The sequence below is a fragment of the Alexandromys fortis genome, unplaced genomic scaffold (assembly GCF_014885135.2).
Source record: "Alexandromys fortis isolate MF-2015 unplaced genomic scaffold, M_Fortis_MF-2015_v1.1 scaffold_57, whole genome shotgun sequence".
NCBI classification, from domain to species: Eukaryota; Metazoa; Chordata; class Mammalia; order Rodentia; family Cricetidae; genus Alexandromys; species Alexandromys fortis.
Window position 1 is genome coordinate 7,122,499 of NW_026067941.1, and position 71,742 is coordinate 7,194,240.

General features: G+C 39.8%; 2 protein-coding genes across 15 annotated transcripts in view; one reads left to right on the plus strand and one right to left on the minus strand.

The window, feature by feature from the left end:
• The first annotated feature begins 4,173 nt into the window (after positions 1-4,173).
• Luc7l2 (LUC7 like 2, pre-mRNA splicing factor) lies at positions 4,174-59,010 on the plus strand. 13 transcript variants are annotated; one of them, XM_050147940.1, is made up of 14 exons: positions 4,594-4,629; positions 7,949-8,032; positions 11,434-11,534; positions 17,783-17,850; positions 20,790-20,860; positions 22,444-22,538; positions 32,273-32,371; positions 36,410-36,520; positions 38,802-38,945; positions 41,890-42,066; positions 42,751-42,842; positions 47,216-47,245; positions 53,431-53,622; positions 57,705-59,010. In XM_050147940.1, the coding sequence occupies exons 5-14, from the start codon at positions 20,803-20,805 to the stop codon at positions 57,865-57,867; spliced, it is 1,161 nt and encodes a 386-aa protein (XP_050003897.1). In that variant the 5' UTR covers positions 4,594-4,629; positions 7,949-8,032; positions 11,434-11,534; positions 17,783-17,850; positions 20,790-20,802; the 3' UTR covers positions 57,868-59,010. The 13 variants fall into 13 exon arrangements, with proteins under 13 accessions (XP_050003896.1, XP_050003892.1, XP_050003893.1 ...); XM_050147939.1 differs by lacking the exon at positions 7,949-8,032 and having other exon boundaries at positions 4,174-4,629; XM_050147943.1 differs by lacking the exon at positions 20,790-20,860 and having other exon boundaries at positions 4,599-4,629.
• Positions 59,011-65,425: 6,415 nt separating this feature from the next.
• Positions 65,426-71,742, minus strand: part of Klrg2 (killer cell lectin like receptor G2) — a 15,360-nt gene continuing 9,043 nt past the window's right edge. Inside the window, exons 3-5 of one of the 2 annotated variants that reach the window (XM_050147934.1) lie at positions 71,515-71,660; positions 66,646-66,749; positions 65,426-66,314 (exon numbers count right to left, since the gene is read on the minus strand). In XM_050147934.1, the coding sequence (XP_050003891.1) occupies positions 66,194-66,314; positions 66,646-66,749; positions 71,515-71,660 (371 nt within the window). In that variant the 3' untranslated portion in view covers positions 65,426-66,193. The remainder of the gene's footprint in view (positions 66,315-66,645; positions 66,750-71,514; positions 71,661-71,742) is intronic. The other variant, XM_050147933.1, reaches the window with a different exon arrangement.

Consider the following 71,742-nt stretch of genomic DNA (forward strand, 5'->3'; position numbering starts at 1 on the left):
AACAAAAAAAAAAAACAATAAAGAACAAAAATAGGATCCCATCTGGACCATAATAAATATTGTAGACAGCATAATTGTTGTTGTATACAGGACATTTTCTTTCTTTCTTTTTTCCGGTTTTTTGAGACAGGGGTTCTCTGTAGCTTGGGAGTCTGTCCTGGCACCAGCTCTTGTAGACCAGGTTGGTCTCGAACTCATAGAGATCTGCCTGCCTCTGCCTCCTGAGTGCTGGGATTAAAGGCGTGCACCACCAGCACCTGGTTTTAATTGTATTTATGTTTGTGTGTGTGAATGTGGGCACCTGGAGTCAAGGCTAACCTTCCTGGGTTGGTTCACTCCTTCCCCTGTTGGTCTGGGTATTGAACTCAGGCTGTTAGTCTTGCACAACAAGCACTTTTACCCACCTTCAACACATGTTCCTATCAGTTCAGGCAGGCCTTTGATTCAGAAACGATGCCAGAGCACTTTGGACTTTTTTGTTGTTGTTGTTGTTATTGTTCATCTTGCCTCAGTCTCCCAAGTAGCTGGGATTAGAGGGGGATACCACCACACAGATGGTAATTTCTTTTTCTTTTCTTTTTTTTTCTTTTCCTTCCTTCCTTCCTTCCTTCCTTCCTCCCTCCCTCCCTTCCTCCCTTCCTTCCTTTCTTTCTTTTTAAGGCAAGTTCACTGTAACCTGGATTAGTGGACTCACTATGAGGCCAAGGCTGGCTTTGAATTTCTGATCGTCATGCTTCCTTTTTTCAAGTGCATTTGTCACCAGGATTGGCTTTTTTTTTCTTGCGGGTCAGGGGGAGAGGGGGCTTTGTGGATTCTCAATAACAATTGTCATTGAACCCCTAGAAGACGGAAGAAACATGTATACTTCAAAAACCCCAAAATTTAAGTAGCTAACATTAAGGAGTGAGGATAACCTGAAACCTGACTTCTTGGGAGTAGCAGAATAAAAAATTATCTAATACTGCAACAGAATAAACATCTTTTCAGATGAACAAAAATGGAATTTACTAGCAGTCGAAAACAAAAGCAAACTCTGAAGCAGGGGAGGTAAATGTCCATAAAGAATAAGTCTTGCAGGTCATAGAGTATAGCGTCTTCTACCCTTACAACTCTTGGTTACGGGGCGAAAGCTAGTGTAGATAGCAGCGCGAGCCTGGGAGTGTTCCAGTGAAAGTTGATTAGAAACACAGTACCGCTGAGCTGGAATCTCAGCACTTGACAGATGGAGGCAACATGACCATTTCAAGGCTATCCTCCAGTACACAGCAAGTTTAAGGTCAGCCTGGACCCTGTCTTACAAAATTCAAAAGCAGTTAGGCATAGTATTGAACAGCTCTAATCCCAGGACCTAGGACGCAAAGGCAGGTGGATCTCTATGAGTTTGAGGGAAGCCTGGTCTAGTGGGTTCCAGGCCAGCCAGGGCTACATAGTGAGACCCTACTTTAAACTAACCAGTCAACCAACAAAACCAAAAGAGCGACTCTCCCAACCCCAAACCAAACAATATTCAGTTTCTGGGCAGCGGTTTGCAGAACCTAAAGAAATCTTCGAACGAAAGCAAATGATCCCAAATGGAAAGGCCGAGGTGACGATATGGCCACTGAATATATAAAACACAACAATAGAAGGTGGATGCAGATTAATGACAGAAGGCGTGTTCAGCACGCTTAAGACTCTGGATTTGGGGCAGTAAGATGGCTCAACAGATAAAGACACTTGCCACCAAGCCTGCCAAGCTTTGATTCCTGGTATTCACTTGGTAGTAGAGAATCAGCTCTGAAACTGTCCTGGTCCCTACACTGTAGCACACAAAATAAATTTTTTGTTTGAGACAGGGTTTCTCTGTCACTTTGGAGCCTGTCCTGGAACTAGCTCTTGTAGACCAGGCTGACCCTTAGATCCACCTGCTTCTGCCTCCCGAGTACTGGGATGAAAGGCATGTGTCACCACTGCCGGCAATTTTTTTAAAATTAGATTTAACTCTACAAACCAAAACACCTGGTAATAAGGCATAGGCAGGCAGATCTCTTTGAGTTTGGTCTAAGTTAGTTCCAGGCCAGTCACAGTTACATGGTGAGGTCATCTCAAAAAAAACCCACTAAAGAGCCTAGGCAGTTTGGATGCTCACCGTACTAGACCTGGATTGAGGTGGGTGGTCCTCGGACTTCCCACAGGTCAGGGAACCCTGATTGCTCTTTGGGCGGATGAGGAGGGGGGAGAGGGAGAGAAATGGAAGGCAGTGGCGGGGAGGAGGCAGAAATCTTTAATAAATAAATAAATAAACTAAAAAAAACCCCACTAAAATCCCTCAAACAATTACTCAGTCTTTTAGTGCTTTTTCTAAGAATTCATTTCTCGGGATAATACTGTTCATAATAGTGCATTTCTCTAGGATATATTTAATTTGTACAGTTTTCTACCATTTTACATCCATTTCTTTCTTAAAAACATTTTTATGCATGAGTGTTTTACTTCAGTGTATGTATGTCCATATATGTAGTCATGGCGCCTTTAGAGGCCAAAAGACAATATCAGATCTTCTGGCTTTGGAGTTAGAGGGCTATGAGCTGCCATGTGGCTGATGGGAACTGAGAACTTGGGTCCTCTGCAGTTAATGCTTTTAATCTCTAAGGCTCTCTTCAGCCCTTTTTGTACAACAATTTTCAAAATCTGCAAGTATTTTGGAATTGTTTAGAATTTAGCGTTTTTGAACCGGACATTGTGGCACACGCCTAACCCTAGTGTAGCTGAGGCTGGATGGCAAGTTTCAGGGCAGTTTGATTGAGCTACACAGTGTAAGGAATAAGTCATTTGGTCCACTGTCAGCATGAGCTGCATTTAGATAAAGCTTGTTATGGAATCAGGGGTAAGCAGGAGGCCCTGGGCTCCTGTATTCTCTAATTGGCAGCTGGTTGCCTGTCTGGTCCCTCTTGATTGATCCCAGGGTTGAAAAGTTACAGTACATTACCCGAGTGGGCTCACAAATCAGAAGAGAAATCTTGGTCCCCCAGACATTCACTGATTGTTTTGTGTCTTGAACTAAAAGGGTGAGGAATTTGAGGAAGGGGCAATATTAGAATTTGGGGAGATTTTTATGTCCCTAAAAAACACAGCCACCTGCTTCTGCCTGCTGGAATTAAAGGCGTGCGCCACCACCACCGCCGGCAATAATTGCCTTTTTTTTTTTTTTGCAAATTACTGAAGATAGCATTACTATAGTTTCTATTGATCCACTATGTACTTAATTTGCTGAATGTGTGTGCAATTGTAATGAAACTAAAAAAAAAAAAAAAAAAAAGAAAAGAAACAAGCAAAAAAAAACATTTCCCTCCCAAGTATCTAGAAAGTAGTGACGTTTCACCTTAAATTTTTTTGGCCAGTTTGTAAAACCAGCATGCAATCGTGGCCTAGGTATTTCCCGTTGGCTCACTTGGGCCTCACGAGAAAGAGTTGTTCTGTCACCCCACCAGGCGTGAGATTAAGAAATCAGCCATCGCAGTTAGCAAGAGTGCAGGGCGCCAGCCTGCCAGGGAGCTACGAGGCTTGTCCGGAGGGCCCTGCCGCCAACGCGCCGCTGTGCAATACGGCCTGCCCCAGTTTTCACTTGCAGACTCGAATTAGACTAGCAGCTTTCAGTTGTCCTGAACGTAGCAATAGGGTCGGGAGGCCTGCTCTCCAGTGTGCTGATTTCGCGTGTTATTTCCTGAACCTGACGTGTCCCAGCTAGGACACAGATAAGGGGCAGTGGCTAAAAGCCGGAGGAAAAGGTTAGGCGTCCTCAGCTCGACCCGGGTCCTCCTACGGGTTCGCGACACTGGCAGCGTCCGGCCAGAGAGCACCAACCCTGAGAACTTCGGCCGAACTACTTACTCCGACTCGCTCTAAGCTTGGCACTTGCTAATTTGGGGCTGGGCCGCCAGCGCAGCCAGCAGAGAGGGCCTACATGCCACCCGGCAGTCTGCAGCACAAGACTTGGTCCCCGGGGCCCAGCCGGCTCTAGGGTGGGCGAAAGAGCAATGCTCTCGCGAGACCTGGGCCCAGAGGGGCGGGGCCAGTGCGCGTGCACGCGCCCAGCGGCCGTTAGGGCGGACCTCTTCGCGGGAGGGGCAGGGCGGGGCGAAGCCAGCTGCGTGGCGATTGGCCGAAACCTCACGGGAAACGACTCGGCGCGAGCGACGTGCGCGCTCCCGTCGCGGTGGCGGCGGTGGCGAGCGGCGTCAGAGCTCGCTAGGGGGGGTTGACGGCTTCTGGCGGGTGTCGGTGTCGGGAGGCGGCGAGAGTCGGCCTAAGCCCGTGTCGCGCCTGTCTCAGGAACCTGACGGAGAGCGAGGACGCGAGGGCTTGCTCTCGAGGGTGCTGCCACCTTCCGCGTCCACGCCGTCGTGAGGAGCGCAGCCCGGACACTCCCGCGACCCCTCCGTCTTCCCACTCGCAGGCCTCGAGGCCGCGTCGGCCACCGAGACAGCGCCGCACCTCCCCCACCCCTTCCTCTCGTTCCCCCTGCCCGCCAGGGCCCGCTCGGCGCCCCACCCCCGTCCGCTCAGTCGCCCGCTCGCTCCGCCGCCGCCATGTCGGCGCAGGCCCAGATGCGCGCGATGCTGGACCAGCTAATGGGCACCTCCCGGGACGGTAAGTCGCTGCCAGAGCCCTGGGGGTGGGGGAGGGGACGCGGCCGGTGCGGGGGGAAGGCCTCCGGGGGAGCACCGGGGCGCGTGCGTGTGGTGGAGTAAGGGGGCTCCCAGATTGGTAACACGAGGTCCCGGGCTCCCATCCAGACCAATCAGGGCTCGGCAGGCGGGCTTGGGGGCGGTGTCCGTGCGGATTGGCGGGAATGGCTGCCAATGGGGCGAGGCGGGGCCTGGACGCAGAAAGGAGAGTTTGTGCTTTTTTTTTTTTTTTTTTTTTTTTTTTTTTTTTTTTCTGTTGACTTGGCCGGGTGTGGAAGCTCTCAAGGCTGTCTTGCCTAGTGGGGCGGTCAGTTTTGACTGTTCACCGGGGACCGGCGGAGCGCTAAGGCCTCCGCCCCCAGCTCTAGCTTTTTCACCCTGGGCTCTCGGAAAGATCACCCCTCGTCGCCGTCCTCTAGAGTGTGCAGAGAAGCACCCCCTCCCCCGAGTCTCCGAAACCTTTACTAAAACCCCCAGTTTCAGGAACGCCTCGTCGAGCCCTACAGAATCAACCATTTTTTTCCTTTCTCTTTTTTTTTTTTTTTTTTTTTGGTGGAAAATCTGACCCAAACCATGGTTTCTTAAGGTGGGCGTGTTTGACCCCATTTTGTAAGTAGGAAAGTGTGTAGGCCTATTTTTTCCCGAGAGACTTCCATTTTGTTAGACAACTTAATAGAAGCTTTCTTAGTAAATATTGACAGATTTTACGTGTGCCCTTAACACAGCTACTTTGGAAATCTGAGGCTTACCGAAGTAGAATTGAAGGAAACAAAGGGCTTTTAAAAATGCAGTTAGGTTAGAATTTTTATATTGCGTTATCTACGCATTGAATTATTCTTTGTTTTAGATAACTTCTAAAGTGATGAAATGTTGCTTTTGGGGGATAATTAGTATTGTACTTTCAAAAATGTCAAAGTTCAGTACTTAAACAATCCAAAGCCAGATTGTGGTGGTGCACGCCTTTAATCCCAGCACTGAGGAGGCAGAGACAGGCAGGTCCCTGTGAGTTCAAGGCCAGCCTGGTCTACAGAGCAAGTTCCAGGACAGGATCCAAAGCTACAGAGAAATGCTGTCTTGAAACCTCCCCTCAAAAAAAAAAAAAAATTAAAAGCGGGATGATGGTGTTATACACCTTTAATCCCAGCACTCGGGAGGCAGAGGCAGGCGGATTTCTATGAGTTTGAGGCTAACCTGGTCTACAAGAGCTAGCTCCAGGACAGGCTCCAAAGCTACAGAGAAATCCTGCCTCAAAAAACAAAACAAACAAAAAAACCAATCGAAATCATGACTTCTAAAAACTCGTTTGGGCAATTTTTTTTAGCATTCAAAATATATTTTGATAAGTTGTTTAATTTACCAGAAAACATATATATATATATATATATATATGTGTGTGTGTGTGTGTGTGTGTATATATATATATATATATATATGTACATTTAGCTTAGTTGTAAATCATGTTGAGATAAAACCTATTTCAAATCTTTTTTTAGCAATACTGACACTGCTTTCAGTGAATAGTTAAGTTTTAATAAAACTCACTGGGAACTTTTCTTACTAGAACATTAAGATGAATGAGGTGGATAACAGATTTATTCTATATAGAGGAGGGAATAATTGGAAAGTAAGAATTATTTGTGTTTAGTAAGTAATCCCTTGAAAATTAACGTTAATTACAAACACCACTGGAATAACCTAACTGAAAATATTTGGGTAAGAATGCTTATAATTGCAGCATGTCTTAACATCGTAACCTGTATCTTTTCCATCCAGAGAGAGAGTGTTTAGAAGGGGCTTCATATAGGATCTTAACAATTCATCTTTGTAATAACATTTTAGAAACTTTGAGGCTTACTTTTTGCAGTCCTTTTAATTTGGATGGATGCCATTATTGGTATCTTTTGCATAGATAGGATTCCCTTATATTACTCCAGAGGGTAGTTGGAGCAAGGCAACTATGAACTATCAAGGTAACAATTCTCTGATAACAGCCCCTCTAGCATTGCAAAACTGAATACAATATGTATGTATATGTATACATTTGTTTCTGTGTAGTACTGGCAGGAAGCTGGATTATTAAAATGTATTGTATTTAAATTTACATTTGTGTCTCTGTCCCTGGATATCTTTTTAATTCTCCAGACCAGTTGAACTTAGGATGAACTCATGTGTATGAGTAAACAATAGTATTTAGTTGAAATGATTACATTTTCAGTGCTGTATTGATTCAGAAGAAACATCAATTCTGGCCTGGTGGGAAATTGAGGCAGGAGGATTTCAATGAGTTCAAGGCTAGCCTAGGCTACCTAGTTACAATCTAGTCCAAATTAGGACAGAACCCTGCTTGAGCAACAACAAAAAAGGAGCAAACTATATGTATGAAAAAGTGGGAAGAAATGATTAATTTAGCCAGGTATGGTAGTACAGTAGGACCATAACGCAATAAAACAAAAAAGACTTTTTAGATACCCCTGTTCTTTCATATATGCAGGATAATATATTACATTTCCTTCTTATCACATATTTAATAAATATGTAATTCATGATTTTGTTTTTGTCATACAATAAACTTAAAGTTATCTAAGGATAGGGAAGTATAGGGATATTCAATGGGAACTATATCACTGAATAGTACCATGTAATTTGAACCATTTAGTGGAAAATCTTGTGTCACATACACAGACAGCTTACCAAAAATGCTGTTTGTGTGTTTGGTCTGGGGGCCCAGAAAGTGGGAGAGAGATGGAAAGGTAGGTGAGGGTGGGTATTTAAAGGCGCTTTGGTTTTGTTTGTCCCTGTAGATGAACTATAAAGGAGCAGTTGCTAGTGGTACCTAAGGTGGCAGTTACCCCCTTATCCTTTAGTTTTGAATTTGTGAAGGAATTTGAAATGGTAAAGGAATCCTGGTTCTCTGGGAAAATGTTGCTCCCTCATTGCAAAGATTTCTTCCCTCTTCACTTTTCTAAAAGAGTTTTTAATTCCATTTTAACTCTTGGTTAAGTGCATCTTCAGTTACTTAAGTCAGTTAATCACTTAGGTGACTCAAACCTTATTAGCATATCAGGAATAGGAGTTATGGTGGTAGTAAAATAGATGACTTGGATTACTGGCCATTTCAAGAAAGGATAGTCCTTGGTGAGTGGGGGGGTTTGGACAGTCAGAAGGGCAGCATGGTGGCATTGGGAGGTTGGGCAGGGGGATGACTAGGAGGTGGGAAAGAAATGCATAAGGGAGATGGGAGGGCCAAAGACAAACTTTGCCTTCTTTGCAATTTTGCCTAGGGCCCTGGTGGTGGCAACCGCCTGTGTGCCACTGAAAATCGTGCCGATGCCTGGCATACTGCATAAATGGAAGCAGGGTACCGCGTGAGTTGAAACATTGGTCACACTATATAAAGTTTGTATATGTGAATCAGTGTAACTCAAACCCATGTAACCGGGGGTCTGTCTATATTTGGAATTTTCTAATAATACATTATAAGTTAAGGAAAAGAACACTGGGCTGAGACTCAGGAGACCTGGTTTCTAATTAGAAGCTTGGGTAAGTCACATAACCTTTTTCCTTCAAGTTAAATATATAATTTGTTATATGGAAAGCCATATAATTTCCTATGTTAACACTAAACAATGTTGAATAAATAATTTTTTTGACAAAGTCACAAGCGGATACCATTACTAATATTTTACCTTAAGTTTAAGATTAATTACATTTTAAAAATCTCATTTTTAGAAAAGAGAGATAATTTGCTTTCCCTGAACTTATTCCAGATGCTAGCAGGAGGGACCACATAGGATATTTAAAGGAACATTTTGAGAGTTGTTTTGTGGCAGTTGAGAGAAAACAGTCCAGTGCCCTCAAACAAACCATAGTCATTTTGACTAGATAGAATTAATTGCAAGAATGTCCCTTGGCATAAAGTCTCTTTGTGAGCACATAGTTTGGTTATAAGGCTCTGGCCATGATTCCAGAAAGACTTAGGAAGGTACAATTAATGAGAACTAAATAAAATTGAGGTGGACTGGAGTACCACCCACACCCCCAGTGATAGGGCTCAAACTCTGGGCCTTGCACATGGTAAGTAAGCTCTGAACCACTGAACTGTACCCTTAGGCTTAGGACCTGGGCCTAGATTACATCCTAAATGTAGAAGTGTGAAGTTACAGAAGGTTATTCTGAAGGTACCATGTTTTAAAATTGGTTTAAATGGGAGCACAAACCATTTCTGAAAGGTTAAAATGAATCAGGAATGGTGAGGTATATATATAGTATAGATCATAGAAATAGAATTGTGTGGTATCATCCATAATGATGGACTGTTTTGATCAGACTAAAGTTGCCTTAAGCTGGGGATGTATCTCAGCAGTGGAGTACTTTCTTAGCATGTGCAACAATCCTCCCCTGGGGGACAGAGGGTGCTCCAGTGGCTCTGTAACTCCAGCAGGGCTCTTGGAGTAGAAGATCATGATTACTGTGCATGGGGCCCTCCTCTGATCCCAGCATTTGGGAGGCAGAAGCAAGAGCATCATGAGTGCTCCAGACTCAGCTACATACTTAGTTTGGGGCTACCTCAGGCTTCATGAGACACCATCTCAGAAAACCGAATCAGCATAGCACCAAAAACATATAAAAAAATGTTAGTTAATTTTAGCTATTTGAGGTGGTAATTTTATTGAGCTGTATGATAATACTTCAGTTAATACAGGATGTTAATCTTAACTGCTATTCAGTTATATAATGTGTGATAACATAAAATTGAAAGGATAATCATTTTAGGTAATATGCTTTGGAAAGTGCTGTGCAGAAAATAACTTACCTGTTCTTAACACAAGCTTAATAATACTTAACTAATGGATCTACATCTGTGTCAATAGAACAGTACCTTTGCAAAATTATTGAATCAAAGATTTGTAGTGTCTTTCTTCTGTGGGTTATCTTCATTGTAAAATCATCTTTATTGTAATATGAGTTTCTCTTGTTATCAACACACACACTCTTAATTTTTTTCTCATCTTAATGAATCATCTTGGTCAGTTGTAAGCCATCCTTTTATCATACTTGGTTCATTTCATTTAAGTAAAAGAGGTACAGCCTTTACTGTCCAAGTACACATTTTAAAAAACATAATCATAGGATATTTCATAGTCTAGAGCATGTTCATTCTTTAACATAAAAAATTTAGTAAACCTAAGGCCAGTTTTCCAGTGTCTGTAACTGATTTTGTCAGGGTTCAGGAATCTCCAAAACAGTGATCAGTTAAAAGTTCACCCCTCATTTTGCATTTTGAATTCTAAATAATATTTCTATCTACAGAATAGCCCAGAAAACAATACAGTCTCATTTTATAGAACTGTTGTCTTGGAACTCTGCAGTTTAGCACCCCTCAAGTAAGCCTATGTTTCTGAGACAATATTTCAGGTAAAAAAATAAAATAAAAGAAGAAAGATTATTTTGTGTGTATGTGCAAGCACTGTAAGTGGCAAGTATGTTTTTAGGTAAAGACGGATGTCAACTAAGGTTAAAAAGTATTTAGAATGGGGACTACAAAAGCAAGTATGTGTTATCATGCTGAGGTTCATTGAATCTTTGTACAGTAACATGCTAGAGAACCTGAAGTTGCTGAGGGTTCAGACACGCAATGAAACCAAAAATATATATAGATGGCTTAACACTAAATGAAGTGTGGCAAGACTAAGTGACACATACCTCTGTAATGCCATCACTTGAGAGGCTGAAGCAGGAGTACCTAGAATTCTAGGCTGGGCTACAGAGTGAGAGCCTATCACAAACAAAAAGCAAAATCCCCCGTCCCCAAAAAGGTGAACTTGTAAACCTGGAAGGATTACGTTTTTAATCCTCTACCACTTGGGAGGCTGAAGCAGGAAGATGGTGAGAGGTTAGCCTAGGGTACAAAAAAAAAAAAAATTTAAAAAGATGCTTGAAGCAGGTCAGTGCTGAATTTGAGGAAACATAAACAGTTCTGCTTATGTATATGCATATGCAGTATATGAAGAAATTGTAGGCAAGAAGATGAAAGAAGTTAGAACATCTTGTTGGAGAAAAAATGAGGGAGAGAATTCTGCAGGGTAAGTTTCTGATAGGAATCTTACCACTTTAACACCCTAGCCCTGGCCTCCCTCACACACACACAAAAATGTTCCTTTTTTGGTATGCGTGGGTATGTGTCTGTGCATGCAGGTTTGTATGTGTAGCTGGTGTTGCCACCAGGACCACTGTCTGTGTCTCTCCAGGCAGTTTGGCATTTACAAGTGTGTACCACTATGGATAACTTTGGTTTACATGGGTTCTAGGGATCAAACTTGTACTTGAAGAAAAGCACTTTAGCAATGAAGTTATTGCTCCAGCTGTTTGTTTTATACTGGTCTTGAAACTCCTAAGACACAAGCAATCCTCTAACTTTAGCTTCCCAAATAGCTGGGACTACAGGCATGTGCCATTCATTGTTCTACTCCTGTTCTTTTGGGTTTAAATGATAATTAATTTACTAGTGACTGCTTGGGTAGAAATGGGAAGGCAAGTCTAAAATAGATTAATTTTGTAGTATTATTGAGGATATAGAGGAAAGTAATATTTTAAAATAAAATTTACATCATGGTTTTGGTTTAGCTGAATAACTTAACAAGTCAAAAGCATCAGAAAGTGACATACAGCTCAGTCAATTGATTAAATGTTATATTTTATTTCTTAACATTGATCAGAAAAAACTTTTTTTGTAGAAAACACTATTGACCCATATTTTTTAATTTAGTTGTGAACCATGTACAACTGATGTTTGACCTATTTGACTCATCGTGAAAAGAATTTAACCAGCTGCCCTTGCTGAATCTTTTGTCCTGTCTCAAGAATATGGTAAATTGTTTGTTTTTATTTTCTTGAGACCTCATTTCTGTAGGCCTCAATTTTATATTTTAAACTATTCAACACTTGGCTTCTGAGTAGGGAGGGTGGATAGTTATGGAGGATGCATAGTGTATCAAGTTCTGTACTGTAGACTGTCATGCTGTTTATATATTATGCCCTTTGCTGTTAGTGCCTAAAGATGTTTTAAATAAAGGGTTAAACTTATTTATTTTTAGAAGTATGAATTGTTATAACCCTCGGCAAGCGCTTTACAAATAAACACTCATTTCCCAGATATAGTGGCTCATACCTGTAATTCTGCCTAGTGGGAGGCTGGGCAGGAGAATTTCTGTGTTTGAGGTCAATCTGGGCTACAGAGTGAAACTGTCTCAAACTCCAAACCCTCCAAACCAAAAACATTTGTTGACTACTGTTCTAGGTCACAGACTAGCCACAGTTACATACACAGTTAATTCCCCTTCCCCACAGTTTCTCTGGGTAGCTCTAGTTTGCTCTGACGACCAAGTTGTCCTTGAACTCATAGAGGTCCTCTTGCCTCTTTAAAGGCACAGGCCGCCGCCACCCCCCAGCTCAAATTCTTATTCTTGAGGCGGGCCAGAAATCTATGTTTAAAGGTTTTTTTGTTGGTGGTGGTTTTTTTTTTTTTTTTTGAGACTTGAGTTTGTGTGGCCTTGGAACTCCTTATGTAAACTAGACTGGCCTGGAACAGAGATCCAACTCTCCCTGTGTCCTGAGTGTTGAGATTAAAAGCATGCGATACCATGCCTGGCTCTTACAGGTTTTGTTTTTGCTTTTTCAAAAATGATTTTATTTATTATGTATACAGTGTTCTGTATGTATGCCTACGTGCCAGAAGAGGTCACTAGATCTCACTATAGATGGTTGTGAGCCTCCATGTGGTTGCTGGAATTGAACTCATGACCCTTTGAAGAGCAGCCATTGCTCTTAACCTCTTGAGTCATCTGTCCAGCCTCTAAAAGGAAAATTTTTTGTTTTTCAAGACAGGGTTTCTCTGTAGCTTTGGAACCTGTCCTGGAACTAGCTCTTGTAGACTAGGCTGCCCTCAAACTTACAGGCCGTCTCCCTCTGCTCTTACAGTTTTGATGTAACTAAAAATTCAAGAAATCCTATTGTAGGTAAATATTTCCCACCCTTACTGTTTATGTTTTTGTTTTGTATTAATAATTTTTCTTTTTTTTTCTGTTCGTTTGTTTTTAAGACAGTTTTTCCCTATGTAGATCTGGCTGTCCTGAAACTAGGCTGGCCTTCAACTCAGAACACTGCACTGCTTGTATTATATTTCATCTCTTCATTTTTGAGGGTTTTTTTGTTTTGTTTTTGTTTTTTTCGAGGCAGGGTTTCTCTGTGTAGCTTTGGAGCCTGTCTTGGAACTCATTCTATAGATCAGACTGGCCTCAAATGCACAGAGATCTGCCTGCCTCTTCCTTCTGAGTGCTGGGATTAAAGGTGTGTGCCATGGCTGGCTGGCTGGCTGGATTTATTTGTTTATTTATTTTTTTTATTTTTTAAAGCAAGGTTTTGGTGTGCTTACCACGTTGGCCTTTATCATCCTCTGTAGTTCCAGGCAGATTTTTAAATTGTGGTACTGATTCTTCAAGCAGTTGACATTACAGGCCTGTGCCTCAAACCCCTGCTTAAGTTAATTATAGAAAGATATTTGTATTGCCATAAAAATAAATACAAATAAAAAGGCATGTTATAATGATACAGTTGAACTCTTTTTTTTTTTTTTTTTGAGACAGTTTCACTATATAGCTCTCACTAGCCTGGAACTCAATACAACAGGCTGGCCTCAACACAGAGATCTGCCAGTTTCTGCCTCCCAAGTGCTGGGATTGAGGGAATACATTACCATGCTTAGCTTGTTAGAATTCCATATATTAAAGGTTAGAATTTGTCAGGTATATTAAATAGAATAATATTGCCAATAGAAACTTCTTTGCTGAGTTAATGTTTCTTTCTGTTTGGTAAGTATCTTGATGAAATTGAAAAACACCCCAAACCTTGTGCCAACTCCATATTTTGGAAAATACTGTTCTAGGTATTCATATAAGATGTAAAGTTTAATAAGAAGCCTGAGCTAATAGGCCAATCATTTTATAACTTAAAAAAAAGATGTAAAGTTATTTGCCAGTATATATCCAGCATATATCCTGGCCCATGAGTAGGAATGACTAACCAGAAGTGACAAACTTTTGAAATGGAACATTCTCAGTTATCTCTAGGGAGGTCATCTAGACCTGCAGAATGAAATCACTTTATTTAACTTGGCTTCTCAGTTTTTTCTTCAGTGTTTTGGTTCATGAGAGTCACCAGTTCTTAAGATGTTACTAACAGTGGCAATGTGAAATAGGAACACAACAATAGACACCCTGGGGAGAGCATGATTCTGGTTTATGGAAGGGGACAGAGAGGGACATTCTTCCTAGGAAAGAGATGATTTATCTAAGGCACTAGAAACTTAATAGTATGTGTCACAATTTAATTTGTAGTATTAGAGGAAATATTTATGGCTGGTGGTTTTTTGATACTTGTGTTGTTCTTTGCTTTAAATTTATTTGTGTATGTATGCCTGTTTGTATGTGCATCGTGTTAGCGGTGCCAGAGGAGAGCAGAAAAAGTCATTTGATCCCTTGGAACTGGAGTTACCGGCAGTTGTGACTTGCCTGGTGTGGGTGTGGGAAAACAAGGCTAGGTTTTCTCTTCAGGAGCATTCAAGTTTCTTTAACTTTTGGACCATCTTTCCAGCCCCACAGTAGTGTTTTAATTGATTGTTGGTTGACAAACTTTAGGATATAATTCATTGATAACAGTAGAATCTCAACTACTTTGCTTGGTGTCCCCCAGTTTGCTTTAGTTTTTGTGTTTTTGTTTTGAGATAGGGTCTCTGTGTTTTGGCTGCCCTGGAAATCCCCGTATAGATCAAGCTAACCTCAAATTCACAAAGACCTGCCTGCTTCTCTCTTCAAGTTAATTCTTTTTCCTAGAAATTTGAGGTGTATTTGATTCATTCATTTGTTTGTTTGTTTCTCTGTCTCTCTCTGTCTCTCCCCCAAGCTATTCTTGAATTTAGGTGGTGATCCTGCCTCTGCCTCCTGAGTGCTTGGATCATAGGCATGAGCCTACCAGTAATCCCAGAAAGACCAAAAAATCTAATATGTAAATATTTACAAACATGTATGTTTAACGCTCTTTAGTTTGTTTTTTCGAGACAGGGTTTCTCTGTGGTTTTGGAGCCTGCCTGGAACTAGCTGTTGTAGAGCAAGCTGGTCTCGAACTCATAGAGATCTGCCTGCCACCACCACCCGGCATGAAAACAAGCACTTACATTAATAAACAAGTAAAACTTTGCTTATTTTGGTCATATTATAAAAAGAATGGCAGAGTCCCCAGAGACAACCCTTGTGAATGTGATGTACACAATTTTTCTGCTGTCCTGTTTTTTAGCTCCAGGGCTCACCTCTTTCCTGATGGCAGTGTTTTTCAATTTATGTCATCCTTAGGTTGCCACTTGTTTTTCAGTACTCTTTTTTTCTTCTTCTTTCCTTTGTTGATTTTTGATTTGGGGATGTTTATAGTTATTTTGAATAATTGGGAGCTTGATTGTTTTTTTGAGGCAAGGTCTCAAAAGTAGCCCTGATATCCTGAAACAGCCTCAGGAGTGCTGGGATTAGAAGTGAGCCCCAGCATACCCAGCTCTTTGGGAGTCTTTTTAATGGATAAATCATCTTTTGGTTCTTTTCAGCTATTTCTTTAATAGCCTTTAATCCGGATATGCTATACACCCATAATTCCAGAAGCTGGGAAGCTAAGTCAGAAGAATCATAAAGTCTAGCTAACCTGGTCTATACTGAGCCTGCCTCTGTGCTCTGAATGCTGGAATTAGAGGCATGCGCCACTACCTCCTGGCCAGCTTCAGTTTTTTTTTTTTTTGTGTGTGTGTGTGTGTATGTGTTTTAAGATTTATTCATTTATTAAGCATACGATGTACTGCTGGCAAGGAAAGCATCAGGTCTCATTACAGATGGTTATGAGCCACCATGTGGTTGCTGGGAATTGAACTTGGGACCTCTGGAAGAGCAGCCAGTGCTCTTAACCGCTGAGACATCTCTCCAGCCCCCAGCTTCAGTTTTTAAAATAATTTTGTTACATGGGTTTTCATACATAAGTGAGATTTTTAAAGTTTGTAAAATATCAGACGTCTTTGATCATATATAGCAGCATTGAAATTACTAGCTACGCATGGTACATGCTTATAATTCCAGAATTTGGAGAACTGGGGAGGGAAAGTGTGTGAGTTTGAGATCAGCCATGGCTGCATAGTTAAACTCTGTTTCTAACTCCTATTCTTCCCCACTAACTCCCACAAATATTTACTTTGGTAGTTTTTTCCTTCCTTCAGATACAATTATTTGAAAGTTTTTAAGCTTGTCAGGAAGATTATGGTTAAAATTATACTAGTAGCTATTAATGATTATTAAAGTGTAAGACTAGCTGGACGGTGGTGGTGGTGCACGCCTTTAATCCCAGCACTCTGGAGGCAGAGGCAGGCGGATCTCTGTGAGTTCGAGGCCAGCCTGGTCTACAAGAGCTAGTGCCAGGACAGGCTCCGAAAGCTACAGAGAAACCCTGTCTTGCAAAACCAAAAAAAAAAAAAGGTAAATAAAGTGTAGGACTATATTAATCAAAGCCTTTTCTAAACTGTAAATAGCCTTATGTTTACATTTTCTGAAGAGAGAACGCTGCTACTACTAAGTGTGACCTATACATTCAGAAACAAATATCTTGACATTCAGTTGGAAGACTTGTAACTTTGCTTTTGTATAAAATATATGATGTTATTATTTAGATGTCTTGAGTCCTTTTATAAAGCATAATGTAAATTGCTTAAATATACAGTAGTTCAGACTGAATACATTTACTAAGGTAGCATGAAGGGAAAAAGTATTTTATAAAGTAGCTTAAGAAAAACTGGGCATGGTGATGCACATTTAATCCCTTGGCAGATGAAAGCAAGAAGAGCAGAAATTCAAAGTCATCCAGCTAGATAATGAGTTTTGGGCACCTGGGCTACAGGAGACTCTGTTCTCCCCCAGTCCCCCAAAAAACCCCAAACAAGAAGTAATTAGGGGCTGGAAAGATGACTGGTTAAGAGCACTTGCTGCTCTTGTGCTCTTGTATCAGTTTCCAGTACTCACATAACATCTCACAACTAGCTGTGCTCCAGTTCCAGGGGATTTTGTGCCCTCTTCTCACCTCTAAGAGCACCAGGCACGAGTATGATACAAATACATACATGTATACTCATACACATACATACACATAAAAGTAAGAGCACAAGTAATTATAAGGTATAATCCCAGCACTTGAAGCTGAGGCAGAAGGATCATGAGCTATAGTTTGAGGCACTAACCTATCTCAAAAGCAAAAACCAGTTCTAGAAAGGTTTATATAAGTGAATGTTAAAGGACTTAAAGATAAATGAGATTTGTAAAGTGCAGGGAGGACTGTATTATAAGAGTGATCAGGTTGGCTGACTTTTCAGTATAGTAGATAGTGGTTAGCTTTGCTCATGGGAAGATGCAAGGTTTTATTTAATTGTGCACTTCTTAAATTATCTCCTTGCCCTGGAGTTTAGAAACTGGATATAGGTTTTTATGTAATTCCTACACTGTTAATGTGAGTGCAGCTTATATTGGAAGAAAGAGTATTAATAGCTTCTCTTTATATTTGGGGGATTCAAAAGAGGGTAGGCAAACAAGAAGTTAATCCTTTTCAACTCTATACTTCTTTCTAGCTTTAGTTTTCCTATCACTGAGGGAGGGTAGGTCTTATTTCAGATGTAACGAGCCTATTGTGTACCAAGCTAATTGAGTGATAAAAGGTCCTACAGATGGTGGTGGTGAACACTTTGCTTGTTATACTAGAAAATGTGGGAGAACATTCCTGTCTCTGCCTTTACTATTAAATATGGGATACTTTCATTGCTTTGTATGCTGATGCATTTCCTGCTCTACTCTGTTTTTCCTAAGCTGAGCTCTGAGCTAAATCTGTACAAAGAAATATTGATTGCTTTTATAATGCTTGCCATTAATGCCTGATGATATACAGTAAGATAGGATTCTGCATACCATTAAATATGTCAAGTATTACAAACTTTAAGGTTCTTTTGAAATTACCATACTAAACTCAGTTCACTTTTGCTAACTTCACAGTTGTTGATCACATAGCATGGTCATCCACTCACAGCTTAAAAAAATACAGGGAGCATCGGAGAGAATGGGTAAAGTAAAATTTTGATGTTTTTAAAATAGCACCTAAATAAATGAAAGTTGATTTGGTTTATTGTTTGTAAGGGAGGGAGAGGGTGGGAGAAATTGAGGGGGAGGGGTGGGTTTTGGGAAAATAGCATGCACTGTGTATAATGTCAGATACTACTTAGGCCAAGGTTTTATGTGCTACTAATAAAATTTATATCAGGTCATAGGATCATAATTCAATATTGGGTATTGCAGTGGGGCTCATTTTCCTTCACAACCGATTGAAGGGAATTTTGAGAGCAATATTGGATACATTTGAATGGGAACCCTGGTTTTAGAGGAGGCCTTTCTTTCTATTTCCCCCTGTGAAACTGATGCTTCAGTATCACCTTATGTTCATTTCTAACTAGAGAATTAAGTAGCATGCATTTCAGTTTTATTGTATACTTGTAACCCAGCTGTTTTCAAGTTTTACAATTTATGACGCCCAAGAAGGGATTGTACAAAAGAAGGCAATGGAGTTGTAATTCTGAAGATAGTTGTTTGGTGGACATTATTAGTAGAACTTTTGGTGTTTCTATTCAATGAAAAATTTGTGACCACCCAAAATTTTAAATCAGAGTCTTCACTGGATGTGGTGTTACATGACTATATATAATTCCAGAATTTTGGAGGTAGAGGCAGGAACATCAGAATTGTGATAATTTTTTATCTGTATAATTAGTTTAGTTGAGCTACCTGAGACTGTGCCTTAAGCATAAAAAGCCTATTTCCTCATTCTAAAATCTTGCATTGTGGTTATATGTAAAACTTAATTTTTGTGGAGGCCATGGGTCAGAGAGACATGTTTTTATAGGTAAAATAATTTGTTCTTGTTGTTGACTATACTTGGTCTAATCACTGCCTCATAAATTTTTTTTTTTTTTCTTCCAAGGTAGGGTTTGGGGTCTCTGTATAACCATGGCCTTACTGGAACTTTCTCTGTATACCAGACTGATGTTGCTGAGATTTGCCTGCCTCTGCCTCTTGAGTGTTGGGATAAAAGGAATGTGCCACCACTACCCAGCTCAAAAATTTTTTGAAAAGTTCATTTATATACAATAAATACATATTGAAGAAAGATCTTAAGAACCAAATTTCACCTTCCAAAAATTGTTCCCTTGGCTCCAATTTGTATTCCCAGACATACTCTGCCATTTGCCAAAGCTGACTATGGTTTACTTACTGTTTCCCAAACCTTCAAGCCCTTGTAAACTTTGTCAAAGATACTATTCTGATCTGGACTGTTCCTCTTTCCTCTTAAGTCTTGCCTGAAGCGTTTAGATTTTGGCTTCTACTTACTCCCTGAAGCCTTTCCCAATTTCTCCAACCTTTACATGGTAGTTCTAATATGTTTAAAATAATCCCTTTGACACTTGAATCATGTTATTTTGTGTTACTGTTACTTATTTCCTATTTCTCTAGTGAAAATGTGGGCTCTGTAACTCCATTTTGTAGCATAGAGGATAGAGTAACTAATAGGTTTGATTCAATGATTAGGATCTAGCTAGTATCATTGTGACAGGATAGTTTCCCCCATAATTTATTATTAGTTTTTAAACACGTGAAAATTGATTGAGAGAATTAACTCATATTTGTTTGTATGATTCAATGACCAGGAAACACAAACATAAAGCATGTTAAATTGATAAAATCCTGTATTGTAAGGATCTATTGTCATAGTCTCTTTTTTTCCCTTTATTTTTTCTCTAAGTGGTTTGTATTTTACCTAGTTGCTTTTGAAAAACATGGTTTGGGCCAGATGTTGTGACAAAGATAAAAATAGAAGCATTTCTGTTTTAAAATTGTGTAGTTAAATTATACTATGTCATAAGCCCAAATTTATTCAAATGCTGCATGACTTTGTATTTTTGTAGCCAAATTGTTTGAAAATATTAGCCATAAAGTCCTAAGTAGAACTTTTAAAATATCAATAGAAAGATCCTCATTTACATGTCCTTCTCAGAGTATTGTTTTATTTTGAACTATTAGTTTTATTATTTTAGTAAAAAGATTTTTATAATGGCTAATATTTGAAAGCTATATTTCATATTTTTTCTACAGTTACCAAGTGTTAATGGAATACCTGCTTATTTGTAGTGGAATATTTTAGATGCTTTTTTGGCATTTATAGAAATTGATTTCTTTATTATTTTAAAGCTCACTGGGGCTACTGTTACTATGTTTATATATTTGTAATTGTTCATGTTTTTCTGATAGTGTTCTTCAGGGCATGTATCCCTTGTTAATACACCTAATGTGATTTCTTAAGCAAAAATGGGCACCCTATTAGATGAGATGTTTGATTAATAAAACATCTGTAAATTTTAACTTAGTCTAAGACCTCATTTTTACCCCTTCTACCCATGAGTCTTGTTTTACAATAGACTGAACTGACATTGCTGTTTCATTACCAGAAAGCTTAGACAGGTGTAGCAGGGTGATTCCTAGTAAGTTCCCCCCCTTAGAAATTTATTACTTTAAAAATTCTTAACATAATCACAGTAGAGTTTTAAGCAAAGCCTTTCTAGGATCAAAAAGCTTCTATTATAGTTTTAGTTTTCTCATGTGAGCTTGTGGTAGTTTGGTTCTTGAATGAGATTGAGGCACTCAACTTGTCTTCCTTGAAACATACTTTGAAAGAAACATTTCTCATGTAACCCAAGGTCCACTTGTAGAGTTCCAGTCTTGGGCTTTAGCTATCTTCAGTAATGTTTTTTTTTTTTTTTTCTGGGCTTATACTTGTTTAAGTCAGTATTGTTAAAAACAAAACAGAAAATAAACACTCTGATTTTGTTCACTTTTGTTTTCATATACAAGAATCTTTACAGTCAACATGTACTTCTAGGTGCTGTATTGAAATTGCTGGCAGAGTCTATTCTATACAAACTGAACAATCTGGCCCCTTGTTTTATTTGTAAAGGTTCAATGTATCTATGCCTGCCTACTTCAATCTGCAAGGGAGTTTCAGAAAGGCCCCGCATTCGCCGAGCCGTGAGTTATCACTAACTTTTCAGATGTGTTAATGAATGTGGAACAGAAGCAGCTGTGTTTAAAAGAAAATAAAAGTCCATCAAAGTAACATATTATAGTAGCAGGCTTGAACACTAAATAGATTATTCCAAATTGTGTCACAAATAACATACTAGAGATTAGCCTCAGAAAACCTATTGTTGAAATGCTCTGAAGCTATGATTTTAGCAAATTATCTTTCTTAAAAATGTATGTGTCCTAGTTGCAAATCAGAATGTTCTTTACATCTTCTTAACCAAGCTAAAACAATCTGAACAAAATCTTACCCCATAGTGTTTAGTTGACTTTAAGTTAAGCTCTTCAATATAAGACCACTTAAAGGGGGTAAAGTTTGAACATTTTTTTTTTGTTTGGTATTCACATATGAAAATACAGAACTTAATTTAAGAATTGCTTCCTAGTTGAAATGTTTGGAGTACTTTAGGTATCATGTGAACTACAGAGGTATTTACAATCTCTCTTGGTTTGTTTAAACAGTTTTCGCTTCAGTAATTCACCAGTAGGTTTTCATTTATCAGTGATACCAATTTAAGGCTAAACCACATTCTTTAGGGCTTATCATTCTGCATAAAGGAAACGACCCTGTGAGTTTTTCTTTTATTTCTTCAGAGATTCTAAGCAAAAAAAAAAAAAAGTTGTAACTAACATTTGTATTTTGTACTCTAGCTAGTTACCTTTCCTTTTCTTAGACTCTTTAAGCTTTTGAGTAAATAGCTATATTTGATAAGCAGGTTGGTTGCTTCTGTTTAGGAGTTGTGTTCTTTTATGTGAGCACAGAATATATTTATTTTGCCTGGTTTGGCAATGTAGCACAGACCACATAAAACATGGAATATGGAATCTTTGGAGGTATTAAAGTTAACATTTCATTTAGGCAATATGCCCTTGTTTGACTGGTGTGTAAGTCCTTCTTCCAGGTTTGTACACTCTTTAAACACCTTATTCTACCCTCTAACTCCTCCCAGCAGCAAAAGGGAGACACTTCAACTGGAACAAAATAGTGGAAGAAATGGCGTCTGGGGTTCAGTGGGGATTCGCAGTGTGTATGCAATGTTTGCAAGATTATTTTTTTTATGTTTTTCAATTAATGTAAATTATTACAAAATAAATTAGTGTTTACTGTCAAGAGACCATTGTATACCAGTAGAAACTCTTGGTGGGTCTGCTGCAAGTTGCTTAACCTGTTGGGGCCTCATTTTTTTTCATCTGCAATATGAAGGAGTTGGACTTGATAACCTATAAATAAATAAAGTCCATTCCTGCTCTAAAATCCTATGCTTTTCTGAAGTACTTTTATTTAACAGAATGCTTTGCTTTCCCACTTTGACTATTTGAATTACATTTGCAGTACATATACTGCAATTGCATGTTGTCTAAAATAGTTTTTCTATAGGATGGCATATAAAAAACTAATCCCTCCTGGGTTGATTTATAAGTGTCTGTAAGTAGATAGTCAGACACCAAAAGCTAGTAATAACTAGGACTTTCAGAATATAAACACTGTTTGTCTAACCTTGAGTATTATTAACTTTTCTATATTACAGGAGATACTACTCGACAACGAATCAAATTCAGCGATGACAGAGTATGCAAGAGCCACCTTCTCAACTGTTGTCCCCATGATGTCCTTTCTGGAACTGTACGTGGTTAAGTTGTTTTATTACTTACTAGTGTGCTACAAAAATGAAGTTCTTGGTAAACAATTTTTTTACCAATTACTTACTTTTTTAAACAGTGTTAGAAAAGATTTGCATCCCTTTCATTGCTTGTTTATTCCCACTGATAATTTAAATTTTCAATAATGGGTTTCCTTACAGAAGTAGTTTGTCTTTTCCATTTTTCCCCCACCGTTCTTCTACTGGTTTTGTTATTCTTGTTTTCTCTTTTCTTCTGGTCTTAGAGATGAATATGGAACCTTGCACATGCTAAGCATATACTGAGCCACTGAGGCACATCCCAGGTTCTCTGCTATTTTGTTGTGGTGATGGTGGTGGTTGGTTGTTTTTTGTTTGTATTTTGGTTTTTCGAAACAGGGTTTCTCCATATAGTCCTGGCTGTCTCCAAACTCTTTCTATATACCAGACTGGCCTCAAACTCAGAAATCCACCTCTCTCTGCCTCCTGAGTGCTGGTATTAAAGTACCACTACTGCTAGACTGATTTTTTTTTTTTTTTTGAGGCCCTTCTGTTGTTTCAAACTGGTAACCTTGAACTTGAACTTTTGACCTTCACACCCAAGTTTTTGGATCATAGATGTGTAACAGAAAACTACACCAATAGTTTTTTTGTTTGTTTGTATTTTTTTCTTCCCCTTTTATTTATTTACTTATTTTTATCTAAAACGGGTATATTGGATTGGTTCCCCTATGGAGTTGGGATTTAGGATACTTTTAGTGCCACTTCCTCCTGAATTAGCATCCTTCTATAAGCCTTGCTTTTCTTTCTGCCTCTAGGCTGACATAGAGGACACTGTGATAGCCAACACACAAGGCTATTTATTGTTTGTGCATGGCTGAAGACCTGTGTGATCTTACGGCATTCTGGGTATTTCACACCCGTTAAGTGGGAATTGGGATTCTGAACCAGGTGCTTTTTCTTATTTCCTCTTCTCTTCTGAAGAGAGGTGAAGAAATCTTACAAGAGGCATATTCACATAGGGAGGTGGTAACTGTCTCTTGGAAAGCATGCCCCCTCTTCTTTAAATGGTACAGAGGATCTTTAACTTCTGAATTTGATTGAAATTACAATGAGTAATTTCCCTTCACAGATATATTTGTTGATGGGGAACTGTAAGGGGTTAAATCTTGACTTCATTTTATTTCTCATTTACCAGAAATATCTAGAATAAAGAAAGGATTTCCAGATTACTCTTTCATAAGCAGTGAGTAAGTACTCTTAGGCACGGATACCCAAATGAATGTGTTTTTTTTTTTTTAAGTGAGATTAAGGATATCCCCCAAACATAAAAATATCAAGACATGTGCAATAGGAAGCATCTTTGTCATTTCTTAGTGGGAAATGCCGTTGAAACTATTATGTGCCTAAGTCTGGTATGGTGATCTAAATGTGGAATTCAGCATATTGCCAGCCTAAAGACTGAATCTGAAGTTTGACGCCAACAAAGCTACTGAGTGAGACGTTGTCTCAAATACAAGAGTCTGAAAAAAGTTTTTATAATAGACATAGTAAGAAATTTAGTTTGTGGGCAAGTTCAATACTTGAATTAGGACTGTGACAAATATTAACAGGTAATAAAATGATTCTGTACAGAAACATCTGTAAGTACTTCCACTTTAAATTTTATTTTGTTTATAATCCTAACTTCAGGGATCTAAGACATGCACTACTGCATAGCTTTTTAAATATTTTCTGTTTTATTAATCCATTTGTAATCTATGACAGATCTCTCACTTGTAGAACACTGTTATTGTCCACATTTAAATCATTTATATTATGTGTAGGAGTGCTTTGCCTGCATTATATTTGTTCACTATGTGTGTGCCTGGTCCATGGGAGGCCAGAAGAAGGTATTGTATACTCTGGGACTGGAGTTCTAGGTAGCTCGGTGAACGACCTTTTATGTTTGGGTACTTAAACCCTGGTCCTCTGGAAGAGCAACCAGTGCTCTTAATTGCTAAGCCATCTCTTCAGCCCCACAGTTAGTGTTGTAGGAAATTCGATGATTAATTTGTTTCTATTTTATTAGGAGTGCATGTGTATGTTTTGGGTTGTGTTTGCACACGTGTTCACTCAAATATGGAAGACAAAAGAGAACATTGGGTGTACTTCTCAGAAACACCCCTCACCTGCTTTGTGATAGGATCCTGACCTGGAGTTTACTAATAAGGCTAAATTTGCTGGCCAGTGAGTTCCAGGAATCCCTGTGCTTTGATGTCCTCAGCACTGAGATTACCCTGTCTGCCATTTTATTTGGGTGTTAGGCGTGCTGTCTAGTTTTATGTGAGTTTCACACAGCTGACGTCATTGGGAGAGAAGAAAGCCACAATTGAGGAAAAGAGTCAAGTGAATTCTGTCCCTCCAAGTTGTTTTTGGTCATGATGTTTCATCACAGCGATAGCAACCCTAAGATACTGGGCTCATCCTCAGATCTTTGTGCTTGTAAAAGAAGCACTTTACCAAATTTATCTCCCTAACTACAAAAAGACTATTTAGTGGATAAATTATCACTTCTGATAAGCGTAGAAAATAAAAGCAACAAAATTATTTCTTTCCTTTTTTTTTTTTATAAAAAAAAAATAGGACAGGATATTATGTAACATTGCCTGTCTTTGAATTGGTTCTGTAGTCATGGGTGACCTTGAACCTCAGATCATCCTGCCTTCACCCACCAAGTGCCCGGGTTACAGATTGTATCCTAACACATCTCTCTTTAAATTTCTATGTATATTGGGGACACACACACACATATATATTTAAATTGTTTTTTCAGGACAGTGTAGTTTTTAGAGTTTTTCCTGGAACTTGCTCTGTAGACCAGGCTGGCCTCAAACTCAGAGATCTGCCTCCTGATCTACCTCCTGAGTGCTGGGATTAAAGGGGTGCACCATCACCGCCTGGTCATTGCATGCATTTTATGTGTGAATGCTTTGTCTGCATGTATGTATGTTTGTGCACCACCTGAGAGTCTGGTTCCAGTATTGGATCCCCTAGAACTGGAGTTCCAGGTAGTTGTAGGCCACCATGTGGGTGCTGGAAACCAAACATTGCCTCTGCAAGAGTAAGTGCTCTTAACCACTGAACCATCTCTTCAGCCACAGACACACCCTTTTAAACATTCTTGAATGTTCAAAATCCATTGTGTATGCTTGCATGGTGTATGTGTTCATGTCACTGCATATGTATAGAGATCAGAGAACAGCTTGGAGGAGTCCGTTTTTTCTTCTACTATATGGATTACAGATAGTTAGGAGCTGACTTCCATATGGGTGCTAGGAATCTAACTTGGGTACTCTGGAAGAGCATCTAGTGCTCTTACTTAGCTGTCTCTCCAAGCCCTTTCAGTATTTCTCCCCTCCAAGACAGGGTTTCTCTGTATAGTTTTGGCTGTCCTCAGGCTAGGCTTGAACTCAGATCCATCTGTCTCTACCTTTCAATTGCTGAGACTAAAGGCCAGCACTTCCTTGCCTCATTGTGTCTTTTTGAGACAGGGCTTTGCTTATTTGTTTGTTTGCTTGTTTATGGGGAGTTGGTTTTTTGAGACACCGGCGAGACAGGGCTTTTCTATGTAGCCCTGGCTGTCTTTGAACTCATAGAGATCCATCTGTCTCTGCCTTCGGAATGCTGAGAAAGGAGTGTGCCAACACTGGCTAGCCAATTTTTTTTTTTAAGATTTATTTATTTATTATGTGTACAACATTCTGCCTCCATGTATGCCTGCACGCCAGAAGAGGGTGCCAGATATCATTAAAGATGGTTGTGAGCCCACCATGTGGTTGCTGGGAATTGAACTCAGGACCTCTGGAAGAGCAGCCAGTGCTCTTAACCACCAAGCCATATCTCCAACCCCCTGTGTTTTTTTTTTTATTTATTTTTAATTTTATTTTTTAATTTTTGATTTTTCAAGACAGGGTTTCTCTGTAGCTTTGGAGCCTGTCCTGGAACTAGCTGTTGTAGACCAGGCTGGCCTCGAACTCACAGAGATCCGCCTGCCTCTGCCTCCTGAGTGCTGGGATTAAAGGCGTGCACCACCACCACCGGTTTTTTTTTTTTTTTTCTTGTAGCTTTGGTGCCTGTCCTGGAACTAGATCTTGTAGACCACTGCCACCACCACTCTGGCTCATTAATTTTAAGATTTAATTATTATGTATACAGTGTTCTGCCTGCATGTATACCTCCATGGCTGAAGAGGGCACCAGAACTCATTATAGATGGTTGTGAGCCATCATGTGGTTGCTGGAAATTGAATTCAGGACCTCGGGGAAGAGCAACCAGTACTTTTAGCCTCTAAGCCATCTCTCTAGCCCCCAATAATTTTTTTCTTTTCTCTCTCTCTCTCTCTCTCTCTCTCTCTCTCTCTCTCTCTCTCTCTCTCTCTCTCTCTCTCTTTTTTAAATTCTATAGATTTTTGGGAGACAAGATCTTGTATATGCACCCTGAGCTGGTCTCAGTCTCCCTTTGTATTGAAGGATGGCTTGTACTTCTGATCCTTGATCCTTTTTTGGTCTATCTTCCTAACAGGCACCTGGCTTTAGGTGGTGCTGTAGATAACTGAGTGGTGTTGACAACTGGTTATTGTCTTAGTTTCTATCCTTACTATGAAGACACACTATGTACCTAGGCAACTCTTATAAAGGAATGGGACTTGCTTACAGTTTCAGAGGATTAGTCCATTATCTTCATGGCAAGGAGACAGGCAGACAGCATGGTGCTGGATTGGTCACTGAGAGTTTCATTTACATTCTACTCCACGGGCAGAGACAGCCAGGGGACCTGGTGGCATGCTTTTGAAACCTAAAGCCTACTCCTACTGACATACCTCCTTCAACAAGGCCATACCCACTAATACGTCCTAGAGAGTTTACCAGCTGGGAACTAAGCATGAATATATATGAGGCTGAGAGAGTCAGTGCCATTCCAAACCACCATAGGTATCCACATCAACTTTAGCATTAGTGTAGTTAGTAACTCATGGCTTGGGTTGGGGCTTGAGGGAAGGGATGAACTGTAACAGGTCAAAATTCCTAGCTGATCAGTAAGTGCTTATTACAGAAGGACCAAGAATTGTCCTCTCATTTTCCGCTGAACACTATAGACCATTTTAAGAGATTAGTGGTGGTGGTGCATGCCTTTAATCCTAGTCCTCAGGTGGCAGAGGTAGAAGGATTTCTGTGAGTTTGAGGCCAGTCTGGTTTACAAGATCTAATTCCAAGACATCTAGGGCTATACAGAGTAACCGTGTCTTGAAAAACCGAGGGGGGCGGGAGGTAGAGAGAGATTTGGTTGAGTTTTATAAGCAGTATTCTTTTTTTTTTTTTTTCTACAACTGTAGCACATTCCTCTACAAGAGAGGATGCAGAAAATATTTTTAATATTAGTGGTTGAGTAGAAGGTTTTTGGATCTGTATCAATATCATAAAAGATTGTACCTGCTGGAAACACTGAAATTTGAAAAACTCAGGAGGCTTAAGTAGTAAAGAATGCCAACATTTTGATGTAATGAAAAAAGACCCTGTTTTTATTCAGCTTTTTTTTAAATATTTATTTATTCATTATGGATACAATATTCTGTCTGTGTGTATGTCTGCAGGCCAGAAGAGGGCACCAAACTCCATTACAGATGGTTGTGAGCCACCATGTGGTTGCCGGGAATTGAACTCAGGACCTTTGGAAGAGCAGGCAATGCTCTTAACCACTGAGCCATCTCTCCAGCCCCCTCGGCTTTGTTTTTTGACACATTTTTTTCCCCTGTATCATGTTTTGTGATCTTCCTGCCTCAGCCTTCTTAAGCAACTACTACCAGCATGTGCCATAACAGCCAGTGACTGTTCTGGCATTAATTTTCATGGGTTTTGTTTTTGTTTTTTCTTCGTTTTTAAAGCATAGATTTTGTTCCTTTTTTTTTTTTTTTTTGAGACAAGATTTATCTGTGTAACAGCCTTAGCTGTCCTGGAACTAGCTCTGTAGACCAGACTGGCCTCAAACTCACAAAGATCCACCTGCCTCTACCTCCTGAGTGCTGAAATTAAAGGCTTGCGCTACCACCTCCTGGCAAAACATAGATTTCTCTCCAACTAATCATGCATTCTTCTCTTTAGAGTAAATTTTGCATTTTACTAATTTTTAGAATTGTTCATGCTATAGTAAGTGGTAACAAACCATTTTAACATTTCCCACAGTCCTCTTCTAGAAGTCATTTGATTCTAGTTTTATCATTCTTTGTTCTCCAAATAAGATAAAATTATTCTTTCAAAACATATGCTAAAATTTTTGCTTCTTTTTTTTTAAGATTTATTATGTATGTAGTGTTCTATTATGTATATAGTCTGTGTATAGATGCAGGCCAGGGCACCAGCTCTTATAACAGAGGTTGTGAGCCACCATTTGGTTGCTGGGAATTGAACTTAGGACCTCTGAAAGAACAGTAAGTGCTCTTAAGCTCTGAGCCATCTCTCCAGCCTCTCTTGCTAATTTTTTTGCCTGTGTAAATCATCTGTACTTTTCCTGCAAACATACCTCATACATACTGATACTTGATAGAGATAACTTTTTATGAGTTGCTTTGAAAAATGGTGGCACTATAAAGTTATGAGCCAAAAAATGAATTCTTTATGCATTAATACTTAATATTGCATAATAAGATCCTGAGCACCTGTTAAGTGGTAGCACATTACAGGTCTCAGGTTTATTAACAGTGATCAAAACTGATGAATTTATCATCTCAGTTTGGTCAGTATACACTACATTGATAGCTTCAGTGTTCTTTTTTAAACATCTTAGTACACATAAATCTGGAAGTACTTAAGAGAAATGAATTTTTCAGGATCAGGTAATTGGTAAAAAGATGAGTAGATTTTTGTTTTTTGCAATTATTTCAATGCTCAATACATTTTTATATCCATGGTTTTCTCCATTTACAAGTGTGTGTTTGAGAAATAGCATTTTATTGTTTAAATTGTTTTGACATTTAATTAATTTATTTCTTGAGACAGGGTCTCTTTTAATCTAGTCTTGAGTGTCCTGGAATTCACTATGTAGACCAGGTCAGTTTTGAACTCACAGGGATTCTTCTATTTCTGCCTGCCCAGTGCTTGGATTAAAGATGTATATTACCATGCCCAGCGTGTGTGTGTGTGTGTGTGTGTGTGTGTGTGTGTGTGTGTGTGTACATACGTACGTGCCTGCCTGCCTTCCTCCCTCTCTCTCTTCCTACCTCCCTACCTAATTAAATGTTGTGATACACACACATACAGTGGTTGTTTTTCGAGACAGGGTTTCTCTGTATAGCCCTGGTGTGTTGGAGCTCACTCTGTAGACTAGGCTCAAGTTTGCAGAGATCGCCTATTTTTGCTTCCTGAGTGCTAGGATTAAAGGCATGTTGCCACCAACATGTGATGTAATTTTGTATTTCTATCCACTGATTATTAGTATATTAATATCAATAATTTGTTTCATTTGTTTTTAGTTTGGATATACAATATGACAGTAAAATACATGTTTGTGTATGCTAGTAGTTATAATTGGATCTGTGTAGGTGTAGTTACATGTTATGTCAAACTCAGGTAGTGAGGTGCTTAAAATTTTGTTTTGTTTTTTGAGATAGGGTTTTTCTGCATAGTGCCTGTCCGGGAACTTGCTCTGTAAACCAGACTCGGATTTGCCTGTCTCTGCCTCTTCTTCCTTTTAAGGCATTGGCCACCACAGACCGCAGAGAGGCTCTTAAAAATATTTCTGTTTTCTAAACCAGAAAATGGCATTGTAAAGCTTATATCCATGTACTTCTGTGCATGTTTTATTCTTTAAGTTCTTGGAATTGCTTATTCAAACCAGGTTTGTGTAATAGTCATGATTTGGACAACATGGGGAGTATAAAACATAGTCTGTAGAGATGAACAGACATAGACCATTTTTCTTAGGAATCTTAGAGCCCTTTTGAAATGATAACATTGATTTTTCAGAAATTAAAAAGTTAAAAGCACTTAACAGAATCTACTTTATTAAACAGAAAAACGGTAGAATGTGTGGAATTTTAAAGAAGAGTTATGGGGCTGGAGAAATGGCTCAGTGGTTAAGAGCACTGACTGCTCTTCCAGAGGTCCTGAGTTCAATTCCCAGCAACCACATGGTGGCTCACAGCCATCTGTAATGAGACCCGGCGCCCCCTTCTGGCCTGCAGGCACACATGGAAGGAATGCTGTACATATAATAAATAAATAAATCTTAAAAAAAAATAAAGAAGAGTTATTAGGATCAGAGATTTGGGGAAGCTTCTTGAAGAAACAAGTTTATAATGAGGAAAATAAAATGTAGAGCTGAGGTTTTGCAACTTATAACTTGAATGTCTGTTAATTACAATACCTGGAATAAACTTGTGGAAAATTATAAGAAGCAAATTATTCATTAATTTTTAAGGAAACTCCTTTAGTCATTTGAAATCAGTGAACAAAACATTTTATTTTGTTTTATTAACTTATTTACAAAGAGAAGTACCACCACCAGCAGCCAATGTTGGATCATTTGGTATTGGCAGCAGTAGTACTTCATTAAGTGTAATGTGAGGATGGATCTTGAGAGTAGCAGAGGCGCTGGAGAATTGTTTCCTATTCCTTGTGTTTCTATTGTGTTTTTTTTTTCCCTCTAGTGACTTTGTACTGGTTAGGAGACTAGGGTCATGGAAATTGTTAGCCACGGTATGATTTCCCTTGGATTGACGTTTACAATGGCAGGTAGTTGTTGGGAGTTTCTTTTTGGGCTTGTTTGTTTTTTTTAATGCCATGCCTGGTACCATGTCAAAGCAGATATTTAGTCATGGTGGTATGGAAAGAGAAAACAGATGACTGGTTTCTAGAATTCAAAGACTCTATTTTGTAATTCCAGCAATGTGCCACTATGTGAAATTGTAATATTACTACAATTCTGTTCCTTCATCCTGTCTCTTCCCTTCCTCCCTTCACCCTATTTTTAAGTTTCATTTTTATTTAATGGGTATTTTGTCTGCATGCCCAAAAAGCCACTGTACCATCTCTCCAGCCCCAGACTCAATAGATGATACTTGGTGCCATACCCAGCATTGCTTCCCTCTCTTTGGATCCAGTATAAATGCATTCTCATGAGAAACATTTTTTGGGGGGTCACGAGATAACTCAGTGACAATATGTGAGTCAGTTGATCCAGGATTGGTGGAAGGAGAGAATCCCATGTGTGATTCTCTACCCTCCACATACTTACCATGGCAAGTGGTCTTTTTCTGGCTTCCTCATTGCAAAAAGCCTCTCATGTAGTATATTGGTATTATTAAGACTCGTAGTTGTTTTTCATAGTCTTTCTTTTGGTTCATTTTTCTGAGAGATGGTCTCATGTATGAGGCCAGGCTAATCTTGTACTTGCTGTGTCGCTACGTCTGGCTTTGAACTTCCAATGCTCCTGCCTCTATCTACAGAGTACTGATAATACAGGTCTGTACTACTGCATCCAGTTCATGGAGAGCTAAAGGATTAAACCTGGAACTTTGTGTGTAACAGATAAGCACTCAGCAACCAAGTTAACTCCCTAGCCCCAATTGTCTGATTTATATTTTGAAGGTCCATTAAATGAACATATGAACTATAGGACGTAACGTATACTCTGAAGAGAACTGTGATACTGATGAAATTTTATAATACATGTTTTCAGTGAAATGTCTTCTTTTTTTTCCTAGAGAATGGATCTTGGAGAATGCCTGAAAGTCCATGACCTGGCTCTAAGAGCAGATTATGAAATTGCATCCAAAGAACAGGACTTTTTCTTTGAACTTGATGTATGTGATTTTGCTTTCATGTTACATTGTCCCTTGCCGTAAAAATATTTTGAACATGAATTAATGTATCTTAGAAGGAAAGACTTAGGAAGATATCTTTGTAATTAGATGACAGTTAATAGATGAATAAGGTACTGCCTCCCTCCACCCCCTATGTGCTCAAACTAGCCTCAAATTTACAGTGATCTAATTGCCTCTCCCTCCCAAGTGCTAGAATTAGACATGTGCTACCATGCCTAGGTTAAAAAGATCCTGTTTTTTTTTTAAATCAGTTTATTTTTCCCAACAAAAGTAAAAATGTTTAAAATAGTCGTTTCATCAAATCTAAGCTACCCATTTTTGTTGTATTCAAAGTCTTTGTAATGAAGTCATCTACTGAATTTTTCCATTATTAGATACTTTTACTGTATTAATAGATCACTAACTAGATGTCTCCAGTTCTGGGATGAAATTCAGGGCCCTATGCACAGTAGGCAAGCACTGTATATTGCCAGGCTACACCTGCAGCTTTGGGACCATATTTTTAGTGTAAAATAATAAAAGAAATAGAAAATACTGCTTAGGTATCAGAGGTACCAATGTGATTTAATATAGTCATTATATAGAAGCATTTCATGTATAAAAATAGAAAAATTTGAGGCTAAAGAGATGGCAGAGAACCCAAGTACAACTTCCATCACTCAACATTTTGGCTCACAAAGGATAATTCCAGTTTTAGGAGATCTAATGCCCTCTTCCTCATGTTTGCAGATACAATGTGTACACATGGTTCACATAGATACATGCAGGCAGAGCACTCATATGAAATAAATAGTTTAAAAAATAAAAATAGAGAAACTAAATTATACAAGATGTTTTAAAGAACACAACACCTTTCAAACTTCTTGCATTTTTATGAAATACATGCACATAAGACAAAATAATACATTAGGTAATTTTATTTAGTTGAAAATAGCAGTAAATAGATCCTTGTCACTTTTTTGAATATCTAAGAACTTTTTCTTATGGACATGAGAATTATCTATAGAATATATTTAATACTGTCTGGGCATAATATACAAGAGATTGTTTGCTGTTGAACGTTGTGGTTAGATAATGAGGTTATTTTCAGTCTTTCTGCATTATTGGTGAAAATTATAGCTGAGCCAAAAGGTAATTTTATAGATAATGCTTGATTGCTCATTGTGACAGTATCAGCTATTTATTTTTGAGTAATACATTAGACTTTCCCTGGGTGGGCTACACAGTGTTGTTATACTGTCTAAATACTGCTTATAATACCAGTTGAAAGATCTTTTCTGTTTTGACCCAAAAATAGTTCTCGCCTATGGTTTCATCTCTGCTATATATTTTTAAGTTTTATATTTATTTTATGTGTATGAATGCTGTGCTTGCGTGAGTGTGCCAGGCACATACATGGTATCTGTGGAGGCCAGAAGAGACAGCATCAGGTCTTCTGGGATTGGAGTTCCAGATAGCTGTAAGACACATGTGAATGTTGGGAACTAAACCGAGGTCTACAAGAAAAGCAAGTGCTCTTGACTGCTGACCAGTCTCTCCCAGCCCCCATGAGTGATTCATTTTGTATACTTAAATCCTTTGTACATCTTGGATTTATTTTGCTGTAAGAAACAGGTAGCCGGGGCTGGAGAGATGGCTCAGAGGTCAAGAGCACCCTGCTCTTCCAGAGGTCCTGAGTTCAATTCCCAACAACCATTTGGTGGCTCACAGCCATCTGTAATGAGATCTGGTGCCCTCTTCTGACCAGCAAGCATACATACATACATATAGAACACTGTATATATAATAAATAAATCTTTTTTTTTAAAAAAAAGGAAGAAAAATATTAATTAAAAAAAACAGGTAGCCAAAATACCTCCTTCATAGAACCAACAGTATTTCTTGATAAGGTCATTGTTATTTTCACTACTTTAGGATACTATATTTGACGTCACGAAATGAAAGTAGATTTTTGCTATGATTTAAAAGGTGATAGTCACTCTGCCTGTGTTATTTTGTTGGAGTTCTTATTTGGCCAGTTAAGTTCAGTGCGTGCAGAATAAATTTCTATTGTTATTTGATGTATGTACTAATCTCTTCTTTTGCTATGATAAAATCACCAGGATCAAGGTAACTAATTTGGATGTGAAGTTCATCATCATAATGGCAGGGTGGGGTGGGGTAGAGGTGGTGTGGCGGGCTGGCATCAAGTGAGCTTATATCTTAAAAGACAAGCAGGAGGCAGAGAGAACTAACTGAGAATGGCCTTTGAAACCTCAACGCCTGACCCTAGTGGCATACTTCTTCCAACAAGGCCACACTTCTTAAACCTTTATGACCAAGATTACCGACTGGGGTCTGAGTCTTCAAGTGCTTGAGAATATGTAGGATATCTCTTCAAACCACCACAGTTGAACATTTAATTTTCTCCCTTTCATTTTTGGAGAAATGAGTTTTGTAGCACTAATTGTCCTGGAATTCTGTAGACCTGCCTGGACTTAAACTCGGAGGTCTGCATGCCTTTGTCTTCCAAGTGCTGTGATTAAAGGTGTGCGCCACTATGCCTTGCTTTAAAGTTTACTTTTATTACTATTTAGCTATAAATATTAAATATACCTCAAACTAAATACAACTTTGTTAGATTTTTTTTTCTGGTGTAGGCATTGTTAAATTTCTTAATGGTGTATTTCATCTTTACTGTAAAAATTTGAAAACCACAGAATACAGACAGTTATCTAAATATTGAGAAATAACTCTTGTTGACATTATAATGGTCTTACATGGTGTGTGTGGGATGTGTGCATGCCTGTCATCAAAGATTAGCTTTTCAGGAGTTGGTTCTTTCCTATCGTGTATCCTGGAGATAGAACTCAGGTCATTAGGCTTAGTAGCAATCGAGTCATATTTATGACTCAACCATTTCTCTTTGGTTGGTTGTATTTTTGAGATACGATCTTGGCTGTATTGCTCTGGTTGACTTGACACCTGCTATGTCACTCAAACTGGTCTTGAGCTTGTTATTCTGCTCCAGTCTTCCAAGTACTGAGATTACAGGGGTTCACTGCTATATTATTACTGGGTGTTTGTTTTTTGTTGTTGCTTTGTTTTTTTTTTCTTTCACTTTTTATTTTATATTATTTACTTATTTTTTTGAAAAATTACCGCCTCTTCCCCATTTCCCATTTCCCTCCCCCTCCTCCCACACATCTCCCCCTCCCCCCACTCCATTCCCCCCCCCTCCCCCCCCTGATGAGCAGTCCAGATTCCCTGCCCTGCGGGAAGTCCAAGGTCTGTTGCTTTGTTTTTTGAGACAGGGTTTCTCTGTAGCTCTGGCTGCCCTGCAACTCACTCTGTAGACCAGGCTGGTCGCAACTCAGAGATCTGCCTGCCTCTGCCTCCACCTCCCTGATGATGGGATTAAAGATGTATGCTTCCTCTATGATAACATTTTTAAGAATGGAATTATTTTTATTGTTCTGAGGTTTTATTTTTAAAAGGTTCTTTTCTCCAGACTTTATATTTAATTAATTTAAAAAAAATTTTTTTTTTATGTGCGTGGCTGTGTTGACTGCATGAATGTCTGTGTACCATCTCTGGGTACCATGTGTGTGTTCAGTGCTCCCAGAGGCCAGAAAAAGGAATCAGATCCTCTTAGAACTGGAGTTATAGACAGCTGTTAGCTGCCATATAAGTGCTGAGAATTGAACCATGGTCCTCTGGAAGAACAGTTAGTGCTCTTAACCACTGAGCCATCTCTCCAGCCACCTTAATTTATTTTTTATAATTACTAGAAATCCAGGGCCTCACACATTTAGGCATATGTTCTATTACTAACAATTCTTCAACTTTGTGTTTTTCTTGTTTTAGGGTTGGGCTGTAGAGAGGAGTATAGCAGATTCAACCCAATGCTTTCTACATAATAGGAAAGCACTTCTGTGCTTAGGTCTTCATTCCTTACCAAAAATACAGTGTTTAGTAAAAATATTTCTGGATAACATTGACTTTGTGGCAGTAATTGTTTTGTATTAAATTTTCTAGGCCATGGATCATCTGCAGTCCTTCATTGCAGATTGTGATCGAAGAACTGAAGTGTCTAAGAAAAGATTAGCAGAAACTCAAGAAGAGATAAGTGCTGAAGTGGCAGCAAAGGTAAGAATTTTAGTCATTTCATTAGTTCAAAGTATGCTTGTTTTTGTTTGTTTTATTTTGTTTTTGTTATTATTGTTTGAGATGCCTTTTTTGCCTAGGCTGTTCTGGTGCTCACTTTGTAGACCAGACTAGCTTCAAACTCATAGAGACCTACCTGCTTCTGCCTTTGCCTCCCAAATGCTGGGATTATAAAGTATAGTTTTAATTTTAAAATATATATTTAATTTTAATTTTATTCACTCCATTTTAAAAAAATTTTCCCTCTTGTATATTTGAGACAGGGTCTCACTGTGTAGTCTGTGGCTGACTAGGAACTTACTATATGGCCAGGCTGCTCTTTAACTCAGAAATCTACCTGCCTCTGCCTCTGAGTGCTAGGGTTAATAAAGGCGTATGCCACCATGCTAGGCTCATTCCAACTTTTTGATTTTTCAATAATTAGGTAGTAAACTTAAATAGGGAATTCTCTGGAATTGTTTTTACTTACTCAAATGCTAACTAATATAGCAATCATATAACAAAGTAACACTGATAATTATGTTTTATTCAGAATTGCCAGTCATACATGCATTCATTTGTATGTAACAAATATATGTATAGTTCCTTCCTTCCTTCTTTCATTTATTTAGTTTTTGAGAGAATTTTTCTGTAGTCCTAGCTTTCCTGTAACTAGCTCTGTATACCATGCTGACTTTGAACTCACAGAGAACTTCCTGTCTTTGCTTTTTTAGGTTTTGTGTATACAGTGTTCAGCCTACTTGTATACCTGCAGGCCAGAAGAGAGCATCTCATTTATTACATATGGTTGTGAGCCACAATGTGGTTGCTGGGAATTGAACTCAGGACTTTTGGAAGAGCAACCAGTGCTCTTAACTGCTGAGCCATCTCTCCAGCTTCATGAGTGAATCAGAACCCCTGAAACTGGAGTTAAATTGTGAACCACCTGATAGGGATGCAGGGTGCTGAACCTGGGTTCTCTAAGTGTTGAAACAGTTCTTAACCACTGAACTATCTATCCAGTTTCTTGATTCTTTTGTTATTAAAACACATAAGCTTGCTGGGCGATGGTGGCGCACGCCTTTAATCCCAGCACTCGGGAGGCAGAGGCAGGAGGATCTCTGTGAGTTCGAGACCAGCCTGGTCTACAGAGCTAGTTCCAGGACAGGCTCCAAAGCCACAGAGAAACCCTGTCTCGAAAAACAAAAAAAAAAAAAAAAAAAAACCATAATAAGCTTGTGTAGTTTAAGATACTGAAGTAGCAATGAAAATAATTTTATGGCTGGGGTCATCACGATATGAGAAACATATTGTGGCAACATTAGAAAGATTGAGAACTACTGATATAAGGGATCATGTATCTCATGCTTAAGCTGTCTACCAGTGATTAAGTTCTACTGACCTGTATTGGTTATAACCTCAAACACAGTGACTCAAACTGTGTAATAGATCAGTTAGAGTAAACTTGATTGCACAGTACTCTTGTCTTAGCAGTCATGTCCTGGCACATGTTTTATAGTCAGCTGGAGGCTGCTGAGATATTCTTTGAGAGCTAAACTAATCATTTTCTTTTAGTAGTTGCAGAGGCAGAAGCATCATACTCAGTTATGCCGTAATTTTCAAGCCTTTTCTTAGGATTTGCTTGTTCTCCATTGCTACAGTAAAAGCAAATGTACGAGTAAGTTTAGAATCAAAGTACAATTGTGAGTGCAGATGTAAGGAGGATTGAAGATCTTTGGTTAAATTATCAGTGTTAATTTAAAGAAAACATCACTTTGATAAAGAATAGTCATAAAAAAACTAAAAAAAAAAAAGAATAGTCATAAAAGAGTTGGGACCCTTGAGGAAAGGAATGTCTTGGATTTTGGACACTTTAAGAAGTAAATATTATTGGAATACTACTTTGTTAAGATCGAATGTTTCTATTAAGTTAAACTTTTATTTATAAGTGTGGTGTTGTACTTGCGCTATATAACGAGTCTGAAATACATTGTTTCGCTCCTTTCGATTTTTTTTTAATGTTATGGTTCTTTTGTGTATGTGTGTGTGTTTTGCTTGTGAGTATGTGTCTGTGTTTCATACATGGGCCTAGTGCCTGTGGAGGTCAAAATAAGGCATTGGGTTTCCTGGAACTGAAGTTATAAATGGTTGCTAGCTGCAATGTGGGTACTGGGAATTAAACTCAGGTTCTCTAGAAGAGCAGCCAGTGATCTTAACTGCCGAGTTGTCTTTTCAACCCTTCATTCTGTTTTTCATTCGTGATATTCTCTTTGTTTTTTTCCAGGCTGAACGTGTTCATGAGTTAAATGAAGAAATAGGTAAATTGTTGGCCAAAGTGGAACAACTAGGAGCTGAAGGAAATGTGGAAGAATCTCAGAAAGTCATGGATGAAGTGGAGAAAGCACGAGCAAAGAAAAGAGAAGCAGAGGTAAAATTTGTGTGTTTGGTTTTGGGGGGGGGGGGGTTGGTTCTGTTTTGAGACAAAGTGTTACTGTGAGACCCAGCCATCTTAGAAAGAGTTAAGTTCTTAATAGTGGTAAAATGTTAGTGTCTGTACTTCTTATAGAACATATATTTAACTGGAAATTATTCAAAATTTTATTAAAGGAAATTAAAGCAATTCAGAAATGTTTAATTGCTATTATAATGTTGGGTTCTGTTTTAAAGTAGCTTTTGGAAAATTGGAGCCATTGCTATATTGAAACTCAGATGTAATCAAACCAATTACCCACATAAAACAAATACACCTGTAGACAATGTGCTACCTACCCTTTTCCTCAGTAGTTTTACTTACCTAACAGTATCATCTGCTTTTACCTTGGGAGCCTTCTCTGGTTCATATTTTATATAGGTAAAAATTCTAGCATCATGTAAACAAATTCTGTTGTGATTGGTATACCCCCTGATATGTAGAAACTCAAATATATTTTGTGGAGATTGTGGTATAGTCTTTTTCAGTAGTTTCTATTGGACTTACAAACTGATGACATCTAGACTGCTTCATGATGATCTCTATCTTTTCAACTCTGGGGAGTAAGCTTTTTTTTTTTTTAATTCTTAAATCTCAAATTAAAATATTTTCATGCTTAGAAGTGCAGAGTTGCAGATGAAGTGATTCACACCTGCAGTCCCAGCAGTTGAAAAGCAGAGTAAGAGGATCATAGATTTGTAACCAACCTATCTATTGAGACCCCATCTTGAAATAAAGAAAAAGATGGCAAGATCTGTTGTGACAAGATTAAAAATGAAGCCCTATCATTCAAACTAATGTTGGGTACATACTGTTTTTACTTCTGTTCTGTTCTTGTACTCTGGTTCTTCATACCAGTGCGGAAAAACAGCAAAAGGAAGCAATTTTAGTAAATCCTTTTAGCATATTGTATATCTGAATGTAAGAATTTAGTACAGGAAGGACGATAAAAGGAAGACGTCATCATTGTTCCTTATAGCACCTGGATAACACCCATATCATATGATGACCCTAAGACATTAAAGAAAATATTATCTGGAGGAAGAGAAAGGCCTATGACATTGAATGCACGTTAGTTATTTTCACATAATTCCTCTTTCTTGGAGTTTAACCTGGGGCTTCATGCAAGCAGGCAGGGTAAGCACTCAACCATTGAGCTTATATTCACACCCCACTTTTTTGTTGTTGTTGTTGTTGATTTTTCAAGACAGGGTTTCTCTGTGTAGCCCTAGTTTTAGAACTGGGAGATTTGCCTGCCTCTGCGTTCCAAGTGCTGGGATTAAAGATGTGTGACCCAACTGTCTGTTTTATCCCCTTTTAAAATTTCCTTTTGAGACAGAACAGGACCTTGAAGCTGCTCAGTGTAGCCTTAAACTTATGATTTCCCCTGTCTTCATAGTTTGTGTAATTTCTGATGATAATAGCAATTCTCCCATTGTGAAGTGTTTTCCTTTTGTGATTAGTTAAGTACCTTATTTATACTTTGAAATTACCCCCCCTTAAAGTCTTAATTGTTTAATATATATGAGTGTTTTGCTTATATGTATATATATGTACTTTGTACATACCTGATGCTCATAGGCTGGAAGAAGGCAGTATACACTTTAGGGTTGGAGTTATGATAGTTGTAAGCTGCAATTTGACTACTAAGCATAGAACCTCTGGACGGAGTAAGTAGCCAGTGCTCTTAACCACTAAGCCATCCTTTATAATATTTTTAAATTTATAGGTTATATTATCCATTGATGATTCATTTGTGTGTGTGCCTGTGTGTACATAAATACATATTCTCACGTGTGGGTCCACGTTCATGTATATACATATGTGAAAAACAGAGGATAACCCCAGGATCTGTCTGCCTTTTATTTTGAGACATAGTCTCTCAATGGCTTGAAATTTGCCTGGTAGGTAACCTGACTAGCCAGCCACTCAGTTCTAGAGATCTATCCACTTGTCTTTAATCTCCTCGTTATTGAGATTACAAGCACACACCACCACGCTGTCATTTAGAGGAAGGGCTTGTGTAGTGTATAGGTGAGCAGACAACTTCTAAGAATCAGTTTTTTTCTTCCACCTTGGGTTTTCTTTTACAATGTGGGTCTTAGGAATTGTACTTCCGTGATCAGGCTTAACAACAAGTGTCTTTACCCCCTAATCCATTTTTCCAGCTTTGCCTGGCAGCTTTTTGTTTTTTTAACTTTGGTTACAGGGATCAAACTCAGGTCTTAAGGCTTGTAAATTAAGCACTTACAATTGAGTTCTTAGCCCCTTCATTGGTGATTTCTTCTTTGATCTTTTAATTCTCTTTTAAAGAATTCTGTACATTTTTATCCAGCTATTTTTATTAATATTATTCTAGCTAAAGCTACTTAGGCTTGGAAAATGTTTTTTTTTTTTTTAAAGATTTATTTATTATGTATACAATGTTCTGCCTGCATGTGTCCCTGCAGGCCAGAAGTTGGCACCAGATTTTATTACAAGTGGTTGTGAGCCACCATGTGGTTGCTGGGAATTGAACTCAGGACCTGTGGAAGAACAATTAATGCTCTTAACCACTGAGCCATCTCTCCAGCCCCTTGGAAAATGTTCTTAACTGCCATAAACAGAATAACAGAATCATCTTAGTAAACGAAAGGAGGATAGTGGATTGGCAAATTTACCAGTATGTATTGTTCATTGATGAACACCATGTCAGTGTTTGGCAACAACTCATCAGAATCCTGATGAATATTAACCTTTCATCTGTTATCTTGGGGACTGGGAGTGAAGGATAGGTGAAGCTTTGATCTTCAACAGAGCTCTCTCTCAATGACTTTGAAAACATTTTGTGTGTATACATTATATTTTCTTACAGAACTTTTAAGGACATTTGTGTGATCATTGTTTTTCTTATTTTATTTAGGAAGTTTATCGGAATTCTATGCCAGCTTCCAGTTTCCAGCAGCAGAAACTTCGAGTCTGTGAAGTTTGTTCCGCATATTTAGGTCTTCATGATAATGACAGGCGACTTGCTGATCATTTTGGGGGTAAACTGCACCTGGGATTTATTGAAATAAGAGAGAAACTTGAAGAATTAAAGGTACATTGCATAAATTAATATTGCTTACTTTATCCTGGTCAACCTAGTTCTTTTACTCTATCTGTTTTCTTCTGGTTTTCTTTGCTGTGTAGCTCTGGTTCATCTTGAACTACTTACTGTCAGTTCTCTTGTCTCAGCCTCCCTAGTATTGTAATTACAGTTAGTTTTTGAGTAGTACTGTGCTGAGAAACAGAAGGTCATGTAGATGTGATTTTAAAAAAAAAAAATGATTTTACGTGTACATTGTTCTGTTTGATTGTTTGCCTGCTTGCCAGAAGAAGGCATTGGTTCTTATTGTAGATGGTATTGAGCCACCATGTGGTTGCCGGGAATTGAACTCAGGACCTTTGTAAGAGCAGGCAATGCTTTTAACCACTGAGCCATCTCTCTAGCCCTTGTTTTTTTTTTTTTTTTCCAATGTTAACTAAGGAATGATGAGGGGCGGACTAAACTCAATGGTAGCCTTTCATGCTTGGAAAAAGACAAATCATGATGAAATAAAGTTTTAACATGTTTTTTACAATTCTGGAAAGCTAACTTAGAAGTCTAATAATTGTACATGACAAAATTTTAAATTGGGTTAGTTGTATTGTATTAGTTGTATTATATGAGAAACTAAAGTAAGCATAATTAAGGATTTGTCCAGTAAATTTACAACTGGTTTTTAAATTATTCATTTTAAAGAGAGTTGTAGCTGAGAAGCAGGAGAAAAGAAACCAGGAACGTCTGAAACGAAGAGAAGAGAGGGAGAGAGAAGAACGGGAAAAACTGAGGAGGTATGTTTGGGTCAGAAATAGTACATGTGTTTGAAACTCAGTCTCTAGCCTAAAGAGTATATGACTTGAAGGTGCTATTAAACTGGTTCTGGGCATAGAAATTTAGAGATTTTTGCCTTTAAAGAATGTTGTTACCATGCAAGCTGGGCATGATATTACTCAATCCCAGAAGGTGGAAAGTGGAAGACAAAAACCTGTTCCCAAAAGTTGTCCTCTGACCTCTAAGAGCATGCCATGGCATACTGTGTCACATGGGGGTGTGCAAAATAAATTAATAATTAAAAACAAAACAATTAGAAATATTAAGTGCGTGAATATAGAATGAGGCAGACAAACACATTTGTCAAAGTTTTAGGAAAAAAGTCAGAAACATAGTGGGGCTGGACTGCGGTTGATGCACACCTTTAATCCCAGTACTTGCGGGGGGGGGGGGGGGGGGGGGGGGGAGATAGGCAGGTGATCTCTTGAGTTTGAGACCAACCTGTTCTACATAGTGAGTTCTAGGACAGCCAAGGCCACACAGAGGTACACTACCTCAGAATACAAAAAATAAAAGCAAAAGAAAATTACCTTGTAAGACCATTTTAATAGGAATGATAAAGATTCAGTAGCTTGTATTTATCTAAAATGTTTTAACCAGAAATGTTTCAAAATTTGGAGTGTCTGAATTGGGGTATATATGAGTAGACAAACCTCACCTGTTTAGCATCTCTAATTTAAAATCTGAAATGATCCAGAAATTCTAGTATTTGAGTGTCATGTCTGAATTTCACATTTTCATGCTAGGGGTGTTCAGCCTTTATAGTTCTTAGCTAGTCAACTGAGCTAATATGATTTCATTCAAGATTGTAGAAAAGCAAATAAGGAATGTTTCGTGTCTTCAGGGTGAATGAGTTACCGTAAAACCTCTTGCTACCCATTGATTATTTTTTTCCCCTATACTGGACTAGATTTGTACCTTCTTAGCACAGAACTGTGGCCTTTCTTTTTTTTTTTGGTGGTGATGGTGGTCTTGGGACTTGAGCCCAGGGGTGGTATATGCTAGGCAAGCACTCTAATATACCACCTTTTATACTTTTTGAGGAAGGATTTGGGAGATTTTGGAGGTTTTGTTGTTGTTGTTTTTATGTTAAACTGTTACTGTTTTCTCAGTTGTAGGAGCCATAAGTTATTATTTTGTTTTGTTTTGGTTTTTGTCTTTTGTATTGTTTTTTCAAGACAGGGTTTCTCTGTATAGTCCTAGCTGTCCTGGAACTTGCTCTGTCTTCCCCTTCACCGCCAAGTCCAGTGGAGCCATAAATTACAGAAATTCATTAACTTGATATAGCAAGTCTGCTTATATTAATTCATTAATTAGTAAATTTAGTATTTTCATATTTAGAGTGTTTGAACATCCTTTTAGTCATTGTTGCCCATTGACATGTTCATAACTTTAAGCATTTTATAATAGACTGTCATACCACAAAGAAATTTACCCTTTCATTACCATGTACATTGCTCGTGTACATGGCGGGCACACATGTGTACCCTGCTTAGGTGGAGGTCAGGACTTTTCACCATGAGAGCCCAACTCAGGCCACCAGGCTTTTATGGCAATGCCTTTTCACTAAGCCATTTCATTGGCTTTTGCTGGTAGTCTTTTTATTTTAAGAATAGAATGTTGTCATCTGTTTTGAGAAATCTTTTGTCTCTTGCTCTTTTTCTTACTGCCTCACCCCTTCCCCATTTCTAATTCCCTGTGTTTTACATTTAACAAATTTTATTTCAGGATTTGCTCCTTTGTTTTTAGTGTATGCTGAGGTTGTACTCCCTTATCCCTCCAGTTTTTTCTGTTTATGGGGATGTGTCAGTGTGTGTGTGTGTGTGTGTGTGTGTGTGTGTGTGTGCGCGTGTGTGCGCGCGCGCGCCGCCGCCGCAGGAGATTGGGGGGGCAGGGGATGTGAAAGTCCGAGGACTGTTTTCTGGAATTGGTTCATCTTTCACCTTATTAAGGCAAGGTCTCTTGCTTCTGCGTTTTTATCTGCTGTTTTACTTTTATTATAGTGACACGGTCTCTGTATCCCTAGCTGTCCTGAATCTCTGTAGAATAGGCTAGCCTCGAATTTACAGAGATCCGCCTGTCTTTTTTTTTTTCCCCCCGCCTGTCTCTTAAAAGCATGCGTACCACCATATCTACCTTGCTTGATTGTTGATTCTAGGTCTTGTGTAACCTGGGCCAACTTCTTGAGTGCGTAGATTTCAAGTACTTTGTCACTATGCTAGGCAGTTTTTTCTCCTTTTAAATTGTTTCCTCAAGAATCTTCAAACAGCAGTGAAAACCTAACTAACACAGATTTAAAAGGAGAAAGATTTGTTTTGCTTGTAGACTCAGAAGTTTGAGCACCTAGTTTGCTCGCTCCATTGTTGTGGGCCTGTCATTAAGGCCCACACCATAGAGACTGAAAGACACAAAGGGTCATGGTAGAGAAAAGCTACTTACTGCAAGATAGGCAAGCACAGTAAGCTGACATGAGAGATTCAGACTTAAGATGCTCCCTTCAAAGAACCTACTCCTTTGAACTAGGTCTCATATACTGGTTTCTATAACACAGAACCATCAAATTAAGAATCTTTTATCTGGGACTGGAGATATGGCTAAGGATGCTTGCTTGTGATTCCCAACTCCATGGGATCCAACACCTTCTGTCTTCCACAGCTATCTACATGCACACATTTTAAATATTGTCTTTAGATTTTATATCCATTGATTGGGTAAGAGCCCTTATGATTGAGTTGGCCTTTGATGATTAGATATACCAGTTGGTGACTAGATCATTAGCACATTAACTTTTGAGGGACATTGCCTAGCCAATGACATTTATATTGCTATTCCTGTCTTTCAAATGATAGATTAAACCAAGGGAGGATATATAACTTTCTCCTGGTTGCACAGAGAGAGCATGGATAGAATCATAGTTAATATAGCTCAAAGCATACTTTAAAATATGCTTGCCATTATATATACACTCACACTACAAAATAAACCCTGCAGTGTTAGGAAATAGAATTGTTTATTGAGTGCTAACACTGCTGGGAAATGTCAAGGGTTGTTATATAAGGTAATAATCTGGGGTTGGATCATTTGGAAGGTAGAGAGATGGTTTGCTGGTTTAAACATATTTAAACTCACATATTTCCTTTTCTGGGGTTCCAGCCTCTTCTGACCTCAGACATGCACATGGGTTACATACATACATGCAGACAAATACGCACTTTTTTTAAAAAATGGAGGAATATAATCATTTTGGGATTGGAAAGATGCTTAGTGATTAACAACATGCACTTCTCTTCTAGGGGACCTGAGTCCAGTTGCTAGCATACACGTTGGGCAGTTAACAATTTCCTGTGACTCAGGCGCCACAATATCCAATGCTTCTAGCTCCTGAGTCATGCATAACCAGGCTTTACATGTACACATACACACTTAAAAATATTATTTTCTGGGCTGGAGAGATAATGGCCCAGCAGTTAGGAGTTAAAAGCACTGACTGTTCTTCCAGAGGCCCGGAATTCAATTCCCAGCAACCACATGGTGGCCCACACCGTCTATAATGGGATACAGTGACCTCTGTTGAGCAGAGGACTATGCAGGCAGAGCACTCAATATACATAAATAAAAATAAATTATTTTCTTTTTTAAGGACTATAATTCATGTTAATGGACAAAGATGTAAAGTTGAATTCCTTTTCTTGGGCCTGTAGTATGAGGTTGTAGGTTCAAAATGGACATTTTAGATCATGAGACATTTTTCTTTGTTCCCAGAAGACAAAAGCACAGTGATAGTGTGAAAGCTATAGAAAAATAGGGGTGTGTGTGTGTGTACTTCTTTTAAATTGTTGTTTGTTTCTGTTGTTGTTCTAGTCTAGGAAACAGTTTCTGGAGAATTGCTTTTGTGATAAGCACAGTTTCAGTCTCCAGAAGAATATTCTTTTCTAAGCAAGTGTCTAGTTGAAGGAACTGCTGTGACAAGGTAGAGAATTCTATAGAGTTGTTTTTTGTTCTTTTTGCTGGGGGTAGACTCCAATGCATAAGTACATGCTTTACTTTTATAGAAGTAAATGTCAGAGGCCGGTGGTGGCACACGCCTTTAATCCCAGCACTTAGGAGGCAGAGGCTGGTGAACCCCTATGAGTTCAAGAGCTAGTTCCAGGACAGGCTCCAAAGCTACAGAGAAACCCTGTCTCGAGCCACCACCCCCCCCCCCCCCCAAAAAAAAAAAAAAAAGAAGTAGTAGTTAATATCAGAACTCAAGAAAAATATCATTTACAAGTACAATGTACCAGTTTAGAAATTTATATAGTCACTTTTCTAAAAGTAGATATTCTTTTTTTAGGTCCCGCTCACATAGCAAGAATCCCAAAAGGTAGGTACCATAGAAGATGGATAAAATAGTGAAGCTGTATTTTTCAAATGTATGTTCTTTGGATTATATATCTCTTAAATTTGAATGACAATTAATGAATTATTATTGGTTGAGCTGGGCAGTGGTGGAACATACCTTTAATCCCAGCACTTGGTAGTCAAACCCTGTCTTGAAAAAAAGAAGTTATTACTGACTTATTCTTTTATAGTTCAGGTTTGAGCTGTTTTCTTTAAAAATCTTTTGGAAGTTCAGAAAATATAGGATTTTTAAAATTTTTATTTTATATGCATTGCTATTTTGCCTGCTTGTATGTCTGGGTGAGAGTGTCAGATCTTGGAGTTAGAGGCAGTTGTGAACTTCCATGTGGTTGCTGGGGTTGAACCAGGGTCCTCTGGAATTTCAGCCATTGCTCTTTCCTGCTGAGCCATCTTTTTAGCCCAGAATTAATTAATTAATTCATTCATTCATTCATTCGTTCATTTCTTTCATAGCAGGGTTTTTCTATAACTATCCCAAGTCCTGGAACTAGCTCTTGTAGACCAGGCTGGCCTCAAACTCAGAGAAATCCACCTACCTTTGCCTTCTGAGTACTGGGATTAAAGGCGTGCATTGCTACTGCCCGACAGAATTTTTTTAAAAGACAGTTTGAAAAAAATAAATCAATTTGAGTGGTCCATTTAAGAAACAATATCCTAACATATCTGTTGGAAATACAAATAGGCTAGCCAGCTGGGGATTTTGTTGTTACTGTGTGGGTTTTCTTTTGTTTCGGTTTTTGAGACTGTATCCATGTTGGCTCCAGTTTGTCTTCTGGAACTATTAGTAAGGATCACAGGCATGTGTCAGCATACTTACTTGTTTTTTCCAGGCAGGGTCTTGTGTGAATTCATTATCCTCCTACTTCTGTATTCCTTAGTGATGAGATTACAGCTGTGTACAACCACATCTGACACTATATCCTTAGTGGGTGTCTGTGTATGTCGTCCAGTGTGCCCTGAGAAAGTTGTTTACATTTGTTTTCACAGTAATACTTCCCCCAGTCAGTTTCTGTAAGCACCACTTAGAGCTTCCTGGTTTGAATGATGAAATACTTCATCTTCATATTTGTTAAACCCTAATTTTGCTCTTTACTCACTTCATTGTAGCCAAGCAGGTTTTGTCAGCCTTCAACATGTTCAACTTGCTCTCATTCCAGAACTTTATACCCGGATGGTTTTCTCTATGCTGACTGATTTGCTTCCCTTTTTTCAATCTTTGCTCAAATGCCGTTCTGTCAGAAAATCCTTCTATGCCTGCTTTATGTAAACTCTTACTACCCATATCTGTTTGCTTATTTCTTTACTAGAGGAAGATCTCTAGAGACTTGTTTCTTAGACTATGAACTCTAAGTAAATAATAAATAATAAGTTCAGGGACTTATTTTACTGTTCTTTTTTCTCTTGTAACTAAAAAGGTGCAATGGGCTAGGTACCTAGAAAATATATTTTCATGAATAATTATTATCTAGACATTTTTAAAAGTTGCATTAAATTGGGCTGGGTAGTGATGGTGCATGCCTTTAATCCCAGCACTTGAGAGGCAGAGGTGGTTGGATCTCTGTGAGTTCGAGGTCATCCTGGTCTACAAATGAAGTTCCAGGACAGCCAGATCTTTCTCATGAAAGATCAACTTATTTACCTATGTATCTGTCATGAGAGGTCTGTCTGTCTGTCTGTCTGTATCTAGAGAAAATTATACAAAGAATCCCTGTCTCAAAACCAACAAACACGCATAATAAATAAAAAATTCATTTAAAAACAAACTATTACAATTATTACACTTTTGAAGTTATGAGAAAATACTTTTTGGTTTTTTTGTTTGTTTGTTTGTTTGTTTTTCAAAACAGGGTTTCTCTGTAGCTTTGGTGCCTGTCCTGGAACTAGCTCTTTTTAGACCAAGCTGGTCTCGAACTCACAGAGATCCACCTGCCTCTGCCTCCTGAGTGCTGGGGCCGCCCAGCTGAGAAAATACATTCTTATGGTAATTTGAAACTTTCTTTTTCTAATTTGTAGCTATAGTATCCTAAGCTGTCCATGAATTTACTATCTTCCTACTTCCTCCCCCTGAATGCTGGGATTACAAATAAGCATCACCGTGTCATCAGTTTTGCTCTGAAAGAAGTAAAACAGTATGCTTTTTATCTTTTTGTTTTCCTTTACATATTTCTGTTCTTTTAATGCTGTCTCTATCCTCATCCCCCCCCCCTCACACACACACACACACACACACACACACACGAGTTTTGGAAAAATGCTTAAATTCTGTTTGAATTTTAGCTTATTATAGGCATTCAAAACTTTAGTGGTCAAATTTTGTAATTTAAGTACCGAATGATTTATCCTTAAGTATTCTTTATCATTCTCTTTATATGCATCAGATATATTTAATTTTTTTCTTTTTTTGTGGGGGGTTTGTTTTTTGGTGTTGGTTTTTGTTATTATTTTTGAGTATATGCTGTGTGTGTGGAGGGGTGCCCTTGAAAGACAGAACATCAGGTTCCCTGGAACTAGAATTATAAGTGATTGTCTGCCACCTCATAAACATGTTGGGAATTAGACTTATATTGTAGAAGAGCAGCATGCATTCTTAGCTTATTGAGCCATCTTTCCTAGACCCCTAAATTTCTTAAGTGTGCTCAGAATTAAAAAAAAAAAAAGAAATTTCAAAAACTTGGCATGAAGTGGAAATACTTATTGTTGCCTTCATTTTTCTTTCATATTCCTAGGATAACTTTTTATTTTTTTTAAATATTTATTATTTATTATGTATACAATAGTCTATCTGTGTGTATGCCGAAGGCCAGAAGAGGGCACCATACCTTATTGCAGATGGTTGTGAGCCACCATGTGGTTGCTGGGAATTGAACTCAGGACCTTTGGAAGAGCAGGCAATGCTCTTAACCACTGAGCCATCTCTCTAGCCCTAGGATAATTTTTAAAAAAAAATTTTGCCGAGCAGTGATGGCATATACCACCTCTAATCCCAGCACTCGGGAGGCAGGGACAGGTGGACCTCTGTGAGTTCGAGGCCTAGTCTACAGAGCTAGTGCCAGGACAGGCTCCAAAGCTGAACAGAGAAAACCTGTCTTTGGGTGGGTGGGGTATTTATGTATGCATGTGGGTTTCTTGTTTGTTTTGTTTTTAGGTATGAATGCTCTGTCTGCATGTATGCCTAAATATCTGAAGAGGGCATCAGATTCCATTATGGGTGGTTGTGAGCCACCATATAGTTGCTGGGAATTAAACTTAAGAACTTTGGAAGAACAGTTGTATTCTTAACAATTGAGTCATCTCTCTAGCCTCATACATCTTATTTAGAGTCTCACTATGTGTATGTAGCTCTGGCTGGCCTCAAAACTCAGTGTACCACCACAACTTCCCCTGATTAATCTTTTTATTACTATTTTTGTTGCGTATGTGTTTTTGCCCGTGTATCTGTGAGTCTATGTGTATATGTATGTCTGGTGTGATTTTCTGAAGAGAGCTTTGGTATTGTCCTCTCTAACCCCTGTCTGAATCTGGGGTTTGTGTTTTCTCAGCTAGGGTGTAAACTAACAAGTCTCAACAGTCCTCCTGCCCTTTGTTCTCTGCTGAGGTTACAGGTGCGTGCTGAAATCTACACTCTAGTATTCATGGTTGTGCAGCAAGCACTTTTATCAACTCAGCCTTTTTTTCCTGTCTAATAGTGGGGGTGGGTCCTTTTAGCCCTTTGGATGTTAGCAACGTCTGTACCACTGAGCTATAATTGTAGTGAGTCTATTACTGTCCTGCCTGCCAGCTTCCAAATAATCACATGGAGAATTCTTAATAGTTATAAAACCTCAGCTGGTAGCTTAGGGTTGTTTTTAGCTAGCTCTTAAGAGGCTTGTCCACCTCATCCTGCTTCCTCTGTGTCTCCTCGTCTCTGCCCTTCTTTCCAGTGTGTTCTGTGCCTGGAAACCCAAGCTATTGACCATTCATCTTTTTATTAAACCATCTTCACAGTATATGAAGAGATTATTCTGCAACACTACCCCCTTTTTGTCTAAAAAGGAAAGATTTTAACTCTTAACACAATAAAAACTTTATACAATATGAACAATTATCAGGTAGGAATTATACTCACAATGTCCAATTTATTTGTATTTGGCAAAGTTGGAGAAAGTACTGAATTATTTATCCTATTTTAGCCCAAAGTCTCATAACTAAGCCATTTTATGTTATAACTTTTATTACCATTGTTAAAAAAATTTTAGATCTTAAAAAATCTTTTTAGATAAACAAATTAAGCTTTTATGTTTTCAACCTATATATTTTGTATCTCTTTAGTAAGTTTTTCTCTTTAATTTAATGATAGTGAAAACTGTCTTGTCTTCAGCTCCATCTGATACCCAACAAGGATAAAATATTACTTGAGTAAACCAGAAGTGCAGAGCAAACAACTTCCAAAACTATAGAAATGGCAGAGACGTCTGGACAGTCACCCTAATGTTCCTCTGTAATGCTGGGGCATTTATCTTTGGCCACAGGACCAGAATATATGACAGACATTGTTATAAAGCAGGAATTTTGAAGGACTGTCTTACCTTGTCTTGACAAAGTTTGGTATTTGCTTTCTATTGTGTCCTGTCCGTCCAGTTTGAACAGCATACTGTCAGCAATCGAGGCAAGGGCAGTTTCTTACTCAAATGTCTAGCTTTTGTCACAAAACAAACTCCTTATGGAGGTTCTTTGATGCCCATCATCCTTTTATGAAGAATTGGTTCTGCCAGGAACAAACATGTCTCATTGTCATATAAAGTCTTATGTTATTAAAACAGGTCTCTGAAGTGTTTGAAGACCATCTGTTTAAAATATATCTTTGACTTTGAAAACATACCAGGAATGACTATAAATCATGATTATTACAGGACTAACTGCTAACCTATATTATTTAATATCAATAACTTTGAAATACCAAAACTTTACATAACCTTTTTAAAAGAGCTGCATAGGTAAAATACCTTAAATAATAGTAGACATTATATATATACAGTATAACAAAAAGACCTTAAATTTGTATCATATACAAAAATCCATACTAATATAAAATATTTGAGGCCAGTGGTTGTTTAAAAGTAGATTCAAGGGTGCTGGAGAGATGGCTCAGTGATTAAGACTGCTCTTCCAGAGGTCCTGTTCAATTCCCAGCAACCATATAGTGGCTCACAACCATCAGTAATATGATCTGGTGCCAACTTCTGTCTTCAGGGACACATGCAGGCAGACCATTGTATACATAATGAATAAATAAGTTTTTTTAAAAAGTAGATTCAAAAATCCACCCTTTTATCTCATCTTTTCTATATTATATCCCCCTTTTTTTCTTCATTGCATTCCTAGTTAACTGACATAAATTTATACAGTATGCATTGACTTCTGGAAATTAGTGTTCTAGGTTTTATTTTGAAATCCTCGTTATTAGTCATTAACATACTAGCAATGTGTTGCCATTGAGCATATAATTTATTTAGAATAGAATTGCCATCAAGTACAGCTACTGAAGAATAACTTCTCAGTCCTGGCAAGATAGCTCAACTAGCTAAGGTACCTAACACAAGCCTGATAACCTGAGTTCAATTCCTGGGACTCTTATTGTGGCAAGAGACTCCCAAAGTTTGTCCTCTGACCTACCCCTCATATCCTGTGATTTGCTCATTGGCACACACATCCCTCTGTTTCTTTGTTTTTTGTTTTTCCATGTAGTTCTGGCTGTCCTGGAACTCTGTAGAGGAGACTGGCCTCAAACTCAGACATCTGCCTGCCTCTGCCTCCCAAGTGCTGGGATTAAATGCATGTACCATCACTACCTGGCCACACAAGACTTTTTTTTTTTTTTTTTAATAAGAATTAGCTTTGGGCTGGAGAGATGGCTCAGTGGTTAAGAGCATTGCCTGCTCTTCCAAAGGTCCTGAGTTCAATTCCCAGCAACCACAGGGTGGCTCACAACCATCTGTAATGAGATCTGGTGCCCTCTTCTGGCCTGCAGGCATACATGCAGACAGAATATTGTATATGTAATAAATATTTTTTTTAAAAAAAAGAATTAACTTCTTTTTGAAGAAAAATTTAAGTGTGACATAAGAATTGTAGCACTAACAATGAATGAAGTAAATTATTTTCTTGTAGATCTAGATCTAGAGAGCATCGTAGACACCGATCTCGCTCCATGTCACGAGAACGCAAGAGGAGGACTCGATCCAAGTCTCGAGAGAAACGGCATCGCCACAGGTCCCGTTCCAGTAGCCGCAGCCGCAGCCGCAGCCACCAGAGAAGTCGGCACAGTTCTAGAGATAGGAGCAGAGAGCGATCCAAGAGGAGGTACTGAAGTGCCGATCAGAGGATGCGGAGCTACCTTTAAGTTTTAGCCTTTTAAGTTTACTTATGTTACTTATGCTTAGATTATTGGTTTGAAACTTGCACCTGGTGTTGATATGTACTCGATTGTAGGTGTATACATTTTTTTCTGATTGTATGAGTAGTTCATGCAGAGTAATGTGTGAGCCAGAGTAAGAAATTGGAGACAGTATGTGCAGAGGTTATTGCTTTTCTTTACTTGGGATGTTGGGAGTTGGGAGGGGTGCTGATAAAAACAAAAACTATTTTACAGGCAAATAATTTTAGGTACTAATACTCATGAGGTTGTGGGGATTTTTGTTTTCCAATGTGTATTAACAAATTAGGGACTCTGAAGTCCTTTCATTAAAAGAATTTTTTAGTTCTGTTTGCCTGTTTTCCAAACTTGGAACTGGTGCACTTCTAAAGAGCAAACACATTCTTTGATGTCATTTAATCTGCAGTATAAAACATAACATTTTGTGTTCACCTTTAGTGTGATGGGAAGATTCTGAGTTTTGAGATGCTACAACACTTCTTAGTATATCAGGAAACCTCAAAATATGCAATGAGAGAAGACACTGGACCTGATCATCTGGTGCGAGCAGATTAAGGATTAGAATATAGTGGAGCTGTTAAGCTCCCAAAAATCAGGTCACATGATAATCCTATGGAACATAAATTATACTTAAAATTACTTATTCCCTTCCTTGACAACCATGCATAGGTTTATGTAAGAGAAACACTTGGAGTGCCTAGTTACTAGTCTTAGGTGTTCTGTGGCTTACTCCACATAAAGTTCATAGCTGAATTCAGAGAAAGCTGGCAAAATCTTTTTAGACTGAATTACCCATTCCATGAGATCACAAGCTTAGTTTCTTAATAGCCTTTCAGTCAACATTTTATTACATATATATCTGACCTTGTTCTAAGTAGTCCTTCAAGTGATTCTAGTTAGTTTTTGTGTGTGTGTGTGTGTGCTTTTGGGGGGGTAATGGCAGGGGAGCAATGGCTAAATTGTAGCCCAGATTGGCCTGAGATTCATAATCCTTTTGCCTCAGCTTCCTTTTGAGTGCTGGGATTATAGGCATATAAGACCCTGCCTGCTTTATGAATTAGATAACTTTCCTCTGTGCTAGCCTTAGTTAAAAAAATAGCAAAGAAATAATAGTATATTATACAATCATATTTATGTTGCTCTAAGCTGTTTTCTGTTTGGGAGCATACTTGACCATGGATTATAAAGCGCTAAACTGGATATCATAGGGCAAATTTTATTAGGTGATGAAAATTTCAAAATGAGTTTTAAAAATGTTTTCAGATAATGGATCAGTCTTGAATAAATGGTGTAATTAGGTTGTAATTAAACAAGTAGGCAGATACCTGTAGGTCTCTTTCTCATATTTTGAAACTGGAATTTGGAGACTATCTTCAGTGCCATGTTCAGAAACAAACATTTTCTTAATGTTCTTGATGATTTGAAATCTGCACACTAAAATCTGAGAATTCATGCAGCTAGGTGGTAAAGGATCTAGATGATTCTGTGTTGACCTGCCCAGTTGTCATTTCTCTGGTATTTATCTACATGTCTTTATTGGTGGTGGAAATGGGAGGGATGGGTGGGGAGTCTTGTCCTATCATTGTGTCATCCTGATGCTTCCTGAACTTGTGAAGTTTATTTATATAGGAAAACTTCCTACCATACTCAGCATGTTTAAGAGGATTATTTTTGTAAAACTATTAAAGATTTTGCTTTACTCAAAAGTATTTCATATCATTGAATTCAAATTACTTTTAAAACATTGTTTTTTTTAAATGATTGCTACTTGTTATTTCATATATATAACATCAAATTATTGGTATATATGTGAGTTTTTGATGATAAAAAAAAGTCCATTAAAAGTCTTGACATTTTGCTGTTTTCTTGCCCTTGCTGTGAAGTTCTGGTCTCCGCTATAAGTGAGTTATCTATATGAATCTTGTCTTGGCAGCAGTTCCCACAGGTCAGTGAAGACCTTCAGCAACCTTGTGCTTTTCAGGTGTTCTGTCATGTAGTACATACTTCAAAGTTAAACTACTTGGGTTCAGAATTCTTTGCCAAATAATTTAATTACATCCTATTGTTTTACCCTATTTCATTAAATAGAGGTAATAGGAATATTTGGCTTATTAGACTTTCAGTAGTCAAACATAAGAAACTTACTGCATGTAGGGTATGTGTGATCTTGTATACAACCATTCATCTTTTTCAGTTACTATCACTGACCTCAGGGACTTGCCAGCATCTAATGTCATTGTTCTATTGATCATTTCTATGTTTAATAGTGGCTTTGGAGATGGCTTGTGTGACTTGGAATGTGACTTTTTGTCTTTTAGGCATATTATTTTTTAAATGCTTATTAAGCATGAGCTCCTGTAATGCTAGTCTAGGGGCTGAGGCAGGAGACTTGGCACAAATTGAGGCCAGCTTGGGCTAGGGAGAAAGACCTTGACTCGGAAAATAAAACAAAAGGGGGAAAAGGGCATATAAAACCTCAAGTAGAATGTTCTAAATTGGTGTTAATTTTTCAAGCTTTTGTTTTAATCATTTATGTTACCATATTTTTGTATTATGACAAAGCACTTGAAAATGACATGAAGGATTTTTGCTTTTGGGCCCGTGCCTGGTGTACGAGAACACCAGTGCAGAGAGCCTATAGTGGAGTAAAGAGGTTCACCTTCTGACAGAAGAAAGATAGAACAAGGGGTTAGGCACAAGATATAACGTACCCCCTTCTTGACTTATTTCATCCTGACAGAATCTTCTTAATGGCTATTTAGCTATGAACTTAGAGTGGATTAATTCATTGGCTGTACCGTCTTCACGACCTCGACGTTTTCTGTAGCACCACCCAGCAGTTTCAAGTCAACAGTACATGAGCCTTTTGAACTTTTTATATTTGAACTACAATGCTCTCCTTATCTATATTTTTAAAACTGGTTATAGTAGTATTTTTATCTTGCCTTATGTTTTCCTGAAAGTATTGCTTTTTTAGGGCTAGTAACATGCAAACTTAGCATATTGAGGTCCTAGGTTTAAACTCCCAATTCTTGACAAAAAAAAAAAAAAAGTATTATGTAAGTAATTGGCAGTGCCTCTGATCATAATTCTAAACCTTGGTTGAGAAATTTGTGTAAACATTCTGTATCACCTGTAAAGAATAAAATAAATGTAACATTTGTTAATTCATTTTAGGTGTTGAAAGTATATAGCCTATGCTAATCAATATAGTTAGATTCTTTGTAATGTCTGTGTTTTGTTTTCTGGTTGAATTTCTGATATGAAGTTTTGTTTTTGTACTTTTTTTGAAAATGGGTATGAGAATGGAGATAGTATTAGAAACAGTATTTTATTATGGCATAATCAGTTTTTGATACCTTCCATCTTGGTTTTAATGAATTCACTTGAGGAGTAAAGCAGATTTTGAAATAGCAAATGGTTATTTAAAGCCATATTATTGAGTAGTTCTATTTCCTGAGTTTGCAAAGTGCTGCCTGTAGAACAAATGTGATGAGAGCCTGTTTTTGTACAACCAGCAAGCTATGGATGGTTCTGCATTTTTACATTTTAAAAGTTGATAGAACAGAAAGACTCCTATACCCTGAGATTGTGTATGATTTACACTTTCTTATTGTCTGCCCATGTAGCCCAAAAGATATGAATCTCTATACTAATTCATTGATCTCCATCCAATTTGGAATCTGATACCTTTCACTTTTAAAAGCTATTACCTATACATTATTTTTATATTAAATATCTATTAATTGGCGAATGTTCGTGGTTATCTCAAATACTAAGAATTAAGTCATTGTTTAATTTAGGCCTTTTTACATATAGCTATTTGTTGCCACCAATCTTGTTTTGGTGCCCCTGTCAGCTATAGTCATGCTCTTCTCTGTCAGAAAGTCTTCTGTCAGATGTATTCTAATCTGTTTCTTCAGCTATCAGAAACTTAATATTTCTCCTATTCTTTGATTGGATTTTGGGTGTCCCAACATATTTTGCTCCTCAAATTAATATTTTTCAGATCCTCAAAAGAAAGATTCAGAGACCAAGACTTAGCATCACGTGACAGAGACAGATCACCTCGTGACCGAGATCGAAAAGATAAGAAGCGGTCCTATGAGAGTGCTAATGGCAGATCAGAAGACAGGAGGAGCTCTGAAGAGCGGGAAGCAGGGGAGATCTAATTAGCCGTGTATATATCTTCAATCCTTAAGCTTCCTATGGAGTTAACATGCTATTATTTAGTTCACAGCCATTCGGGGTGACAGTTCTAGATACTGATCCAGGCTAGATATGAACCTATTTTCCTTGATAAAGCCTAAAACTACATCCATAGTTTCTGGTGAACCTGTAATACCATTCTGAACGTACAGTTTTACATAATAAGACGCTGATCTCTATTCTTTCAAGTAGGAGTGATAGTGTATGAATTGTGTTAATGCCTTGCAATTTTTGAACATTTGTAAAATTCTGTCTTCCTTTCTATTCCAAACAGCAGCAGCTTTGGGAATTTTTCTTTATAATTCTTCTTCCTTTGACTTTTGTATCTCCTAATACCTATGCCTCCAACTGTAAGAGAAAAGGGGGCAGGGAAGCAATATAACTTCTGTTCTAAGGTTCTGTTCACCTCAATTACTAGCTGATTATAGTTGAGCATTTCTACCGGATTGTGTGCTGGTGAAACTTAACACAGGGCTGTCTTGTTTGGGGCCCTATTAGAGTTGGAAGTTGAACAGCTGTTGCGTTACTTTTGCTTTTTTTATTGAAAGTTTGAAACCAGACTTGTCTTTATTTTTATTTTTTATTTTTTGTTCTATTAAAACTGCTATGTTCAGTACATTGAGGGGGGATGGGGCAGGGACTGTTTCATAATAAGCACTTGTTTTATTGTGTGTGTGTGTGAATGTGTGGAGTATAAAGGCTATACTCTTAATTGTAAAAATAAAAGGAAAAGAAACAATCATCATCACTACCATCATCACTCTGTAACCTGTTTAGTAAGTTGTCACTAGAACTCTTTGCTGTGCTATTTTTCTCTGTTCTGTAACATCCTTAACAGTGCCTTACTGTACAAGGCACCAAAGGTAGTAAATATGTAATTGTGGATTTCAGATGAACTGTTGCTCCACCCAAATCTCTTGCTGACTATACTCCACTACTTCAGAGCTGTATTTAACAGCTTCTATAAGGAAATATTGGACCTGTAGAAGCAACTAAGAGTCTCTTGTTTGTATTCCTTAATTGACAAGCCTGAATAAAATCAATATGTAACCAAAATAATGAAACCAACAGTTTCTGCATTAAAGTGCTAATTACTTACTAATGACTACCTAGTAGTTAACAAATAACTTTTGTCCTTTTAGAAACAATATATTAACTAGTAAAATTAGTATATATAAGATAATTTTTGGGAGGAGTTAGGTCTCATGTAATCCAAACTGACCTAGAATTCACTCTGTAGCGGAGACTGACCATGAATTTCTGACCATTGTGCCTTTGCCTCAGTGCCAAGAGGCACTGCCTGGTCTTTGGGGGGGGGGGGCACAAATTAGTGGCCTGCTGTAGTCTCCTTTGAGACAGGATCTTATTGACCTGGAGTTCACAAATTAGGTTAGATGTCTGGACAGAGCCCTATGGAGGACACACGGGAATGGGAATTGCAAGTGGGTACTACCACACCTGGCTTTTTGCTGGGGGTCAAACTTAGGTTCTCACGCTTACAAAAAGTGCCTTAACAGATCCAGGTTCCTTGCTCCTTCTTTTGGGGCCAGGCTGACCTCCAGTTCACTGTGTCGTCAAAGATGACCTTGAACTCCTGGTTCTCTCACCTCTACTATTCAATTTAAGGATTATAACCATGTACCACCATACCTGGTGAAAATACTTTAGGATACCAGTAAGACAATCTCAAGTCCCTTTTTAATATTTTTTCTTTCGCCTGTTGTTTGAGACAATAGTTGATCTTTGGGTGTTAAAACAGGTGATGAGGGCTTAGAGAACAGCATTCTGTTTGTAGAGATAGGGGGTCTATCAATGAGCATTGCCAGGGCCAGAAGATATTCCTGAGCTTTGCGAGGCCTGCATGACAACCATTTCTGAGGATCAGCCTAATTTCCCTAGCTAGCCTAGTAGGTGTTAGGTTGAAAGCCAGACATTGATCAGACCTGGATCAGTTGACTTTCTAGGCATAGTGTGCCTAAGCTGGGAATGACAATAAAGGAGCCTCAGGAGTGCCTGGGACAAAATGAAAATGAAAAAAAAGCTGTATGTGGTACTGCCCTGTTTCTAAAACCCCTTTGTTACAGTCTTGCTTTACTTCAACTTTTTCTTTTGAACCTAGAATAACATGAAAATAATCAGCAAAATTGGGATGTGAGTTATGTTAGGTCTCAGAATGTTCCCCCAGAAAGTGTGGTAGAAATTACTTGACAGCTCGAGTGGAGCTCAGTGATTGAGCACTTGTCTGTATGATGTCCCAGAATTCGTTCCAGCATTGCAAAAACAAATCCGTGATATCAATAGGAATTGCCCAATATCTCAGAGTAGTCTGTCAAAAGTGTCTGCTGACGAGCACCCCACTCCCAAATTCCAGCCATGTTGAGAAGTTGAGGTGGGAGAATTTCAAGGTGAATACCAACTAGCCTGGGCAACTTTTGAACGTTAGGCAAGGTTTGTTTGTAAAAATGTGATCTCTGAATAGTCAGTATCGAAATCATATAAGGACCCGGTTTCAAAAACAGGCCCAAGTTCTAATTTGTAGGAAATAAGATAAATTCAGAATGTATGTCATTTTACAAAACAACTGGTCCAATTTCTTCAAAAGGTCAAAGTTTTAGGTTAAAGGAGACTATATAAATAGCCAGTTGGGGCTGGAGAGATGGTTTAGTAGTTTGGAACATTGATGAGGACCCAGGTTCAATTCCCAGCACTCACACGGCCACTCAAAATTAACTGTAGGGGCTGGAGAGATGGCTCAGAGGTTAAGAACACTGCCTGCTCTTCCAAAGGTCCTGAGTTCAATTCCCAGCAACCACATGGTGGCTCACAACCATCTCTAATGGGGTCTGGTACCCTCTTCTGGCCTGCAGGCATACACACAGAATATTGTATACATAATAAATAATAAATAAAAATTAACTGTAGCAGTTCCAGGGGATCTGATACCCTCAGACAGACATGCAGACAGAACACTTGTGCACAAAAATAAAAAAAATTAAAAAAACAAACTAGCCAGTAAACTTGTTTGTGGTCTAAATTAGTTGGGCATGGTGGTTTATACCTGTAATCCAGACACATGGGAGGCAGGAGAATTGCAATGATTTTGAGGCCAAACTGGGCTACCATAGAACCTGCTCCAATGTAAGGGGAAAAGTAGAGAAACAGGGAGATTGTATGGACTGAAAAGAACTTTTTAATTTGTTAGGTGATAAACTTGCATTATATAAAAACAGTTATTTGATGTCTGAAATATCACATGAAACATGGCCCAGTTGTATCCTCATATACATAAAAGTGAATGTGTAAAATGTTAAGTATTAGCTTTATGAGGGTTTATTTTCAGTTTTTCAACTTGTGCGTTTTGAGAATTTTTATAAAGTTGAGGAACACTTGGATTTTCATCTAAATTGCCATTTTTAAAATGTTCTGGGGTGGTGGTGGCGCACGCCTTTAATCCCAGCACTTGGGAGGCAGAGGCAGGCGGATCTTTGTGAGTTCAAAGCCAGCCTGGTCTACAAGAGTTAGTTCCAGGACAGGCTCCAAAGCTACAGAGAAACCCTGTCTCGAAAATCAAAAGTTCTGTCCTGGGCTGGGAAAATGGCTGTCAGCACATGCCTACAATGTAAGCCTCAGGACCTGAGGTGGATCCCTAAATGCCAGGCATGGTGGTATGGACTTATGATCCTGACTGTGAGGATCACAGGTGGGCTCCTGGGGCTCACTGACAAACCAGACTAACGAACTGGTGAGCTGTAGGCTAGTACAGACCCTGCCTCAAAAAGACAAGATGGGCTGGCTCTGAGGTTGGCCTCTGGCCTCCACCCAGTGCCACCTGTACACATGTATGAACACAATACAAGTAAAATGCTCTAACCTGGCAAATACATGGATTTTTTTAGACCTATTAATGTATGTTGTATGTCAGAAGAGGGCACCAAATATCATTATAGATGGTTGTGAGCCACCATGTGGTATCTGTGAATTGAACTCGGGACCTCTGGAAGAGTAGTCAGTGCTCCAGCCCCCACATATGGGTATTTTAAGCAAGATTTCTCAATATTTGATCTTTGAACATAATGAGAATCACACAAAGGAAATGATGACCAAGTGTATACACACACAAAAAGTGCCTGAGGCCATCAGTCGAATGCCCCACAGGAAGTGGATAGCAGTATTGAGTGCCAGTGGAGACAAGCAGCAGCCGGAACTACCAGCAGGACTGAAGATGGTACCACTGCTCCAGCAAAGGAGGCTCGGCAGCTTCTTGTAAACTAGGCACGTCCTTAGCACAATTCATTAGCAATCTTTGTACCCAGGGAAACGAAAACATGGGTCCACACAGGTTTGTATTTTAATGCTTGTAGCAGTTATGTTGATAGTAGCTCCAAACAAACTACAAATACTTGAAATGTCCATCGATTAGAAATCTGACAAGTGATTCATCCACACAAGGGAAATGATTGTTAATATAAGTAGAAACAAGTAAGTTGAAAACGTACCCAGCAGAAGGAGGCAGATCCAGAAGAGGGCAGTACAGAGTTGTCTTCATGTGAACTAGAACAGACAGAAGTAGCCTTTACACTTTGCCTCATAACTGGGCATTAGAAGATATCTGTACCTCGAGTGGCAGTGCTCATGGGCTGCCTACATTGTCAGAAGGTACTCCGTGTGCTGGGCAGCCTGACTGGCCTATATGACATCTTGTCAAAAATGGCTCCTGAAATACTCTGTTTTGTGGAAGTCAAATCTCAGTTACTGATTTAAAACAGGCCTAAATTTTAAAACTCCTTGGAAAAATTTTTGCGATGTTTTGGTCATGTTTTCCCTTCTCCCATCAAATTATTACATTTATTGACTATGCATGCTTGTCTCACAGGGTACATGTGTAGGTCAACCTGAGGGAGTTGATCCTTTTACTGTGTGAGGGATCAAACAGGTCCTCAGGCTAGTGACAATATCCACCAAGTTACACAGAGAAACCCTGTGTTAAAAAAAAAAAAAAAAAAAAAAAGGCTGGGCAGTGGTGGCAGGCGCCTTTAAGCCCAGCACTGGGGAGGCAGAGGCAGGTGGATCTCTGTGAGTTCAAGGCCAGTCTGGTCTACAAGAGCTAGTGCCAGGACAGGCTCCAAAAGCAACAAAGAGACACACTGTGTCTCAAAAGAGAGAGAGAGAGAGAGAGAGAGAGAGAGAGAGAGAGAGAGAGAGAGAGAGAGAGAAGTCCTAAGAAGCCTGGTAGAGTGGCACACAACTTAGTGGTACAGTGCTTGCCATACAAATGTGAAGATCTGAGTTTAAATCCTAGAACTTACATAAAACCTGGTGTGGTGGCACCTACCGTGAGATAGGAGCCACAGCCAGCTAACTTGTGTGCAGCAGTGAACAATGAATCTCTGAATCAAACAAGGAGGGAGGCGAAGATTGTCTTCTTCCACATGCACACTGTCACACCCCACCTACATTTGTGTGTACAAACATACATGCTTGCTCACACATACAAAAATTATACTTTTTTTTAAAAAAAAAAAAAGAGATGTGGCCAGATGTAGCACCTTCAATCCCAACACTCAGGAGGCAGAGGCAGCTGGATCTCCGTGAGTTCGAGGCCAGCCTGGTCTATGTCGTGATTATCAGGACAGCCAGGAATACATCCATCTCCAGGGTCAGTACTCATAACCTCCCCTCTGCTGCCCTGTAAATCCTTTCTCTTCCCTCTTCGACTCTCAGCCTTAGAATAGGGGAGTAGCACATGCTTGGAAGATTCTCACTGTCCGCTGTACTGTTTGCTTACTGTCCTGTTCAGGAAACTCACCCTTCCTCCCACTGTACTCGCACTGAAGTGCGGTGTCCAAATTCCCATTTTGATTGCAGTGTAACTGACTTCAGCAGTCCAGAGTGGCGCTTGCACCTGCCTGAGATGGTCACCTTTCTGTGACTAGAAGCTTTCATCTTGGATTGTCTATCTTTTGACTTGAGGACAGGTTAGTGAAGCACATTTGGTGACTGTGTTACTCTACTGAGGAAGTGGCCCAAAAGGAGGAAGGTGGACACATGGAGAGAAGCCCCTTCAGTTCCCCCTTTCTGCTTGGGCTACTTAGAATCGTTTTTTCTCGTTGTGTATAGTTATAGTTAGAAGTCCAACTTAACCCCTAGTTTCCTAGGTCGTGGTGGGAATTAGATGTGCTAATACTGGCCAGTACACTAGCTGGAGCACCGGAACTGTTAACGGAAGAAGGTAGACAGTTTTCCTGGCTGGAATTGCTCAGCATTGCTGTTTGGATTCCCCACTGTTCTTGGGGTGTCCTTGGACTTACACACATACTTTAACTCACAGATTCACGTGCATTGTGGGAAATGCCTTTGCAGTTTGAGGTGAGCCTCTCCCCAAAGCATAGGTTGTCCTCTGCTGGTCAGAGCTTGGACAGGGACTCAAGTGTACCTTTAAGTGGGGGCTGACACCTGTGCAGCAAGAGCTTCTACCCGCTGAGCAATCTTGCTAGCCACCAAATTTCTCTTCACCAGTCATGTTTGATGGGCCACACAGATGGCCTCATTTTTACCTGATTGCACACAAACACACCACTAAAAAGATCACATTATAGGTACTGGGAATTAACCTTCCATAGTTTGGGAAGGGACCCGGGTCAGTCGAGGGGCACAGTTCTGATTGTAGCACTGCGGGCTTCATTTCCGTCCACTCATCCCAGCGCTAGTAAATTGAAGACTCAAAAAGCCAGGCTAATGGTCTGTAAGAACATGGATTTTCCTCTTCTTCCGGACCCATGGCTCCGCTCTCTAAAAGGATGCTGGCTGGCTGGTTGGACAGACTGACATACACAGTAGACTTATAGTGTGGGGATGCTGGGATAATGCAACTGTGCTTGCTTCTCCAACTATACCCATGAGCAAACACCTCAAACCCTTCTCCAGAGAAGCATCAGGGAAGGGGTCCTAGTGACAGGAACACCGAGCAGCTTGTGGAAGACATTAGGGAGCTGGTAGAGCTCGGGTCTTCAAAGTCAGTGTCACACTGGGGAGTAAGACGTGACAGGATGTTCCAGTGGTGTGACTTTAGTATGTGATGGTGTTGGCACCCAACTCATTTCTCTTTATTCACACCAGGATCCCAGCCCATGGAATGGTCCAATCGCATTGAGAGTGGGTCTTTCCATGTCAACCCAGCCTAGAAACTCCCTCACAGATACGCCCAGAGGTCCCTCTCTTTTTCTCCCTTTTCTTTTTCTTTTCTTTTCTTTTTTCTTTTTTTTTTTTTTTTTAAATTTTGGTGTTTTGAGACAGGGTTTCTCTGTGTAACAGTTTTGGCTGTCCTAGAACTCGACTTATAAGCCAGGATAGACTCAAACTCACAGAAGTCCTGCCTCCCGAGTGCTGGGATTAAAGGCATGCACCACTGCCGCCCAGCTTCTTTCTCAAGTTTAAAGTACTATGGTTAACTGGATGGGTGGTGGTGGTACACGTCTTTAATCCCAGCACTCAGGAAGCAGAGGCAGGTGAATCTCTGAGTTCAAGGCCTGCCTGGCCTACAGAGCTAGTTCCAGGACAGCTTGTGCTGTTACACAAAGAAACTGTCTCAAAAAACAAAGGAGACTCTCTTTTTAAAAAATTTATTTATTTATGCAGTATCCTGCCTTGTAGACCAGAAGAGGGCACCAGATCTCATTATAGGTGGTTGCGAGCCACCACATGGTTGCTGGGAATTGAACTCAGGACCTCCAGAAGAGCAATCAGTGCTCTTAACCACTGAGCCATCTCTCCAGCCCCAAAAGAGACTCTTGAAATTGAACTGAATGCATTTTGCATTATGAGTTAGCCATAGGCTGGGTGTGGTGGCATACAATCTCTGTACTTGGGGAGAGTTGTCCAAGAACTTGAGGCCACTGTGGACCACACAGTAAGGTCCAGACCAACCAGGGTTACACAGAGAGATCGTGCCATGCATCTTCAGGGGACTCGTGACAGGAACGCTCCACTTTGAATCTGAAATGCCTGTTACCAGTTTGTTTCCAGCTCGTAGTGCTGGGGTTGGGGGCTGGGGGAACTTTCGGAGGTAGAGCGTGGACTGTGGAGATGTGTCAGCAGTGACAGGCCTTTGAAACCTGTTCCCACCCCTGGCTCCAGCTTCTGTGGCCTGGGCAGCTCCGCCAGGTGCAGCCCTCTGACATCACGAGCCCAGTAACTCTTGCCTCCTTGAAGTAATTTCTGTCAGATGTTCTGGTCACACCAAAGGAAAAGCAATGGATACGGCTCCAGACAGCTCTACCACAGGACACCAAGTCACTTGGTCTCCCTGGCACAGACCCAGGGTCTTGGAGAGCTGCAGTTCAAAGCTACGAGCCTGCCTTCTTCCAAACCCCCGCAGCTGAAGTCTGGGTGGTCATCGCTGTCCTCTGGGGACCTGAGGTGGGGTAAGGTGAGGGAGGAGAGAGAAGACACTCAGCTGCTGGGCCCCCACTCCTGGACAGGACAGGCACTGCAGCAGCCACTACACATGGGCAAGGAATATCTGCAAAGAAGCCTGGCAATGTCCTGGTCAGCTACATGGCAGAACCAGTGGTGTTCCTAGTATCTGAAAAGCAGACATGACAGTTGTGCCTGGGTGAATGGGTTGGGGACCCACACCAGGGTTGGAGTGACAAAGATACAACAATGCTAGCACTAGCCCCCCCTTGGCTGGGTGGAGCAGAAGAAGGCTATAGTACATCAGAGGAGAGAACCCAGTTACTCACAGTTGGGATGGCAAGGGGACCCCATCAATCCAATGCCAGCCTTCAGGGCCTCGTTGGGCCCCCACCCAGGAGTCTTTGGTAATCTGGTATTTTCTTAGGAAGTCCTGAGGGAGAAAAGCAAGCAGCTGTTCTTTGCACAGCATGGCTTACAAGGGCACCCATTTCCCGAGGCCTTTGCAGGATTCCAGCATGCCCCTCCAGGAAGGAATCAGCTCAAAGATCTTGCCATGTAGAATATCTGTAATTATGGAAGTTGACCTGGATGCTCACTGGTAGCCTGGTCCCCTCTGTAGACTTGGGGACCAGAAATGAGAGCGATGCCATCTCAAGAGGATATGACAGTCACCACGCAATGGGGGACTCAAGCAGCTCAGAGGAGAGAGACCCTGGGCCAAGTTGGGAGACCCAAGCATGCCCAGGCGTCAGCCAGTAGCCAGGAAGGGTTGGCTCATGGGGACGGTTGATTAAGGTGTAGAGGAGTATGGGACAGATTAATGTTGCAGTCCCCTACAAGAGCAAAATTATCTTGCACTGGATCAATAGTATTAAAGCCACCACAAAGGTGAGTCTGGGGCTGGGCATGGGCCTGAGGTTAAAAGGCTTGCTGCCCGGCCTGATGAGACACACAGTGAAGGACTGAACCAACTCCTCAAAACCGTCCTCTGACCTCCACGCATACATTGTTGTGGGTGCATGTATGTGTCCTCCACTCAAATACTAAGTACACTAAAACTGTGGCATGACCTTAGCAATAGGAAACAGCCAGCGGTGCTGATGCACGCCTTTAATCCCCCTACTCAGGAGGCAGAGGCAGGCAGATCTATGAGTTTGAGGCCAGCCTGGTCTACGGAATAAGTTCCAGGATAGCCAGGTCTACAGAGAAACCTTATCTTGGTGAAAAACCAAACCAAAATGTGTGCATGAATATTGACTTAAGGAGTAATAGAATCCAAAAGGAGTTACGATAGGGCTAGCAAAGAGAAATGTCCTTCTAAATACTGGTCCTTGATTATTCTTGCTTGCTTTTGAAACAGTCTCTCACAATGTAGCCTTGCCTGGCCTGAAACTCCAGATTACTTGGTAAATGGGGTCACCATATCACCACATTTAGCTGGCCCCCAGTCTCCCGTCTCCACTTTCTAAGGGATAGGGGTTGCAGGAGTGTCTGCCGTATACACCTTTATATTACTTTTAACAGTAAATCCAAATAGCTTTGGTGGTCTGAATGAGAATGGCCCCCGCGGGCTCATAGATTTGAATGCTTGGTCCCCAGTTAATGGACTGCTTGGGAACGTTCAGGAAGGGTGACCTTGATGGAAGAGGTCTAGCCTGTTTTGGAGGTGTATCAGTGGGAAAGGATTTTGAAATCTTACAAGCCCACGCCATGCCCAGTGTCTCTCTGTCCATTGTCATGTTTGTCTGCTTCCCACCATGATCATGGACAACCCTCGAAAATTGTAAACAGGCCCCCAATTAAATGCTTTCTTTTATATAAGAGCTGCCTTAGCTGGGTGATGGTGGCACACACCTTTAATCCCAGCACTCAGGAGGCAGAGGTGGGAGGATCTCTGTGAGTTCAAGGCCAGCCTGGTCTACAGAGTGAGTTCCAGGACGGGAACCAAAGCTACACAGAGAAACCCAGTCTCAAAAAAAAGTGCTCGCCTTAGGGCTGGAGAGTTGGTTCAGAGGTTAACAGCAATGATTGCTCTTTCAGAGGTCTTGAGTTCAATTCCCAGCAACCACGTGGCTCACAACCATCTAAGTATCATAAAGAACACATTATGATATAATTGTGTTCAGAGCACTGACCCTTTAGTTAGATTTTATAAATGCTTGATCTCAAGCTGCTCCAAACTGGATGGCTAAACACACCTTTGCCCCAAGATGGAGGAGTGTGTTCTTCCCGGGTCCAAGGTCACTGTGGGTTAAATGTGTCTGATCTGTCTGAGGGCAGGGCCAGGCTGTCTGGTGGCAGTTGCAACACTGGATGGCTGTTTCAGGAGGCGTTAGCATAGGGCTTAGCTGGCGAACCCACACTTGCTGGTTTTGCCCCAGCTTCACGCACTCTCTAGGGACCCACTTCTGGACCTAACCATGTCTCCACTGTTTCTATTCTGCAGATGCAGCCAGGCTGGGTGGGGCTTTGATGCAGGGAACTGGGCTGGTTTCTTGGCTTAGACTGCTCTGATTTAAGCTCTAAGTTCTCCATCAGTGCTCAGGACTGAACACAGGGAGGTCCTTGGGTCCCTAGAGGTGTACCCTTGAAGAAGCTGTACGTTTATCTCTGCTTCCTGGCTTATAGTAGAACCCTTCACTCCTGCCTGCCACCACCTGCCACCCATACTAGAACTGAACTGATATGGGCACCATGCCCTTCAACTTCTGAAGCTGAGTTAAGCGGATGTTTTCTCGTTATAAAGTTAGCTATGGAGGTGAAGAAAAGGCTTAACTGGTAAAGAGCTCGACGCACGAACATGAGAAGCAGAGTTTGATCTCTAGCACCAGGCAGCTGTCGGGGGGCTCACTGGCCATTCAGCCCACTCAAACTGGTGCGCCCCAGGTCCCAATGAGACCCCTGGCATCCGCACACAAGAACACACCCACGGCTACACATCCACACGTGCAACTGCGCACGTGGTTGTGTCAGCCTGACACCAACAGAGACATAGTTGGGGGGGGATCTTGATTGAGAAGATGCCCCCCCAAGAGTGGTCTCTAGGCAAGTCTGTGGGGGAGATGTTCTTGATTAATAATGGCCCCTGTGGTGGCTAGTCTTGGTTGTCAACTTGACATCTGAAATGAACTAAAACGCAAATTTGGGCACACCTTTGAGGGAATTTTTCTTAATTAAATCATTTGAAGTGGGAAACCCCACTTCTGATGTGGATCTTTGAGGTGGGAAGACCGGCCTTTAATCTGGGTCACCGCGGACGTCTATATAACATGGAAGAAGGAAGCTTGCTCTCTTTGTTTGCTCTGGTTAGCAAGGCCATTCCTTCGCTGACATTAGAGCCTACTTCTTTGGGATTCCAGCAAATACTGAAGACCAGCTGGGACATTCAGCTTCATGGACTAAATTATGGGATTCCTGGACCTTCCTTTAAAAGACAGCCATTGAGCCGGGAGGTGGTGGTGCACGCCTTTAATCCCAGCACTTAAGAGGCAGAGGTAGGCGGATCTCTGTAAGTTCGAGGCCAGCCTGGTCTACAAGAGCTAGTTCCAGGCCAGGCCCCAAAGCTACAGAGAAACCCTGTCTCAAAAATAAAAACAAAAGCACAGTCATTGTTGGATTAGCTGGACCACAGCCTGTAAAGCACTCGAATAAATCTCTTTATATAAACAGAAAGTGTGTGTGTGTGTAATTCATTCTATAAGTGCTATTACTCAAGAGAACCCTGGTACAGGCTTGTGAGAAAGCAGGCGAAAGGGCTAGAGAATGGGTCAGAGGTTAAGAGCACTGGCTGCTCTTCCAGAGGACCTGGGTTCAATTCCCAGCCACCCATGGCAGCTCATGACTGTCTGTGACTCCAGTTCCAGTTCCAGGGCATCCGACACCCTCACACAGACATACATGAAGGCAAAACATCAATATATATATATATGTATGTATGTATCAATATATATACATACACACACACACACACACACACACATATATATATATATATATATGTATGTATGTATCACTGAGGCAAAGCTTCTGGGATGTGTTTCCTCAGGGTCAGCCACAGAGGCTGTGGTCCAGAGAGGACCAAGGCTCGGGCTTATGCTGGTAGCTAAACCTAGTGATGTGTAAGAGTTCCCCAGGTGGCCGAGCGATGGTGGCGCATGCCTTTAATCCCAGCACTCGGGAGGCAGAGGCAGGCGGATCTCTGTGAGTTCGAGATCAGCCTGGTCTACAGAGCTAGTGCCAGGACAGGCTCCAAAGCCACAGAGAAACCCTGTCTCAAAAAACCAAAAAAAAAAAAAAAAAAAAAAAAAAAAGTTCCCCAGGTGGTGCTGGTTTTGGAGGCACGAAGAGGTCACCAGCAGCTGAGGCTTGCTTTTTCAGAGGAGCTGAATTTGGTTCCCAGCATCTCTATCAGGTGACGCTCACAGCCCTCTGCAATTTCAGCTCCTGGGCCCTGTACTCACACGCAGACACACTCACACATCAACAAAAATACATCTTTTCAGCTGGGTGTGGTAGGGAATGCCTTGAATTCTAGCACCTAGGACACAGAGGCAGAGGCAGGTGGATCTCTGAATCTGAACCAGCCTGGTTTACATAGAGAGTTTCAGGCCAGCCAGGACTACATAGCGAGACTGTCTTTTAAAAAAGAAAAGAAAAAGAAGGAATTGTTTATGGTCACAAGGCACTAAGTAATTTCTGAGATGCTTTGTTCCCCAGCACTTACAGCCAATCCTGACACTTACACACCACTAAACATGCTGTATTTTCTTTTTCCTGTCTTTTTCGAGACAGAGTTTCTCTGGCTGCCCTAGAATTCAATCTATGGACCAGGTTGGCCTTGAACTCACAGAGATATGCCTGCCTCTGCGTGCTGGGGTTAAAGGTGTGCGCCACCACCGCCCGGCTCGTGCTGTATTTTCTATACCACATCCTGGGAGGGCCCATGGGTCTCTCCCAGCAAGCTTGCCTCCACTGTTAACTGGCTGAGTAACCCAGATTGGATGGGACCGTCCTAGCTCTGCCTTCTTAGAAGGAAATCCTTGGACACCTGATATCTGGTCCCTGTGCCTGTCACTTTAGTCTTTTGGGGCTTTGGTGACTCTTAGAGCATGAAGGACTTGATCTAGAGATTTCTTCCAGGGCTAAGATTCAAGGACCCGGGATGACACATCCCTCTTCGAGCCAGCCTTTCTTACCTGGGTGTGGCCCAGCAGGGGCAGCGTGGCACGGTGGGCCGAGCAAAATGCTTGGCTGCCCTCCCAGTCTTGGGCTTCTTCCGAGAGGTAGTAACAGCGTTCCTGAGACCACAGCCAGCCTCGAGGGCATGGCTGGCACCTGGTTCCTGAAAGCAGAGATCTGTGGGTCAAGGAGAGATTCTAAGGGGCTGTGCCTGAAAACATGGAAAAAAAAAAAAAAACCAAAAC

Bases quoted from the DNA above. Each gene is read 5' to 3' on its own strand.
- Luc7l2 (XM_050147935.1), top strand. From the start codon at position 7,995: ATGCCTGGCATACTGCATAAATGGAAGCAGGGTACCGC. The intron at 38,946-41,889 runs GTAAAATTTGTG...TATTTTATTTAG, and splicing joins CAAAGAAAAGAGAAGCAGAG to GAAGTTTATCGGAATTCTAT. The intron at 42,843-47,215 runs GTATGTTTGGGT...TTCTTTTTTTAG, and splicing joins GAACGGGAAAAACTGAGGAG to GTCCCGCTCACATAGCAAGA.